Source organism: Rhinolophus hipposideros (genome assembly GCF_964194185.1).
Source record: "Rhinolophus hipposideros genome assembly, chromosome: 12".
In the NCBI taxonomy this organism is placed as follows: Eukaryota; Metazoa; Chordata; class Mammalia; order Chiroptera; family Rhinolophidae; genus Rhinolophus; species Rhinolophus hipposideros.
In genome coordinates, this window is record NC_138058.1 from 1,570,081 (window position 1) to 1,638,995 (window position 68,915).

The 68,915-nt window shown below is 56.4% G+C and overlaps 3 protein-coding genes and 1 long non-coding RNA gene across 4 annotated transcripts; 3 read left to right on the forward strand and 1 right to left on the reverse strand.

Moving 5' to 3' along the window:
* Positions 1–9,204: 9,204 nt before the first annotated feature.
* On the forward strand, positions 9,205–11,309 carry DUSP2 (dual specificity phosphatase 2). The gene is made up of 4 exons (XM_081067860.1): positions 9,205–9,650; positions 9,760–9,881; positions 10,116–10,335; positions 10,461–11,309. Exons 1-4 carry the CDS (start codon positions 9,260–9,262, stop codon positions 10,673–10,675), a joined length of 948 nt encoding a protein of 315 aa, XP_080923986.1. The 5' UTR covers positions 9,205–9,259; the 3' UTR covers positions 10,676–11,309.
* Positions 11,310–14,812: 3,503 nt separating this feature from the next.
* On the forward strand, positions 14,813–24,742 carry ASTL (astacin like metalloendopeptidase; the record flags this gene model as incomplete). Its single annotated transcript, XM_081068423.1, has 9 exons — positions 14,813–14,858; positions 15,417–15,542; positions 17,253–17,314; positions 18,503–18,593; positions 19,286–19,403; positions 20,058–20,239; positions 22,662–22,743; positions 22,833–22,987; positions 23,359–24,742. The coding sequence occupies 9 exons, from the start codon at positions 14,813–14,815 to the stop codon at positions 23,757–23,759; spliced, it is 1,263 nt and encodes a 420-aa protein (XP_080924549.1). The 3' UTR covers positions 23,760–24,742.
* Positions 24,743–26,406: 1,664 nt separating this feature from the next.
* Positions 26,407–29,120, reverse strand: LOC308505642. The gene is made up of 3 exons (XR_013994605.1): positions 28,516–29,120; positions 27,639–27,747; positions 26,407–27,240 (listed from the first exon to the last, which is right to left on the reverse strand). It is a non-coding gene; the product is annotated as an uncharacterized lncRNA (long non-coding RNA).
* A 317-nt stretch (positions 29,121–29,437) lies between these two features.
* ADRA2B (adrenoceptor alpha 2B) lies at positions 29,438–32,862 on the forward strand. Its single transcript, XM_081068442.1, has one exon. It carries the CDS (start codon positions 29,659–29,661, stop codon positions 30,991–30,993), a length of 1,335 nt encoding a protein of 444 aa, XP_080924568.1. The 5' UTR covers positions 29,438–29,658; the 3' UTR covers positions 30,994–32,862.
* Positions 32,863–68,915: the final 36,053 nt, after the last annotated feature.

Sequence of the window (68,915 nt, forward strand, 5' to 3'; positions counted from 1 at the left end):
GTGCCACGGCAGGGAGGGCGTGGGGGCCTCAGCACTCAGACTTGCTCCTTCTGCTGGCCCTGGGTGACCCTTAGGTGGGAGAGGGCCAGGAGCCCAGGTGAGGTGTCCACACAGATTGGAGCAGGGAAAGAAAGGGGTCTGGAAGAGGGAAGGTCAATAGGACAGCCAGCTCAGCCCTGTGTCCCAGAGCACACTCAAAGCCTCTCCCTAAATGTGTGTTGAATGAATACCACAGCGGCCCTGCAAGGCTGGGCCAATGTGTACCTGGGGTCTGGGGCCCTCGGTCCCCAGAAGAAACTCTGGGGTGGATGAAGGAGGTGCAAGAGGGGGTGGGGCCAAAAACAGTGGGCGGGCCCCCAGGTTTGTCCTCAGTTGTGGGAGGGCAGCCCTGGGCCTGGGGAATGGCCAGGAGACAGGCCATTTCTGGGGTCTCAGCTTAGGTCAGGACTGCCCTTTGTCCTCAGAGGCCAGCCCACTTTCCCACACTCATGAGTCTGTTGTTCCCTAATTATTTACATTATTTAAACACAGGCAGTCCTTCACAGTTTCTAAAGTGTCTTCCGGGATGGTGGTTCACTCAATTCCCACAACAGTTGGCCCCTTCCCTGGGGCGGCTAAGGCTGAGTGACTCACAGAAGAGCCGGCCTGGCCAGGAAGGGGAAGGTAACCGTTGGTATAGGTAACCGTTGGTATACAAGCAGTTTCTGTTTTCCTTAGTTGCCTGGGCTGTGGCTGGCCTCTTCTCTGCTGGGACTTCTGCCCTCACTGGGCTCAGACTAGGGAGCTAGGGGGAGCTGCCCTAGCTCCTTGCAGGGTGAGGGCATAGGTGTGCCCCTCCGGGCCTTTCCTCAGAGCTTCCAGGCTGCTGGACACTGCCTTGTCCTGGGACCCCCAGGCCCCTGCAGCTGCCTCACTGCCCTGGACCGTTCCTTCTCCTGGGCTGCTGGGGCTCTGGATGGGGAGGTGGGAGGTCACTGAGGACATGCCCATTGGCTCCTCTGTGACCCGCTCCACAACCCCACAGCTTGGCTTTGGCGGGGCCACCCGTGTGGTAGGATACCGGGGCCCATGGCTCTGCATAGGGGCGGAGGGCAGGGAGTGCTGATCCCGGCAGCCTGAACAAGGCCAGTGCTCCACCAGCCAGGCCCCTGCCCTGGACGTGGCCTCGTAGGACTCACTTCCCCCTTTGGGCCTCAGTTTCCTCATCTGTAAAGTAGGGTTGATGAAAATCCCCAGGGCGAGGCCTGGGTGAGGCAAAGCCGGGGAGGGAAGGCAGGGTGTCTGAGGCACTGTGCACCTGCCTCCTTCACTGCACGCCTGTGCCTGGCAGCGAGACTGGCAGATCAGAGAGGCAGGCGGCTGGCGGCAGCTGAGTGCGGACTCCTCCCAGCTGCAGGCCTTTCTGGCTGCTGCACAAGACGCCTCCCCAGGCCACCCCCCACACCCTTCTGGGGGTCCTCCTGGGCATGGACCACACACCCTCCTGGCCCTCCTGTGTCCCAGGTGTCCTGTCCCTGCCCTCGGCACCCAGATCAGCATGCGGGAGGCTCCAGCCACTTGGGTTTCAAGCATAATGAGTATTGTCTTTGGGGCTGTGCCCTGGGGCCCATAGCCTCATCTGGCCTGCCTCACTTGGCCCACTGCTGCGTGGTCTTACAGCCCGGCTAGCTGACCCCATGACGGCAGGAATAGCACGGGTCTGGGCATGCCTGGCCACTGCAGGCTGCGGGAACCTGGTGGAGGTCACTACTACCCTTTCTGGACTTCCCTCCAGGGCCTTTACTGTCTCAGACGAAACTCGAGGCCTGCCCCTGCCCCTGGGGAAACTGAGGCACTCACTCCTTGCCCAGGCCCTGCTGTGAGTGAGTCAGGCTGACGACAGGGTCAACAGCTACACCCCAGGAAGGAGCAAGACCAGCAGCAATAACCTTTCCTGGTTGGGGTGCTCAGAAGGGCCCATGAGGATGTGGCCCGGCCCCCGGGCAGCTGGTTTCCTCTCCCTGGAGCAGGGTTCTGACTTGGGGCAGTGGGTGGGCTCCCAGGGATTACGTCATGTCAGCAGGGGTGATAGCAAAGCCCAGTCCCTAGTGAAGCATCCCGGGGCCCCCAGAACAGGGCCTGATACCCAGGGGAACTTTGCCACTTTATTTGCAAAGCCAAAGACTAATACAGGCTCTAGTTTTAGCCTCAGAGTCTCCTAGGTGATCGCGCCTCCCTGGAACAGCACTGATGACGATGACAATGTGTGTGTGTGTGTCCAGGACGCCAGGCCCTGAGAAAGGGCCTTACTTGGACTCCCATGGTCTGAGCCACTTCCTTCTGGGGCAGTGCAGACGGAGTGGGGTGACCTCTCAGGGAAGGAGATGTCACACATGAGTTGTCTGAGTGGGAAATACACTTAGGGACTTGTGTCCAGGCTGGAGTGTTCCATGTCAGACGCAGGTGGGCGCTTGTGGGCAGGGCTCATCTTAGGGCTACTGGTCACATTTGCAGGTGTGCGGGCCACACGGGTGGGGGGGCATGTGGGACAGTGCCGTGGGCCCGAAACTAGGGCTGGGCCCACAGGTCTGTGGACTGGCCCCTGGTGCCACTAAGGTGGGGGAACTGCTCAGGGAGAGGCTCGTGTGGGCTGTTGGAACCTGAGAGGACACCCAGCGTCCATGGGTGGTGGGAAAGTGACTGGGTTTGTCGTGTGTGGTATGTGTGGCACCACGTGTGCAGGGACAGGCACGTGAGTGTATGAGTGTGTGTGCACGTGTGTGCATGTGCACGGCCTCCCTGGTGCCCAGGGTGGCTCTATGAGCAGAGGTGGCTTCCGCTTTTACAGGAGTGTCATTTTCAAGGACACAATTATCCGATCTGGGACCTTAATCCTCCCTAATCCTCTCCAGACACTTCTCCCTGGCATCCACCCCCAGCCACCTGGGCTGCTAATTCAGCCTGGGCCCCAGTGCCATCAAGCACATCCCCTCCAGCCCCCAGCTCCATTCTGGCCGTGACCAGGCCACTTCCCTTCTGTGCCCTTTTCCCTCACATGAGCCAAGTCAGTGCCCCTCTCCTAGATTGTCCAGCTGAGTCGTGGGGTGAGGTAAGCACACCCGGCGGCTGGCTCCTGAGTGGCTGTCTCCAGAGCAGGATTCCAGGCAATGCTCAGGGGCAGGAGGAAGGGGCGGAGCCTGGGCCTCACCCTTCCCTTAGGCAGCTGGCCCCCTCTGCTCAGCCCCAATCTGGGAGCCCTCCACTGCTCTGTCCACGAGTCCTGTTGGTTCTCCCCCACCGGATCCGGGCTCTCTCTTCATTTTCATGGTCACCCTCAGTCCATCACCGGCCCCTGAACCACTGCAACAGCCCTGACCTCTCCCTGCAGCCACTCCTGCTCCCATGTCTGCTCTCCACCCACAGCGGGAGGGACTGCTCTGGTGTCCATCAGACGCATCACCCGGTCGTCAACAACTTCTGATTTGGCCTTTCAGTCAAATCAGACCTTCTCAGAGACCAGGCCCAACAGGGGCGCTTCTGGGACTGCAGCTCCCCTGTTACCAGCTCCTCCTGGCCTGCCAGCTTGTTCCCCACTCAGGGCTTTTGTCCTTGCCCCTGCCTCTTGGACAGCTCTTTCCTCCTCGACCCTGGCCGGCCCCTTCTCATCCCTGTAACAGCTCCAAGGCTGTCTCCTCCCAGAGGGCCCCTGCTCCACTCATTGCCCTCTGGGTACCTACCCTTGTCTGACATCACCTCAGTTTTTATTTACTTGTCTCTTTCTCTCTCTCCCCCTGCAAGGCCAGCCCCGGGGCATGAACCTTGTCTGTCTTGGTTGGCAAGACCCCCAGCACCGAGCACAGAGCCTGGCACTCAGTATCTACCGGGGTACGAACCACTGCAGCCTGCCTAGCGCTCTGAGCTGTAGGTGGCCAAATTTGCCCTTGAATCCAGGACATCTCGCTCCTATGCAAGTTACATGGGGCAATTCCACTCACATACTGGTGTGTTTATAATCTGGAACCATCCGTCCTCTGCTCTGGAGACTCGAGGGTACCTCTTCTGCCCTGGAGCCAGGGCAACTGTGGGTGAGGGGTCCAGCAGAGCCCCGCCCTGACACTGACCTCTGTCCAACATTGTGGATTTTCAACCTGCTATGTAATCACTTTCTCTGGGAGTGATGACTGTGTTTCCCAGTGCCCTGTGAGTTGTGGTATCCCCAGGGCTCAGAGCTGAGCCTGGAGGTGGCACGGATGTGGTAAAACCAGCGCGGTCCTCCTGGATGGTGGCCAGTGTGGCCAGAGCCCAGCCAAGAGAGCAGAGACAGAGGGGAAGAGCCTGGGTGGGGAGGGCTGGGCCTGGATTTGAGGGCAGGATGGAGAGGCACAAAATTGTGAATTCAGTCTTTGGTTCCAGCACCTACCAACCGTGACAGTTTGGGTCAGTTAGTTGACCTCTTGGTGCCTTGGTCCCCATTTGTATTTGGGGTGTCAATAATTCCCACCTTTTGAGGTTCTTGGGGGTTTTAGAAGGAGGGATGTGTACATGCCAATCATTCAATCAGTGTGAGTTGCTGTAGTGTCTTTATGAAGAGAGATGGGACCTGGCAGGAGAGGTACGCTGGGGAGAGGGGCGGATGCAGGACACGGGGGCCTGCAGACCCTGCCCAGAGGCCAATCTAGCGCTTAACAGCCAGTTCCAGTCTCTGTCCTCCATTTACTGCTGTGTGGTCTTGATTCTCCATCTGCAAAGCGAGGGTACTGGGGCTGCCAAAGCCTAGATGCGGTAATGCCTAGAAGGCACCTGGCACAGTGCTAGTCAGTGCTATTGTTTAGTGAGGGCACAGAGAGGTTAACTCACTTGTCCAAGGCCACACAGTGAGGAAGCAGCCCCACTGACCAAGGTGAAGTGGTTCCTGAGCCCCCATGGCTCCCTGACAAACACCACTGCCCAAACAAATAGCTCTGCCCAATCATTACACTGGTGACAGAGCTCTTCCTTTTTTTTTTTTTTTTAATTTTTATTGGGGAATATTGGGGAACAGTGTGTTTTTCCAGGTCCCATCAGCTCCAAGTCAAGTCATTGTTTTCACTCTAGTTGCGCAGGACACAGCTCACTGGCCCATGTGGGAATTGAACTGGCGACCTTGGTATTCTAAGCGCTGCGCTCTAACCATTGAGCCAACCGGCCGCTCCGACAGAGCTCTTCCTCAACAATATCTTCCTCCACAGCCTAAGCCCAGCTGTCAGGGTGGGAACTGACTGGTTCACTGGTACCATGGGTGGGGGGCCACAGGTGTGCTGGGGGTGGGTGTGTGCCAAGGAAGAGACCAGGTACACCCAGGAGTGTGGCCACGCCCAGGTCCCGTTGATAGACACACCCGTGGTGCAGGAGGGACCCCGACCAGAGGAGCCAGCTCCAGCCTTGGCAACAGGACTGGCTCTCTCAGGTCCCCTTCCTCCAGGCTGTGGCCTCCTGTCCCCTCCGCCCCAGGAGACCAGAACCCACAAACAGCACTGTGCCAAAGCTGGAAGGGGCTGCAGGGACCCTCACCTTGGCAATGCATCCTGACTCTATCGTCTCCTACCTCATCACACTTACTAACATCTTTGGGTAACCATCTGTACCATTCAAGTCACTTGTTGCAAACCTCAATTGGATTTTAAAAGGAAACTATGTCATTACTCTAGGTGGAGAACTAGGCTTACTTGCCAGGAATACAACATAAACACAAAAATAAATGTCACTGAATCAGTGAGGTCGGCTCCCCAAGGACAGTGGTTTGTGATTTTCTGCTGTGTCCCCAGCACCTCCAACCGGACCTGGCACCTCATAGATGCTCAAAGTACAGCTTTTGAATGAGGGGCTGAGTAAATGAACAAAAGAATAAACTCAGAAAGGAATGCGTGACCTAGAATGGAAGCTTGGGGAGGACACTGAGCCAGTTAAAATAAGGAAAAGCAAACATTCAAGAGGCGTCAGAGCCACAACAGCCCCGGATGGAGACTTTCTTCTTGTTTTGTCACTGTGTCCAGCAGGGCTGCCCAAGTGTGCTCCTGCCTACATACACGTGAAATGACACATGTGTGGGGACAGACCCCAGCCCCTCAGCCACGTGAGGGCTCACTTTTGAGCCCGGCTTGCTGAGGGCTGGGTGCTTCAAGCAAACTCCCGCCGTCCTCCCCACTATGAACAGAACCCTCTTCCGCAGAGCACCAAGTCACTGTCTTCGCCTGGCAGGAGTCTGTGGGGGTGGCTGAGCTCAGGGCAGAGACCAGGCACAGGAACCCTGACGTCATCCTGACTCACTGCTCAGCAGGGCTGGGGTGGCCGTCATTCGTCACTCTTACCTTCGTAACCATCTTGGCCTAAGGATCAGAGGCCCACCATTCATCTCTTCCTCCCTCCCTGGGCATCGGCTTGGGACGTGGGTTTGGAGGATGAGGAAGAGGAGCGCAATGGGGGTGACCTTGGCACAGAGCACAGTGCCAGTGCCACACATCCCGTCATGACTGTGGACTGGAACTTGCTCTGCGTGGGGGCTGGGCATATGCTGTGGGGCAGGGAAAGGCCAGGGATCCCAAGGCCAGGGGCCAGAGACACAGCCAGCTGTCAAGACAGATGGTTACAAAGAAGAACACCAAATCATCATGGGTTGCAGTTGGGTATTTTAATTAAAAACCAAAAAACAAAAACTGAGCCCCAAACTTATTTGATAGTGTCTGCTCTGTGACAGCCAGGCGAAGAAAACAAAAAACCAAAAAACCTCTTGAGTATGGCACATACCTGCTGCTGTCCCCTTACCATCTACTGATGGGAAGGGGGTCCTCCCTTGGGGACCTGGAACCTGTGGGCATCTGGTCCAAAGAGACCCCTCCTCCCACTATCCTCCACCCAGGTGACCAGAGCCCCACTTCGCCTCCGTCAGGGAGAGTGGAGGTCCTTGAGGAGGTGGCAAAGGGGACAAGACATCCGTACCATGACTCACCATGGGTCGAGGGATCGTTAGTCAGAGCAGAAGTGGGCTGGGACGTGGGCTATATTCTCTTCCCCTCTCTTCTTCCCCAGGCCTCCAGCTTTCACATAGTTATGGGGGTGGGGGCTCCCCCAGTTTGAATGGGGGAAGGTGAGCCCCTCCTTTATGGTGAAGTCAGGCCTCCTTGCGCTTGTGTTCTAAAGCTGAAAAGGGACAGCCCCAAAGCAAGTGGCATTGTGGGGGTGACATACACACAGTCACTACAGGCCAGAGCAGTGAGCAGGGCCCTCGGGCCTGTGACATGACAGCAAAGCACTCCCACTCCCACAGAGGAACAGGCTCAGTCCGGTGTGGATTCCAGGGCCTGGCGCCCCCACACTGCCAAGCTGATTTCCTCCTGAGGCAGGATCCCAGCGGTCCAGTTCTCTGTCCTCCTCCTCCCGGAGCTGGAAGGCCAGGGCTCCCCGCACGCGGATGATGCCAGTCCCATGGTCACCAAACCTGGGCCTCTCCTTTTGCATGCTCTGTAATTTGCCCTTGGAATCAGCTATTAAGTCACCTGCCGGAGGCTGACGCCAAAGATAAGGCCCGTATCGGCCTCTGGCATCTGCGGCCCCGACTCCCTGGCTCTGCTGTGACGGCCACAGCAGCCTCCTCACTGGCCTCCCAGGGAGGACAGAGCACTGCAGGTGCCCAGGCAGCAGCGTGGCCCCATAGCCTTGGAACCAGTGCGGGGGAGCAGCTGGTCTGTTATGAGCTCCCGTCACTGGGGACACTGAGGCACGAGAGGGTGACGTGGCCCCGATCTTTGGCATCCTTGGGGCTTTTCTTGCCCATGCCCCCTCTGCTCCATGGCACACAGAAGCTGCAGATTCTGTGCTCTGTCTCAAACATGGCAGACCTGCATACAGCTCTGCTGCAGCACCCACATATCACTCCCAGTGGAGGGCTGCAGAACGCACGCAGCGGGCTTCTAGCTGTAACCCGCCAAGACAGGGTAGACATCGGGGTCTGCAGGGGACTTGGAGGGATTTTACAAAGGGCACAGAGCAGTGACTCAGGGGCAGTGGGGCTGAGGGGGTTGGGTTTTAAACTCCCATGCAGCTAGAGGTGGAGGTGGGGCAGCTCCAGGACACCACCCCACCCACCAGAACTTCTCTGCTTCAGGAGTTCAGATCCCCACGCACACCTGGGTCTCACCACATCCGGCCCCAGAGCTGGCGGCTGGGTTGGGGGTGGCCGGCAGAAGGGGTGTGGATTGCCCAGCTCCCCCTTCTTACTGCTCTTGGCGTTGCTCAAGTGTGGGCCCTGGGCCTCTGCTGTCCAGAGGTCTGCTGCAGGCCTAGGGAGACTGAGCAGGGGAGGGATGGGGGTAGAGGAGGCAGGTTCTGGTAGTTCTTCTCCCTCTTCCCCTTGGGGAGGCTCCTGAAATTCCCGTGAGGCCTGGGAGAGCCCAGCAGCGTCAGCAGAGTTCCCCTTCAGAGCTGGCCTGTGCCTTGGGGAAGTGCTTTGCCCTGGGCCCCTGGGGCTTCCCTGGGCTCCCAGGGAAGAAGCCTTGCCCCACTGCTAGTAACTGGGAACTCACCATGGGCCTCCTGCCCCCCACCCCTCACCCCAACCCGCTCCCCTCACACAGGCTGGGGTCCTCACTCCGATGCGCAGGGTCTTGGCCTCAGAAGATCTCGTTCTAGCCTAGCTTGGCCACTCATCTGCTGCCCAACCCCGAGTGTTGGTCTCAGTCCTGAAATGGGGGAGGGGAGGGGAAAAATCAAGTCCTTCCTGCCCAAAGTCTCTAAGTGGGAGAGAGACGGTGCACCCTCCAGTGCAGAAATCACCGGTGGCAGCAGGCTTGTCGATATTGTGACAAATTTCTCGGGGGAACATTCTGGGTGGGGCAGGGAAACGTGAGAGCAAGCGGGGCGAAGGGCCCCTCGGCCCGAGTCCTTGGGGAGGGGTACGCGTATCTGAGAAGCCAATCCCCAGGACTGAGCAGACCGGCCTTCCGGGCTGCGGCGCAAAGGCGGGGTGTAGGAGGGCGCGGGGCCCCACTGGCCCTGGCACACACCTTTCTTCCTCAGCAGCTGGTCCCCCATCCTCCCCCTGCGTAGCCGCCCCCAGGCCCAGGCCGCCCCGCCTGCGCCCGCGTGAGGTCGCGGGGGCGGCGCCGGCGCCTTCCTGCTCTGCCCTTGTATGGAGACCCGGGGGCGGGCCAGGCTATTTTAAGGCCCCGTTAAGGGCCCGCCTTCACAGACGGAGGAGCCGCGCCGAGAGCCCGGGGAGCGGCAGGAGCGGGAAGCAGAGACCGGCATGATGGGGCTGGAGGCGGTGCGCGAGGTGGAGTGCGAGACGCTGGGCGCGCTGCTGCGGGAGCCGCGGGAGGCCGAGCGCACGCTGCTGCTGGACTGCCGCCCTTTCCTGGCCTTCTGCCGGCGCCACGCGCGCGCCGCGCGGCCGGTGCCCTGGAACGCCCTGCTGCGGCGCCGCGCGCGTGGCCCGCCGGCCGCCGTCCTCGCCTGCCTGCTGCCCGACCGCGCGCTGCGGGTCCGTCTGGCCCGCGGCGAGTTGGCGCGCGCCGTGGTGCTGGACCTGGCCGGCACCTCTCTGGCCGCGCTGCCGCCCGACGGCCCGGCCCGGGTGCTGCTGGCCGCGCTGCTGCACGAGACCCGCGCCGGACCCGCTGCCGTGTGCTTCCTGCGAGGTGAGCGCCCAGCCCTCCCGCGAACCCTGCCCGTGCCCTCCTCGCCCAGCTGCGTCCTGCCCACCCCCTGCTCTGCCCTCCCACCAACCGTGCCTGGCCCTCCCCGCAGGAGGCTTCGAGGCCTTCCAGGCCTGCTGTCCCGACCTGTGCTCTGAGTCCCCTGCTCCGGCGATGCCGCCTGCTGGTGTTGAAAACAGCCGCTCGGACTCCAGGGCTTCTTTCTATGACCAGGTGAGTTGCGATCAGGGCTCCTGTCACTGTCCTGTGTGCCTGGCCTGGGTGGCTCCTGAACGCCTTTGTGGGTCTATGGATGTCTGCAGGCTATTCTGGGGCTGGGGGCGGGCGGAGGGGCGGGAACGTGTGTGTCTGTGAGTGTACCTGTGTCCCTTTGTGTTCTCATACTCCCGAGTCCGATCCGGGCAGGCCTGGGCGGAGCAGACCTTACCGGCGCCTCTCCCCCTCCAGGGTGGCCCCGTGGAGATCTTGCCCTACCTGTTCCTGGGTAGCTGCAGCCACTCATCAGACCTGCAGGGGCTGCAAGCCTGTGGCATCACTGCTGTCCTCAACGTCTCCGCCAGCTGCCCCAACCACTTTGAGGGCCTTCTGCGCTACAAGAGCATTCCCGTGGAGGACAGCCAGATGGTGGAGATCAGTGCCTGGTTCCAGGAGGCCATAGGGTTCATTGGTAGGAAGGGCCTCAGTGCCAGGCCGGGAGGGGCGGGCACGAGGGGTTTAGGTTTAGGGGAGGAACTAGGGCCGGCTCTTCTCCCTAGCACCTCCCCGCCTGAGCCTCTCCCATCTCCCTTGCAGACTCCGTGAAGGACAACGGGGGCCGGGTACTGGTGCACTGCCAGGCGGGCATCTCACGCTCAGCCACTATCTGCCTGGCATACCTCATACAGAGCCACCGCGTACGGCTGGATGAGGCCTTTGACTTTGTTAAGCAACGGCGGGGGGTCATCTCCCCTAACTTCAGTTTCATGGGGCAGCTGCTACAATTTGAGACTCAGGTGCTGTGTCACTGAAACAGGGCCAAGACACACAACTGCCACTGGTCCCTGGGAAGCTGAGTGGGACAACTGGGCTCCTCTCAGGCCCTCGTCAGTCACCTCGGGAACAGCTTCCCCTTCCTCGGAGCTTGGAAAGCCCACCAGCGGGGGCCCTGGAAGTGCAGGGATCCTGGCCTTGCTCACCTGGTGCTCTTCTGCTAGGGGCCCAAGGTCCGGCCCTCATTCAGAGATGAGAATGGACACTTTGTCTGCTTCCCTCCTCCTCCCCCATCCTCTGGCAGAAACTAACGACTCTACACCCATGGACCCACTGGTCCCACCATCATTTTGAAGCCCTTGGCAGCCCGAGAGCCGCAAGGAACAAGCTGTGACAACCAGAAGCCCCATTAGGGATGTCACACTGGGGCCTGGAACCTGAGCCTCTGGGGCACTGGGCTCGAAGAGTGACGCATCCCTTGTGTGGGGACCCCTCGCCTGCATGTTTGGGAGCACTGCAGGCTGGTGCTGGCCCAGGAAAGCTATTTGTGTTCCACTGATATTTAACACTCCTTCCCCACTTCCTCCCAGCCCTGTGGGCAGGGCCTGGAAACTTAGCACTTTATATTTATACAGAATCTTGAGGATGTGTTAATAAAATACTGTTTTGTTTAAAAAACAACTTCTCAAGTCTCTGGTCTTAAGGCAATGCCTGAGAAAATGCTCCAAAGCTGTTTCTTAAGCGAGCTTACCTTTCTTTGTGCAGAGTGAGGGGTGACGGGGAGGGGAAGGCCTGGGAGGGGCAGGGAAGGAAGAAGGTGAAGGGGGCCCTCAAGGGCAGCAGGCTCCCTTCCCCTCCTGGCCCCAGCTCTCCTGTGCTAGTGGCTTTTCCAGGGCATTGTCCTGTCTCATCTGGGAGAGGTGATTTCTGGGAGGCTGGCTCCAACCTATTTCTGTTACTGGCTTTGGTCCTGTGTCCTGGACTCAACTGGCCCCATCCACACGCTCCATTTCCTTTTAGGAGCATGTGGATGGGTGTGTGTGTGTGGGGGGGTGTCGTGTGGGTGTCCTGTGTGTGTGGATGTCTTGTTCTTGGCCTGTACACACCTACATTCAGGTGTGTGGGTGTTCCTGTATCCTGCATGTGTCTGGTGTGCCCGTGCATGTGGCTCCCCATGGCTGTGTGCATGTGCCAGGCCTCTACTTGCCCCCCCCTTCCCGTCGAGCAGTACCACCTCTCCACTCTACATCCCCAGGCTGGGCCCCCAGGTCCCAGAATGCCTGTCCATGCTAGGGCCAATGGCAGCCCATTCCAGAGCTCCTCCTGAGAAGGCAGGTGGCCCGGTGTCTGCGGAGGATGTGTCACCTGGGATGGGCTTCATTGCCTTTACACTGGCCCAACTAGTGTGTGTTGACTGAATGTTGGTTACGAGCCCAGGATGTCCAGGGAGAATGAGGTATCTGGGGAGACACGAGACAGGGCCCAGGCAAGCCAGAGGGGAGGGTGCCTGCCGAGGCTGCGGGAGGGGTTCCCCCCGGAGGCCTGAGGACTGAGGATGGCTCTGTGAGAGCCCATCCTGCTTCAGCCTCCACTCTGACATTCCCTGACACTGGGGCACTCGGAGTGTCACCTTGCTAACTGTATTTTGTCCTTCCAAACTCAGCGCAAGGGTCTCCCTGCAGAAAGCTATTTGTTACTTGGGGCATTCCAAGTGCCTGGGGGGCACACTTCAGTGGGACAGTGGGGTTTGTTTACTAATTTATTTTTTAGATTTTTGGCTATTTGGTTATTTTTCTTTTATATTTTTAATTTCTATCTCAAGTTGGCAGTGTAGCTTTTGATGGTTAGGGGGGCCAGTTTTGCCTTGCCTTGCTGTATTTGTCTCCTTGTCTGTAAAATGCGGTTTTACCATTAGCCCCCACCTGTCAGGTTGCTGCTGGGAATTACACAATGAATCCCATGTCAAGCTCCTGCACCTGCGCCTCGTAGGTGCTCAGGGAGGGTTAGCTTCCAAAGGCCCAAGAGGTGAAGGTTTTCAGGTGTGTAGTTGTGCCTTTTGTCCAGGCTGAATCTCACGCGAGCAGGGCCTGCTGTCTGATTGGCCCCATGCCTGGAGTCTGGCACAGGAGGACACTTTCTCCATTAGGCCCAGTGAAAGACAATATGCCGTCCCTCCCTTCCCATGACATGCCTCTTCCCTCTGCTCCCTGGGGAGCACAGCAGAGCTGGGATGGCCCCAACGGCTTCCTCAGGCCCTGAGTGGCCTTTGTTTGGACCTGCTCACAACCACAAGCCCAGCTCCGGTGTGGGGGGTAGCATCAGGGGCCCTGAGCCATTGGGCCTTCCCACCCTACCCTCACACCTACCGCAACCCATCCCATGTCTACCCCACCCCACCCTTCCACTCCACATTCCTCTCCTGGGTTTTTAAGTTCGTCTTCCAAACAAACTGCATTCCTCCCTCCCTTCCTTCCTTTTTATTTATTATTAAATTTTATTGTGCTAAAAGAATATATAACATAAAATTTACCGTCTTTACTATTTTTAAGTGTATAGTTAAGTAATGTTACGTGTATTAACATTGTCGTGCAATGGAACTCCAGAACTCTTTTCATCTTGTAAAACTGAGACTCTGTCCCCATTAAACTACTCCCATTCCCCCCACCCCGACAGCCATCATCCCCCATCTGTCTCAGAATCTATATACCTCCTATCAGTTAGTCACACAGTGCCTGTCCTGTTGTGACAGGCTTGTTTCACTCAGCATAATGTCCTCAAGATGAATGGTGTTTCTTGACGAAGACTGTTTTCTCTACCCGAGCGGGATAATTATTGATTACTAGGATGATTTTGCCTAGCTCTCATCTGTAGGGTCAGCTCTGTGCCTCCTCAGGTGTACTAGTACCCTGCCTGGTAAAGGGGCGTGTCTCATCACATTCTCCCTGTGATTTGATTCCTATTTTTAATTTTTAAATCTTTTCTTCTTTTTTAAAATTCAATTTACGGTGGTAACATTGGTTAATAACATTAGATCCATTTCATGTGTGCGTTATGATTCTATATCTGTGTACTGTAGTGTGTGTGCTCACCACCAGAAGTCTAGTTTCTTTCCCTTACCATATTTTTGACCCTCTTCACCCTTCTCCATTTGATTCCTACTTTTTGAGAAACGCTGGATTCCAGGCAAGGCAGGATGAGGTGCTTGTGGACAATAGCTGGGACTTTGGTTCTGTGGCTTTCCCTCCACTGGGCATTGGTGATGTTGGGGGTGTGTCCCCAAATCCTTTACCTCCAGGATTCAAATCCAGGTGGGCCCCTTGATGACTATATTCTGAGGATGGGCCTTTTCAGAAGCCAAAGGAGTTCAGAGGGGCAGGACTAGGGACAAAGAGATTTAGTTTATGAATCTGTATAATGGGGATAAATGCTGATTTTGCAAGGCTCTTGTGGCAGACAGGGTAAAGTCCATGCGAGTGTCTAGGTATCCAAGAGTTCCCCTCCCCATGGCAGGCTACTCTGGGATGTTGGTTACACCGGGCATTCAGCTGGTGAACTTCCCCTTTTTATAGAAAAATAAAAGCTTATAATGTAGTGACCTTTCCTTCCTTAGGTAGACTCGGGGGGCAGAGTGGTGCACTTCAGAATCTCAGGAGGCTTCCCCCCCTTGCATCTGAGCACAGGTTGGGGCAGGAAGGGTGTCTCCCCAGTTGGAGGATGAGGTTCCCTCCTGGGCTTGGCCTCAGCACCTTTCTGTGATGTCTCTCTGCCCCCTGGTGGTGGGAGGGGAGCTCAGACGAGGCACCCCATCCCCACTGCAATGGGACACCTGCCCCGGGGTGTCTTGTGTCCTGCTTCTCCTCACTCTCTCTTCTACTTCAGCCAGGCCAGGAAGGATATGATCAGGGTCCAGAAGGCTTGGGCCTGGGCTGAGGGTGGGGAACACAGGCAGCAGAGGGCAGGGCTGCAGGTGAAGTTGGGTGGGGAGGGGCTGCAGGTGGAGTTGGGTGGGGAGGGGCTGCAGGTGGAGTTGGGTGGGGCGGGCTGCAGGTGGAGGCTGGAGAAGCTGCTATTTAAGGAGGGGTGATTCTAACTCCGTAGTTAGGCTGCCTCCTTCTGCTAGGATTCCAGCTCCTCCAGGCCGAGGGGCTAGCCGGCCCACCATAGACAGCACAGGCATGGGTGGCCTCTGGCCTTGGCTGCTGGGTCTGTTCTCTCTGTCAGGTAAGCAGCTCCCTCGCCCTCCTGTTTTGGCTCCAGGCTGCAGTGCTCTGAATTGGTCTAAATGGCTCAAAAATGGGCCTTCCAGGGATGTTCCTAGAATCAGCTCCTGGGGGCCCCAAGGGGATGCCCTCAGGGAGCAGAGGGCCTGCCTAGCAGGAGATGGCAGGTGTGGCACTCCAGACTCCTTGTTCTGCTGGCCAGGCCAGGCTTCCTCAGGCTGAGAAGGGGGCTGTGGGGTAGGGTCTGAGGCTGGCCCACACTCTGCCATCAGCATTGGAGCCTGAGGCCTGTCCTGCCCCTCCTTCCTGCTGCCCCCATTACCTCAGACACAGATCCTCCGAGCTCAGGGCTGCCTTTTGGAGCCCCTTCCTCAGAGTGGTCTCAGCCTCAGCAGCAGCAGGGGCTGGTGGGGTGGTCAGGCCAGCTCCCAGGACCCCTTACTGGAGGCCTCCCTTAGTGAAGGGTCTGGGCCTTGTGGTCTGACCCCCCCACACCCACCCCGTGTCCTGGGGTCCTATCACCAATGGGGGTACTTCGGGCCCTGTATGTCTGGGCCAGGTTGGATCCTAGGAGCGCCCTCACCCTCCAGCTGCCCAGGAGCCTGTGGGAGTGTCTTCTCAGAAGGCCTCACCCCTGAGGGGACCCAGACGTCTTGGGACAAGGACATCCCTGCAATTAACCAAGGTGAGGGCACCGTGTCTTGTCGTGGGGTGGTGGGGCATGACCGCCTATGTGGGGTGGTGTTGAGTGCTCAGTCGGGCAGAAGAAGCTGAGAGGAAACATGGGGCTTACTCGGGGTGCTAGTGAGCAGTGGTTCTATCCCCAGCTTCTTCTAAGTCTCTCTTTCTGTATCTTCTCTACCGGGCTTTTACTTTTATAGGAAGGGGGAAAAGCATAGGTTTTTCTAAATGGCCTGATAAAAGCCTGGGTCCCTGGGGCTCTCCATGTCTGTTGTTGAGCTCAGCCATTGATGGACGCTGGAATCGGCTACCTGATTCAGGTGTGAGGGGATGACCTGGGGGACAGACCCAAAGACGCACGAGGCTCAGGGCCTTCTGGTGGCAAGGGGTCTCAAGTAGAAAATGGAACGCGTAGCTGTCCTGGGAACAAGCTGGCAGAACTGGAGTTCATTGTTGGAGTGGAAGCGTTGGGGTAACGGGTGACCTTGCCCTGGGGGCAGGGGTCTCTTGTGGATGTGGTAGCCTTCATGGGATTTGCCCTCTTCTTTCTCTATGAGCCAACCTGGAGCCCCAGCTCTGCTGAGCTGGGTCAGGCCAGGCTGCCTCCTTCTGGTCACTGGGGCCCGTCTGGAGGTAGCCAGACCCAATCTGAGGCTTCCCTGGCACTGGGGTTTAGGTGCCATGGAGACCCTCTCGGTAAGTGCTGCTAGGGGCCTGACAATTACGTACCTATGAGGCTCCTGGAGCAGCCGGCAGTCAGTTGATGCTCTTGACCAAGAAGCACCCCATCCCAGCTGCGGGCAATGTTGTACAGAGGCCTCCCAGCTGAAGGTCTGAGGCCAGGGATACTGGGAAGCTGCTCGCTCCCTGCCCAGGGGGCTGCAGTGACTCATGGGGACCTGCGTCAAGGTGGGGTGAGTCTTCAGTGCCATGGGGGCCCGGAGCTCCTGTGGGTGCAGGCAGAGGCTGCCCTTCAGCTGGGCCTAACTTTTCCAAGGCACTCTGAATTCCTCAGGAAAACACTTCCAGGAAATCACTTCCACATGCTTCCTGTCTCGGGCTCTGCTTCCAGGGGGCCCACCCTCAGGCATCTGTGGGTGTAAGACCCTCTTCCCAGACTCCTCATGGGGCTGAGACCTTAGGAAAGAGACTGTGGAGAAGGGCTGCAGCTCTGGTAGGGGTTGGAAGGAGAAGAGGAGACAAGCCGAGACGGGGAGGGGACGGGAGGGAGGGAGAGCCAGGCTCCTGGGAAACGTGATCACCCTTCTCCTATGTGAGGCGAGTTGGAATTTCTGTCACCTGCCACTGCAAGGGTCCTGAATACCACACAGAGGGACAGGAATTAGATGGGGGGGGTGTTGGGTGTTCTGATGAGTGTGGCTTGGGCTCCAGTGGAAGATGAAGGAAGACTGGAAGACTGCCGCCAATGCAGGACGCAGGAGGCAGGAGTTGGGATGGGATTATGTGGGCCATGGGAGTCCTGGACTGTGTTTGAGCAAGGGTAGGATGTGGTCAGTCTGAGAAGCATCATGTGTTGTAAGCTGGGGCTCAGGGAGGCTGTGTGACTCGCCTGAGGCCACACAGCCTCAGTGCCCACTCTGGCTCCAGATGCGGGGGTTGGGGTTGCCTGGCCTAGCAGCCAGGGCCTCTGCTGGGCCGTTCTGACAGCCTGTGTTCTGGGGAGCTAAGCCCTCTTACATCCCTCCCTGCCCAGGACTCATCCCTGAAGAAACCCCAGAGAGCAGCTTCCTCCTGGAAGGGGACATCCTCCGGCCGGTGAGTGAGTGGGTGTAAATAACCTCACAGAGGGTGGCAGGAACCTTGAAGCCCCTCTGCCACCAGGTGCCATCGGGTGTGACCTGGTAGGAATCCCTCCTTGTTGCTCGTACGTAGCTTGATAGACACCTCTTCTGGCAAAGTCAGAATGCATGTTCTGTTAGGAATAGCCAGCCTGAATACTAAGGGAGGGTAACATCTGGAATGGTGGCAGCCTGGGAGAGCTCCTGAATGAGGGCCTTTGAACCGTCATGACCGAGGAGTGTACCCTGCCTTGGGGGGGTGCCCATAAAATATTGGGATGAAGGGGGAGGAGCACAGGTTGGCAGGGTGGTGGGTGGGCTGGAGGGAGGCGTTAGTGCTAAACATCACAGCAGAGAGGGCAGCTGGCATGGGGAAGACAGAACTAGGAGTAATGCAGAAGGGTGGCAGGGATGGAGGGCGGGGTCAGAAAGCAGCAGGCTGGATGGGAATTGGGGCGACTTGCCAGTGGAAAAGGGAACACACTGTGTTCAGGAGAGCAGCGCCATCTTTAGGAGGCTAGAGACAACAGAAGGCTTTAGAACAGAACAGTGACCTGGTGACAGCAAGAGTGTTCTATGGTTTGGAGGCCACCCTGGGATGGCTCAACGTGAGGCTGGGCTGGAGCCCCAGGGGCAGGGCAAGGCAGACAGGCCAGGGTGACATCCCTGTTCCCCGTTACCCAGTGAGTTCGGGGTAAGACCGGAATCTGGTAAAGCCTTTGGCTGGTGGGGCAGGACATGCCAGGTGAGGTGAAGCCTATGCTTAAAAGGGTTTTGGTTGGCAGAAGACCGCCTCAAAGAGCTGCCATGGGCTTAGAATCAGGCCGGGACGGCACTGTCCCCATCTGCTTTCCACCGCACATTCAGGGTGCTCTGGGGAGGGGCTGCCGGTAGGGCTCTGGGCACTTCTGAACTGGGTGCCCTAGGGCTCTAGGACTCTAGCCAGCACATAGGGTCAGTCACAAGTTCTGGGTTATGCGGCACAAAGGCTTGTGCTGTGCACTGTAATTCACATAGCTGCCCTCTCACCTTCTACCCTATTCCCAATGGTCTCCTGACCCTCAAATGCCTGGGGCCTGCCCCTCGTATAGTTAGAGTAGCCCAAGGTGCGGCCCCCTCGGTGGCAGGAAGCGTGGCTGGCCTGAACTCTGACCTCTATTTTCAGAGTCCCTTCCGCCTGTTCTCAGCTACCAGCAACAAGTGGCCCAAAAACGGGGGTGTTGTGGAGGTCCCCTTCCTGCTCTCCAGAAAGTATGGTAAGTGAGCTCTAGGAGTCCAGCGCAGCACCCCACTCCAGACCCCTCCCCTATTCACTGTGCAGTCTGTGCTTCTCTCTCTGTTTTCCCCTCTTCCTCTACTTCCCCACACTCCCTCCACCAGCACCACCCAAAGAGCCCTTCCTCCTGCAGCCTCCCCCTTTTTAAATAAAGATGTGGTACATATATACAATGCAATACTAAGCCATGAAAAAGGTAACAGTGTCCTTTACAACAACATAGATGGATCTTGAGAGTATCCTGCTCAGTGAAGTAAGTCAGACAGAAAAGGACAAAAACCATATGACTTTACTCATGTGGGATATAAAACAAAAAGTAACAAATGAACTAACAAATAAACAAAAACATTCAGAGCCAGAAGCCCTTTTATTCTGCGGGCCTCTTGAGCTGGGAGGCTTAAGATCCTGGAAGAGCTGATGGGAAGGTACATCTAGGGACTAACTGACCCATTCTGAGACCACATGTTCTGGGGGACATGACCTATCCAACGCCCCACAGCCAGGGTCTGTCTGGAGTCCAGCTGTCTTCCCCTGCCACAGTCATGCTGCCGTTTCTTGACGCTCCATGTTGGGATGATTTGCAGCTCAGTTCCCACCCCACATGCAGACTTCCGGGGGACTGAGGGCCCTGGGGGCTTGGCTGGGGCATCAGCCAGGGTGTGCCTTTCCCAGATGAGCCCAGCCGCAGCGTCATCCTGCAGGCATTTGCTGAGTTTGAACACTTCACGTGCATCAGGTTTGTCTCCTACCACGGCCAGAGGGACTTCATCTCCATCATCCCCATGTCTGGGTGAGTGCTCCTGGGTGTGTGAGGGTGTGTGCAAGGCGAGCTCAGCGGTCTCAGGGTTCAGCCTGGAAGGAGATAAGCCGTTGTCTAAAACCTATTTCTGTTGCCAGTCCACCCTGGTCCAAATCCCCTTGCTCACTACGAGTGACTTGCTCAACGTGGGATGGGAGGGTTCCTTTATGAAGCCCTCGTCCCCAGCAGACCTCATGACCCGGTGGGTGAGTGCAGGTGTGGTGGGACAGACCTGGCCTCAGATCCGGGTTCCACAATACAGGAACCACCTGACTCTGGCCAGTCCCTTCACCTTTGAGCCTCTTCCGCCTTCTCTCTGAAACGAGGGGGATGCCATACCTGCTTCCTAGCTTCTCAGGGACCTGAGCTAATATGCATGACAGTTTTGATTCAGGCCTGCCCTGGGGGACCTTCACTTAATGAGCTGCTCACCTCCTCCTTGCAGCCCAGGCTGGTAATGGGGCTCCAGTACACCCATTTCCCAGAACTTCAGGCAGAGAAGGGACTTGAGAACAGCGAAGCTGGGCCCAGAGTCCAGGGTGGCAACCACATATTGGTCTCATCCATCCTTGAGAGGGGAGGGCGGGGTCTGCCCGGGCTCCCTCTGGGCCACCGCCCACCTGGCTCCCTCTCATGGCCCCTCAGGTGCTTCTCTGGTGTGGGGCGCAGTGGAGGGATGCAGGTGGTGTCTCTGGCACCCACCTGTCTCCGGCAGGGCCCGGGCATTGTCCTGCACGAGCTGATGCACGTGCTGGGCTTCTGGCACGAGCATGCCCGGGCTGACCGGGACAGCTACATCCGTGTCAACTGGGGCGAGATCCTCCCAGGTAAGAGGGGGTGCACAGGCCCGGCGGGGCCGGGAGTCCTTGGACAGGTTGTCTATCTTCCCTACCATCTGCCTGTCTCCCACGGGGACTGTGGGCTGCCCCTGCTGAGACCGGGGAAGTGGCCGGGATTCTGCTACTCTGGGCGCTAAGCCTCCACCTGCCCACCTGAAGTCATGCCTGGGCTGGGGCATCACTTCTCCTGCACGTTGTCGGTTACCTGAGGATGGGTTGGTGGTATCTTAGGACCCTTGCTCATTATGTACCCAACTAACAGTGCCTCATGTGCAGGACACCATGCTGTGGGTTGGGGCAGGGCTGTGTTCTGGTCGCAGGGACTGAGCCCAGCAGAGGCCTGGAGGGAGTGGGCTGCATGTGCCCCGTGTCAGAGGCAGGCGGCAGAGTGCAGTGCTACAGGGGCTCAGTGCCTGTGACAGGGGCACTGGTGGGCACGTGGCATGGAGGATGCTTGGAGAAGCTGGTCTGGGGAGGGGCCACTGCACCACATGCCAGTGAGGAGCAGCTGTGTTCTGGGAACGGGGCTGGGTGCAGGGGGTCTGATCCTAGTCCTGGAGGGACCCTGTCCTTGGGGGGAGACAGCCTGATTAGGAGGTAAGAGGAATCGAGACAACTGTGCTTTGTGAGGGAGGGGAGTGGAGGAGGTGCCTGGTCAGGAGTTTGGTTTGGGGCGTGGGAGCAGAGAGGTGGACCTGGAAGCCTTCTTGCAAGTGGAGGGCTTCTGGCGCGAGCGCCGCCTTGGCCGCTGCTGCTGTGGGTACCTGAGATAAGAGATCGGCACCATGGAGCCCCAGAGAAGGGGTGTCCTGGGGGGACAAGGGTAGCCCCTCACATGGGGAATGGAGATTAGAGATTAGAATTAGTTCAGGGAAGTACGTGTGTGTGTGTGGGGGGGTGATTGTGACTGTACCCTGAAATCAGACTATAATCCTTCCAACTGCTCATAGAATACTTGTGAACGCGTATCATACAACAGCATAAAAACTTCCAATTTGAAAAAGTGGAGTTAATACAAATGTTTTGATCATGATATAAAGTAAAAAGTAGAAACTAATAACAAATCAAATCCCCAAACTTCTTCCACTTGGAAATTACAGTTAAAAACCAAACAAACAGCAAACGTTTCTCTTAGCTCTGGGATTAAAGAAATTGCAGGAATTCAAAAAAAATTATAAAAACACATTAGAACCAATGGTTCACAGCTAAAGCAAGGCTCAGGGAAAATGTGTAGACTTAACTTGAATTGAAATGTTTACTTTGTTCTACTTAAGAAAAAATAAAACAGGAGGGAACTAATGAAGGTAAAAGCAGAAATTAATGAGTTAGGAAACAAACAGCACTAATAAACTCAAGAGCTGTTTCTTAATAATAAAATAGGTTAAAATACCTGCTACTCTAATGGGATAAAATGCTTGAGAATAGAGAAAAATGAGAATATATTTACACTTAATATGTACAGAACAGACTCTGCTAGGATATACAAACTAATAATAGTAATTAGCTGTGGAGTGGAGAAGTGGGGTCTCAGAAGGGGGATAGAATGGGAGACTTACTGTGTATCTTAAGCTTTTGATTTTTAGAACCAGATGAATATATTACCTATCCCAAATTACATTGAGCAACATAAGGGTTTTTAAAAGGAAGAAATAAGCACTCTCTAGGGGCAGGTATTTCAAGTGGTGATGGGGTGCCATTTGATTGGTGGTAAGGGGGCTGTTGGTGAGCAGGGGAGGGTGATTATGGGAAGGGTGTGGAAACGGCAGGGCCTGGGGGCATTGAGGAGATTGGGGAGGAATCTGCAGGCTGCAGCTCTTCTTTCAGAGTCTCTCTGAAGGGCAGGAGACAAGTCTGGGGAGGGAAGCTTGTCCTCTCAGGCTTGGATCACCCAGGTGACAGGGAGAAGTGGGTGCCCTGGCCAGCAGGGAAGTGCTGGACTCCGAATCTGGGCGTGGGTGCTGCTGGCATAAAGCAGGAACAGGTGGGTGAGGAGAAGGCACTACATCTTGCCGGCAAGGAGCGTCCGAGACCCTCTGAGAGCGTGAGTTTGTGGACGCTGTAGATGATACAAAGGCAGGTCTCATACAAGGCGAGCTTGAGAGGAGGAGGAGAAGGAAGGGTGGAAAGAATGCTTAGGAGGCGATGGTAGGCAAGCCATGAGGTCCCTGTGATTCCGTGTCACCTGGTGCAGGTCTGGACCCCTCCCAGGGCAGGAAGCAGTAGGCAGTGAAGGCAGGAAGAAGACAGGAACTAGGGACCAGGGACCGGGGTGGTGGGCGGCTGGGGGGCAAAGGGAGGCACATTTGGTTGTAGTTTTGGACCCCTCCGCTTAGGTATCTATAAGCTCCCAGAAGCCCCTTATCCCCCTGCACCCGCTTCCCTCTTTCCCCATCAACAAGTACTTTTTCAGGCTTTGAAATCAACTTCATCAAATCTCGGAGCAGCAACATGCTGGTGCCCTATGACTACGCGTCTGTGACGCACTATGGGAGGTGAGGCCCTTCCCTTTTCTTTTCTCCCTCTGCACTGCCTGGCCAGCCTGCTGCCATGGCGACTCAGGCCCCTGCCTGCTGGGTTCCAGGCTTGCCTTCAGCCGGCGCGGGCTGCCCACCATCACCCCGCTCTGGGCCCCCAGTGTCCACATCGGCCAGCGATGGAACCTGAGCAGTTCGGACATCACACGGGTCCTCCGGCTTTATGAATGCAGCCTGAGTGGGCCTGGCCTCCGTGGGAGAGGTGAGTGATGAGGTAGAATGAGGAGGAACTCGGAGAGGTTCTGACCCTGAGGTGGGGTTGATGAAGGTGACGTGGTGGGCCATGAGGCTGCCGAGGTGAGCAGGGCGAGATCAACGGAGGCTAACCAAGGCATCCAGTTAGGAGAAAATGAACTTCTAACTCACATCGTGCACTTACATGGAAATGGAAAAGCTTGAAGGTTTCTAGAAGGTAGTGGGCAGTGGCTCAGCGGGGGCATAACAGGTTACGATATCCGTGAGAGCAGCCCTACATCCTGTGCATGAAGCTGAAGGCCGCTCTGGCTCTCCACAGCTGAGCCACAGACTTCCCCACTGTGGTTCTGGGACGTGACCTCCTCTTTCCTGCTCTAGGGTTCCAGGCCCAGGACAAGGGTGGGAGCCCCACTCCCGCCTCTCGACCACACCTGCAGCGGCTGCTGGAGGCATTGTTGGCAGAGTCCAGGAGCCCTGACCCCAGTGACTCCAGGGCTGCCGAGAGCCCACCCGTCCTGGAGAAGTTCGAGAAGTTCGGTGTGGAGGCGTCTTCAAGGTGGCCTCAGACCTCAGCCTCCTCCCAAAGCTCAAGGCCTGGCGCAGGCGCTCCTGGTCTTGCCCTGGAGCAGTCACGGCCGGCCCAAGTGCCCACTGTACCCCCAGCCCCATCTCTAGAAGCAGAAGACCAGCCAGCACTTCTCCAGGCTGCCTGGGGGGACCCAGTTCTGGGTCATTTCAGGGGGATGCCTAGAGATGGTGACTGTGGCTTCTGCCCCTAAGTGGCGAGTGCGTCCTGTCGCCAGAGCAGCTGGGTCTCATAAGCCTTGGCCCCTCTGGGCGACATCCCTGTGTTCCAACCCCAGTCTGGCCTCCCTGTCTGAGGTCCTGGCCTCTCCCTCTGCCCCATCCTTCCCCACCAGTTCCCCCAAGGGTTCCTGGGGATCGAGGGGCCCTCTAGGTCTGTTGGGGAGGAGGCAGGCCTGTTGGGGATACCTGGCTCTGCCTGCTGTCATGGATGCTGGGATTGGGAAGTGACATTCTCCAGGCTCCAGAGACAGGGGCTGGAGGGGTGAGAAAGAAGATTCCAGCCTTGAAGGCTGTGGAAGTCCTAAAGCTGAGGCCCAGCCCCCCAGCATGGACTAACAGTGTTGCCCCCACCTCCCCCTCAGGCCAGGCCTTGGGGGAGACCTGTGGCTGGAAGCCTAGGAGCCTCCAGCCCCCAGCCCTGTTCTCCAGGAGTCCACTCCCTCCCCTGCAGTGCAGGAAGGCTACAGAGTCAGCAGGTGCCCCATGGGGAGCTGAGGGGGAGCTGGAGGCCCTCTAGGACTACACAGTGGGGAACTCGTGAGGCCCCTCAGCACAGGACTGGGAGCTCCTCTCCACCTGTGTTCTATTTCCAGGGAGCCTTGTTCCCCACCCTGGCTGTGCTCCCCACCTCCCCCTGGACCCCTCACTTCTCCCTGTACCCCTATCTCCCGGGCCTTGGCTAGAGGAGGCCCTGAAAGGTGGCTGGGGGTGGCTAACCTGTTTGTCCTCCTTTAACCAAGCTCACTCCCCTCCCCAGCAACTGGCCTCCTCTGTGAGAGCTGTTCTAAGAGTGAAGAGCGTCCCAGGGGTGCTGGGGAGCAGGCCAGCAGCCCTGTGGCACTGTTCTGTAGCCACAGGTGGGAGGGGGCCAGAGCCCCTGCCCTGTCCCAGTGAGGCCTCTGATGTTTGGGGGAAGGCAAATAAAGTGGGGTACGTGTTCCAGGCGTTGGGCTCTGGGCTGTGCTTATTACCACCACCTCCCCCCCTCCCCACCCCCACACACCCTGGAAGGGCCCTCAGCTGGTCCCTCATTTTCCAGAGGAGGAGTTGGGGCTGCACATTCTGGAGGTTGAGGCGACCACACCTGTGATGGGATGCGCTTAGAACACGGAGGACAGAGGGGAGCGGCAGGTCTCGGGGTGGGGATGCGAGGTCTGAGGCTGTTGGACCTGGAATGAGTAGGTGGGTCAGGGAGTGTGGGGTGAAGGAGCCTGGAGTTCGGGGCAGAAGTGCACATTGGGGAGTCACCAGCATGGAGGTGGGCACCCTGGGGCAAGATGCACTCACCCAGGAAGAGCTCAGGTGCAGAGGAAAGGGTCCCAGGGATGAACCAGGTGCTGTCACTGAGCATGGGGTTCCTCAGTCTGTCGTTAGCATATGTGCCCGAGAATTCTTTGCTGTGGGGGGCTGTCCTGTACGTTGTAAGATGCTTAGCACCTTTGCCCTAACCTCTGCCAGCAGCAACCCCGTTCCCACTGCTGGGACTGTCAAAAATGTATCCACACATTGTCAAATGTGCCTTGTAGGGGAAAGAGCAAAACCTGGTCTCAGTGACAATCACAGATTTAGAGTTTGGGAGAAGAAAAGGGGGCTGAGAAGGGGTGTCCGGCAAGGAGGGAGCAGAACCTACAGAGTTCCAAGGACAGGGAGTGGCCCAGTGTATAATGCTGCAGAGAAACTGAATAAGAGGAGGATACTTGGTGGCGTGGGGTCATGGATGAGCCGCCAGAAGATTCTGTGGAGGGTTAAGGAGAGACTATGAGGGATTAGAGACAGTGACATGGTGGCAAACAGGTGGAGAAGGTGGCAGCTGCAGGGGGCAGATAGGGCTTCCTAAGGAGTGGGCTGCCCTGCACAGTGACCACTGGGGGAGGGGTAATGGAAGGAGCAGGGTGCTGGGGACATGAGAGGGTTTGGGGTCCAGGGTGCACCGAGAGGACTTGCCCTATGAGGGACATGGGGCTCAGACGCAGGTGTCTGCAGGGAGGAGCTCCTGTCTGACAGCCTGGGGCTGAGGGGCAGGGAGAGCAGTGAAAGTGAAGCCGATTCTGAAGACGGGGGAACACAGCTCTAAGAAAGTCTGGAGACTTGTGGTCAGGAGTTGAAAGCTAGGCCAGTCGATACAGTGAGTGTTCTGCTCCGGAAAAGGCAGCTGCTGGTCAAAGGCAGAGAGTGGTGGATGATTTAGTTCTGACCAGGGCTGGGGTTTGTCAGGCAAGCGTGATGGAGGGAGAGAGGACGACTGACTTACATTAGACGCCAAGGCTCCAGGATTTGGGGACTGGGGAGGCTGAGGCACACAGGGTCGTCTGGGAAGAAGGGTGCCAGGGACGTGAGCCGCTGGGGCTTCAGGGGACAGACAGCCTCAGGGTGAAGTCCTGTTGGGGACCAGCCTGGTGGGCTCTGAGCTGCTGGAGCCCTGGGACGAGTCTCACCTGTCAGGCCTGCAGAAGAAGGGGCTCCAGGGCTTCTGGCTAAGACGGTGTAGCCCTGGTCTCACTCTCACAGCCGCGGATGGGACAACTGTAGCCTTCCTTTGGGAAAGATGATACCAGGTCACTTTTCCCTCATGGCCCCCCTTTATAACGGCATCCCTGGGGACACCTTCATTTGGGCACTACCTGAGAAAGGCCCCTGTGTATGCTATCCATCCATTGGCACCTCTGCAACTGCCCCTCACCATTTACCAATCTCAGCCAGGTATTGGGGACAGAGAAGAGACAGTGGTGCTGTGTGCAGAGTCAGGGAACGTGGAGAACAGGGTAACTCCCTCTGCCTGAGAGGGCAGTGACAGGTGAGTGGACCTTGAAGAGAGAGTGGGGACCCACCAAGGATAGAAGGACAGGCAAGGAGGGCGTTTCTGGCAGAGCAAACAGCCACTGGAAAACACTGGAGCCAGGGGAGCTCAGGGCATGCCCAGGGGCCAAAACGTGATGTGGTGGGGCCGGTGCCTGTCACTGCCTTCCGTCTCTGCACACGTCGCTGGGCATGCTCTGGTGTAGGTCTGGGACTGACCTTTGGCAACCCTGGTGGGATGGGGTGACTGCTGAAAGTTGAATCTATTTGAAGCAAGCCCTGGACTCTGACTCACGCAGGGCTGGGTGGGGCAGGCAGCTTGAAGGTGTGTGGGGAGATGGTGTGTGGGGAGATGGGATGCTGCTGAGAAGAGCCGGTATCCAGTTATGTAACGGTCCCCACTGCCCCCAACACCAGAGGCACATGAGGAGGGGGGGGGTGGGAGATGGCAGCAAGTGACGCAGAGCCTGGGGCAGTGGTTGAGCCTCATACGTGCCTATTGACAGACCCTGGTTGTCCACTTCCGGAATGGTACTGCCCCTTCAGGGAAGGCCAAGGTGAGAACCCCAGTGGGAACTTGCAGGGAGGAGAGGATGGGGCAGGGGAAGGAGTAGAGCAGCTCTGGCCTCAGTTCCTGCAGAGTCCTGGACGCCTGGCCTTTTAAGGAAAATGGGTGGGAAACAAAGGCTGATCCTGGTCACTGCGTCTGCGTCTGGGGAGATGCCCACTGGGCCCCCGCCCCGAGTATGATTGGAGAAGGTGAAAAAGTAGTCTGTCCCAAGCCTGTTTGGGTGGCCAGGGCACTCAAACTGCACGACCAGGGAACAAGGACAGGCAGGAATTTGCTAAAGTGGCTGCTACCCAGGTTCCAATGACCACCTCTCTGTGCTTCCTCAAGGAAGGGGTTACTGGGACCTCTCCATCCCTGGCAGCTGTGGGTCCACTCCCTGCCCAGCCCAGTGAGTTGGGGAGGACGCACCCATAAAACCTGTTTCTGGAGGGGGCAAGAGAGGCTGGCTGCCCCCTCCGAATCTAGTCTACACAACTGGATTCACCTGGCTGGCACTCTCTCCTCACAGAGGGTCTGCGTAAGCTGGTAGAAAGCAGGGACAGCAGGAGATCAAGGAGGAGCACCGCATGGTCTGACGTATCACCCATCTAAGCCTGGATAGGGAAGAGAGCCATTGTCTGTGAGGGCAGAACGAGGTCATGCTCCCTGCTCCCACGAGGATGGAGCTGGCAGGAAGAAAGGTCCACTGGTATGCTGGCTCAAGGCGGCTCCTGTGGCGCAGCCCTACTTTCTGAGGCAGATTGATGCTCATGTACATAGAGGACGTCATGCAGAGCTGTGCGCTGGAAATGCAAGGCCTGCCTCTAGGCTGGGGTGATAGCATGAGGGGCTCCAGAAGCGGCAGAAAAAAATCGCCCCTGAGGCTGCCCAGGCTGGCCCTGGTGGCAGTGGCCACAAGGACAGTGGGTAGGAACAGGGTGCCTGAGGGAGAGTGTGGCTCCGCAGCTCTTCCATGCCTGGATGGGGTGGGCGGGGTGTGTGCTTAGTGGGAAATTTCTTACCCCAACCCTTCCTATCGCCACCCGAGAGGGGCGCGCAGCGTGCACGTGGACAGTCAGCAGGACTGGAGGAGTAAGGGAAGCTCCTGCCTCACAGCTGCCTCTGAATCCGCTTTGCCCCTGAGACCCCTCCACTAGGTCTTGCTCTGCGCTAGGAGACATCCTCTTCCTATTGGTCAAGAGGTTGAGTTTGCCCAGCGTCCCTCCCCCCTGCCCCCAAAAGAAACCCTTGCCTGCGTCTAGGTACTGCTGAGGTTTGAGACCAAGCCAGTTTTCCTCTTACCTCTTTGCTCTTAAGGGAGGAAACCAAAGTAGCTGCAGGAGAAACAGGACAGCTGGAGCCATAAATCTCCGAGCACTTACCTGCCCCACCAGCCTGGAGTGTTTCAGGCGCCCAGGTCCCGGCGTGGACGCGGTGTCCCGGCGGGTCGCGGGCGGCGGCAGGGGGCGCTCGTCATCCGGCCCAGCGCACTTCCCCGGTCTTCGCAGGCCCGACGGGGCTCAGTCCCGGCGAAAAGGCATTTGGGGACCGGATCCCAGGCAGTTTCCCCGCTCCACCACCCCCCCCTCCGCTTGGCTTCTTCCTTCTCGGGCGCCGTCATGGTTGTGGTTTATTGTGCTCTGGCGCCCAACACACCCATCCACCCTCTCCTTGGGGCTCTTGGGCGACGGGAGCAGCGATCCATTCGCGCCCACCTTCCTAACCTCGGGCGCTCGGCCCCAGCCCCGCAGTCCCCAGGGGAGAGGGCCACCTCCGTGCCCGCGGCCCCACCCGCGCAGCGTCCCTGATCCCCGCGCCCACCCACCCTTCCTCTCTCGCAAGCGTCCTTCCCAGCGTCCCTAAGATCCCAAACGTGGGGCCCTTTGGATCCTTAGGCACCGAGGCTGGGGAAAGGGATGGGGCGGAGGTGGGGCGCCGGCAGGTTGCTGGCCCCTGCCCTCCGCGCTGCGTCCCTCCACCCAGCCGCCGCTCGCCGCCCGCCCCGCGCCCGCCCCGCGCCCGCCCCGCCTCCTACTCCCGCCTCCAGTCTCCTCCCTCCTGCAGCCGCCGCTCAGCTCCCCAGTCCCCTGCCGCGGAGGGCTGCCTGCAGGCGCGGCTCCGGACCGGAGCGAGCGGGCGACGCGGGTTCCGCGCCTCCTTCGAGAAAGGGCGACGCGCCCCCGGCGGCCTGCAGGCCCTGCGCCCCCGCGTGCGTCCCGCTGCCTCGCGGGAAGAGGGCGCAACTTTCGCCGGCCCGGGCAGGGAGGGGACGGCAGCGGGACAACTTGGGAAACTTCTCCGGGGCGGACAGCAGGGACACCGGGCGCCGGTGGAATAGGATATAGGAGAGCGGCGAGTGGGCTCCGGCGTTCCCCAACCTCCTGGGTCCCGCGCGACCTGGCCATGGGACTCCATGGCGCTCAGCGCCGCCTGGCGTGCGACCCCATCGTCTAGTCGCGCTGGGTGGGACAGCGCTGTCGCCGACTGGGTGAGCAGCGCCCCATCTGGCCGCGTCTGGCCCCGCCATGGACCACCAGGAGCCCTACTCCGTGCAGGCCACAGCGGCCATCGCTGCAGTCATCACCTTTCTCATTCTCTTCACCATCTTCGGCAACGCACTGGTCATCCTGGCGGTGTTGACGAGCCGCTCGCTCCGCGCCCCGCAGAACCTGTTCCTGGTGTCGTTGGCCGCAGCCGACATCCTGGTGGCCACGCTCATCATCCCTTTCTCGCTGGCCAACGAGCTGCTAGGCTACTGGTACTTCCGGCGCACTTGGTGCGAGGTGTACCTCGCGCTCGACGTGCTCTTCTGTACCTCGTCCATCGTGCACCTGTGCGCCATCAGCCTGGACCGCTACTGGGCCGTGAGCCGCGCGCTGGAGTACAACTCCAAGCGCACCCCGCGCCGTATCAAGTGCATCATCCTCACCGTGTGGCTCATCGCAGCTGTCATCTCGCTGCCACCCCTCGTCTATAAGGACGACCCGGGTCCCCAGCCCCGCGGGCGCCCACAGTGCAAGCTCAACCAAGAGGCCTGGTACATCCTGGCCTCCAGCGTGGCGTCGTTCTTCGCGCCCTGCCTTATCATGGTCCTCGTGTACCTGCGCATCTACCTGATCGCCAAACGCAGCCACCGCAGAGCTCCCAGGGCCCAGGGGGGCCCTGGGAAGGCTGAGGCTAAGCAACCCTGCAGGGCGGCTAGGGGAGCATCAGCCAAACTGTCAACCCTGGCCTGTCCTCAGGCTGCTTCCGGAGAGGCCAGGCGGCACTCCAAGCCCAATGGGGAGAAGGAGCAGGGGGAGACCCCTGAAGATCCTGGGATCCCCACCTTGCCACCCACCTGGCCTGCCCTTTCCCATGCAGGCCAGGCTCCGACAGAAGGAGTTTGTGGGGCGTCTCCAGAGGAGGAAGCTGGCGAGGAAGAGGAGGATGAGTGTGAGCCTCAGGTCTTGCCAGTGTCACCTGCCTCAGCTTGCAGCCCACCCCTGCAGCAGCCACAGGGCTCCCGGGTGCTGGCCACCCTGCGTGGCCAGGTGCTGCTGGGCAGGGGCATGGGAGCTGCAGGTGGGCAGTGGTGGCGTCGGCGGGCTCAGCTGACCCGAGAGAAGCGGTTCACCTTTGTGCTGGCAGTGGTCATTGGCGTCTTCGTGCTCTGTTGGTTCCCCTTCTTCTTCAGCTACAGCCTGGGTGCCATCTGCCCACAGCACTGCAAGGTGCCCCATGGCCTTTTCCAGTTCTTCTTCTGGATTGGTTACTGCAACAGCTCGCTGAACCCTGTCATCTACACTATCTTCAACCAGGACTTCCGTCGTGCCTTCCGAAAAATCCTTTGCCGCCAGTGGACCCAGACGGCTTGGTGAGCCGCCTGCCCACTGCCCTTATGGGGTTGGTGCCAGGCGGCACCAGGGCCACTATGCTTCCTGCCCTGTCTTATGTGGCCACCTCCCTGGGGCTTTCTGGTCCCTTCCCAGGTCCTGCAAGCCTCATCTTGGGAGCCCCCTGGGAGTGACTGGGGCAGGGGTGTTGTTCAAAGGGTCTAGCTGAAGCCTCCCCCACTGGCTTGGCTGTGGGGGACATCTTCTTCCATGCCTGAACGCAGGTAGATGGAGGAGGCTTGGACCTTCCTGAGTGTGGCAGAGGCCAGGCTGAGGTAGAGCACCTCCTTCCCAGAACCGCAGACCTCTGCCAGCTGATGGGTGTGCTTCCCTTCCGCGAGGACCCTGTGTTCTCTGGCAGGCCGCTTTCTTGTGGTGTTTTGCTGCCTTCTCACCTCCCCCGTAAAGAGCAGGAAGCCAGCCTTCCACTCTCCCCAGGAGGGCCTGCTGCTGAGGAGGAGGCAGAACGCATGGCCTGTGGACCCCATCAAGTGCCGGGTGGGGGTTTATGAGCAGGCACTGACTCTGGGCCCTTCTTCCCCTTTCCCCTGCTTTTGGATTCATAGCTCCTTTGAAGGCCAGAACTGTGGACTGTTTCCCACCTGCCACCCTTCTGGGAGAAGTGTGGGCATGTGGATTCTTCAGTGGGGGATTCTGGAAGCCTGGCCTCTGCCTCAACAGGACATCCCTGATCACCCCTGCATTCACCCCTGCAAAATCTGGGTGACAATAGCTTGCCGCCTACTTGCTGCAGGGAGATGAAAGGCATTGCAGAAAGCTTTGAGCTCCATGGGGAAACGCACTAGAGGAGCAGAAAATGTGATCATGTGGTGATATAAAAGTCCCCTTTCTCTGTGTTTACCACCACCTGTCTTCCTGTAGACTTTTGTTCTGTGCCTGGAGTGTGTGAATTCCTACCCCAAACTGGGAGTGGCAGACAGAACCACTCTTTCAGTTAAAGGATTACTTTGAGAATATGTTCTTGTGCCTGCAGACATTTGAGTTATTATGTGCATGGCAACTTCTTGACACTTCATCTGCAACACCAAGAAGGTTTTCTGTGGCTTGGGCCAATGTGGGGAAGTCTTTTGTCATCAAGCAGGCAGATTGTTTCCTCGAGGTAGCTAAAAATACCCACACCCTGGGAGTGGTCTGACACGAGAGCCTGTGGCCAGTGACAGAGCTCCCAGGCAGGGTATAGGGATGGAGCAGGTGAGCAAGGGCCCGGTGGGTCCTTGGGGGAGCCTCTCACTGGTATGCAAGGCAGGGCCCCAAATGGGTCCCTGTGACGCACAGCTGATCCTGCCCCGGGGGGATGCCAACCGGCCTGTGTGACCCAGCCATGTGGCTTCACCCCACCGACGGGGCTCCAGAGGCCTTGCCCTCCTGGTTCTCTCCCCCACCCCAGATGCTGGCACACAGACAATTGGGAGCACATGAAGGATGTTTCCTCTGTTCCCCGTGGGAGTGCCTGACTTCAAACATAAGCCAGTGGACATTTTAGCTGGGGATGGGGCTGAGCGGCAGGGCACTGTCGGCACTTCAGTGAACCTGGTCAGATGGGGAGGAGTGATAAGAGCGTTTTCTGGGGTGGAGAGAATGGAGGGGACCAACGAGAGCCCCTCCTTGGGAGGGGGGCTATCCAGCTCATCCCGTGGTGTCAGTGTGAAGACAGGGCATTGCCCTGGGGTGGAGCTGGGGAGGTGGTCCAGGGGAGGGCCTGACCTGTGACGTCTGACTGGTCTCGCATGTGCCCTGGGGGTCCCCTGCTATTATTGCCTTGGCCCCCTTGTTGTGATATGCAGGTCTTTTTTTAAAAGCCTGAGCTGTTTTATAAATAAAGGATATTTTGTAATAAGCACACTGTGTCCTCGTTGCCCAAGGGCTGCAGGGAGCAGTTATTCCTCAGCTATGGGTAGCAAACTCAGCATGGATCCTTCCCAGCGCCAGTGGCCCTCCTCTCCTCCAGGCGTGGCTGGCTGGTACCCACCCAGCTGCCTGCTTCCTTTGTCCTCACATCATCCCTTATTCCTCATTACAAGTCAGTGGAGCAGGGAAGGGCCAGAGAAGTCTGAGACTGGCTGCTTGGAGAAGGACAAGTGGGGGGCTTCCTAGAGGAGGTCTCCTTTGGGCTGGGTCTTGGGGGAAGAGCAAGAGTACACCCAGAGGCAAGATAGGAAGGTGTTTCGGGCAGGGGAAGAGCACTTACAAAGGCTGCTGTGTATGGTGGATTTGACAGTTTGAGAGTCAACTGGAAACTGGCCCTGCTGGCAGATGAGGTATAGCTGTGAGGGCAGCGGAGGTGGTCAGACCCCCCTCACACGGGAAGGACAGGCCCTGCGGAATACTGTAAGCTGCTGCCGCCTTCAGTGCGGGCAGGAGAGCGAGCAGAGCTGACTTACTTCAGACTGTCTCACACTGAGATTCAGTTAGGATGTCAGGGCTGGCGGCCCCTGATCTCCAGATGAGCCCCTGAGGCCCCAAAGCCACCCTGGGAGTCCGGTTAGGAGCCAGTTCACCAGGCCTCCTGTCCGTCTTAGGCCAGACAGCAGGCTGGATGCAGGGCCAGCAGGAGGCTGGGGGGTGGTAGGGTGGTGCCAATGGCTGACCCAGGGAGGGTGAGGACTGAGAGGGGAAGGGGTGGGAGGACAGAGAGGCCGCAGGGGCTGGCGGTGTGAGTTCACCCCCACCTCCACCGTGACCCAGGATTCACACTTCCCGGTGCCATGGCCTCTTCAGGGGAGACTCCATGTATCCACCAATGTAGGTGCACTTGGGGACGTGGAGCTCCACTGAGGACTTACCAAGACAGCCAGGCCCGGCCCTGAGGGGGTCCCCGCCCATCCCACCCGCTGGCGCCCACCTTGAAGTCCCTGAAACCTCACGAGGGCAGAGCAGAATAGTCCACCTGACTCTTGTTACTGAGTTGATTGTTCTTCGGGCACTCTGTCTGATTACCTCACCTATCACCCAGGCCCAAGCTCTTTCCACTACACCACACTGTCCCATGTTGCCTGAGGGTCTGCAAGGTTCGGGCCCATGGTCTCAGTCTCTGGAGATGGTGGCAGAAAATTGCCCCTATGAGCTGGACTATTGACAGCCCATTCTTTTTTTTTTTTTAAAGATTTTATTGGGGAAGGGGAACAGGACTTTATTGGGGAACAGTGTGTACTTCTAGGACTTTTTTCCAAGTCAAGTTGTTGTTGTCCTTTCAGTCTTAGTTGTGGAGGGTGCTGTTCAGCTTCAACTTGTCCTTTCAGTCTTAGTTGTGGAGGGCGCAGCTCAGCTCCAGATCTAGTTGCCGTTGCTAGTTGCAGGGGGCACAGCCCACCGTCCCTTGCACTGGAGTAGAACCAGCAGCCTTGTGGTTGAGAGCCAACCAACTGAGCCATCCGGGAGGCAGCTCAGCTCAAGGTGCCGTGTTCAGTCTTAGTTGCAGGGGGCGGAGCCCACCATCCCTTGCGGGACTCGAGGAGTTGAACTGGCAGCCTTGTGGTTGAGAGCCCACAAGCCCATGTGGGAATTGAACCGGCAGCCTTCGGAGTTAGGAGCACAGAGCTCTAACCGCCTGAGCCACCAGGCCGGCCCTGACAGGCCATTCTGAATGCATGATCTCGTTAGCTCCTCACAACCTTGCTGGGTGTGGCCACTCTACAGAAGAGGAAACTGAGGCCTCGGGGTCATTCAGCTGGGTCCCTGAATCACAACGCTATGAAATCAGGTGCTGAAGAATTGTAGTCAGATCTCTGGCTGCAGCTCTCATTCAGTGGCCTGGCTGTGTGGTGATTCTGAGCCACATCTAGGCTGAATTCAGGAGGCAGCGGTGCCGTGATCGACTGCTCATGTCTGTCACTGCCATAGGATTTGTAAGTTACGGTATGCATTTCACAGGGTTTCCATTCCTGATGGCTCAGTCCGATATCTGCTGTTTTATTAAAGGAAAGACCGAGGCCGAGAGAGAGATGACTTCCCTCGGACCTTGCCCCCCCTCCCCTCCACAGACCACATGGTGGTGGAACTGCCCACCAATCTGCCCACATACCACATCTCCATACTGAGAGGTTGCAGGCAGATTCAGGAATGATGGGCCTATATTTGGAACATGGCCACCTGACTGTCCACCGTGGGCCAGGTCCTGTGCTAGGCTCAGCTCAGCTTCATTTTGCTGCCTTATCCAGTTCTCAGAACCTGCGGAGCAGAGTCCCAGGGAGGTGCCTGGTGCCTCACAGCTGAGGTGGATCGCAGGACTGCGGGCTCTCGACCGGGCCTCCTCCTGTCTCACCCTTCCTGCTGTTCTGTGTGAGCAGTACCTACTTTTGATTGCATCCTGAGCCCACCTGAGTGTTAGTGGTTGGAGGAGGTGGGCTCAGAGCAGCAGATATGGGTGGGGGGGTGCAGCTGTCCTCCCAGGAGTAGTCCCAGCCAACACCTTGGAGGTGAGGGCGGGGACAGCAGGCAAGCAGGGCGACCTGGCAGTCCGCCAGGTGGCTGTGAGCCATCTTGGCCTGGCACTTCTATTTCTGGAGACCCCTGTCTTAAGATGACCTTGACCAAGGGAAGGCACCAATTGAAGAGAATATGGGGAGTTTAGGAAGACCCCCTCTCCCCAACTGCCCTCACACTGTAAGAATCTGGGTCCTTAGGTCTCTGGGGACACCCTTGACAGGGAGCTGAAACCAGCCCCTGCATCAGGTCAGCTGCTGAGAAATTCGGGGTGCTGGAAATTCTTCTTTGGAACTTTCTTGCAGAGGCACCCCGACCCGCCCTCTCAGAAGGTGCTGTGACAGGAGGGCTGGCTGACCTGCCACTGAGACGCAGGTACAGAGGCCTTGTGTGTTCATCAGGCCTTTGCCCCCCACCCCATCCTCTGCGTGATTTCCATCTTGTGTTTGGGGGGGATGCTGCTGGGAAGGGGGTGTGCGACATGCCCAGCTACCTCCTGCCAATGGGATTGCTGCTGGCATTTGACCCCCTGGAGTTGGTACTAGGCAACATTTCCCTGCCCTGGTGCTGGCTTGGAGTTCTGCTGCGAGGGCCTGTTGGCTGTGGGTGGCAGGGCTGGAGTGGCACTTCTGTGCCAGTGAAAACCACAGCAGGAGGTGGTGGGGAGGCCAGGGTCATGCCTGCTTCTGCCACCACTAGTCTGGCAGGACTGGGTCCCAACTCCTGGAAGGTCCAGATGCTGAGGTCCCTGGAGTGAGTCAGTTGTTCTTAGAGTCGGGTTCCCAGACAGACTGGGATGTTATCTTCGCCTTTGTCCCTTAGTGCAATGGCAGACAGAGTCTGGCGTGACTGAGCAATCTGAGATGGGAAGTGGCGAGGGGATTAACGGCAGCTCTGGGTCATTAGGACCCATTCCTGCTGTGCACCATCTGAGATCGTAACCTTTACTACCCCTGTTTACAGGTGAGAAAACTGAGGCCAAGGGGGGTTGAGGATCTTGTCTGAGGTCATCTAGAGCCGAGATGACCTCAGTCTAATCGCAACTGTGTCACTCCCTGGCCCTCAGTGACTGCTCCCTCAACAGGGGAGCAGGCCCAGGCCCTTCCCAGGCCAGCAAAGCCCCTGCACTGCAAAGACCCCAGCTTGGGGGCGATCTCCCTGCCTGATAGCACCTCCATTAGAGCAGGACCTGGGCGGGGGTGGGGAGGGGATGGGCAATGAGCCGTTTGGGGAATGCTCCCACCCTCCCGGCTCTGCTCTCTGTTAGCAGGGAAGGCAGGTAGCTAAAATTAGATTCTGGGATACTTTGTGCTCCTGCATCCATCCAGCGGTGTGGGGAAGGAAGTTGTCACAAGGCCAGGGCTAGAAGGGGCCTGGATGTCAGTTTGCAACCTCCCTAGGGCTCACTGGCTCTGATCTTCTCACACCCTCCCAGGCCCTTGGCCAGAGGCTGCCCTTGGCTTGGCCTTGTGGCCATGTATTGATTAGCAGTGATTTCAAAGGGCAAGTCATGCACGCCCCCTTAATACCTACTCTTTACCCCTGGGATCCCACTGCCCCCCTCATCCCTCTCTTCTTTTCCATCCTTCCCCTTTCCTGGCCCTTCCCACTTCCGGGTCCTCAGTGACTCACTCCCCCTTCTCTGAGCCTCCCTCTGCCTCCTGCTGACCCTCTGACTTCTGCTTCCCCCGGGCCGGTCCTGGCTCTTCATGGGGCCTGCAGGCTCTGTGGACCCTTGTGGCTGCAAGGGGACTGGAACAGCCTGGAAACCGAAAAGGTCCTCCCTCTCTGGCAAGTGGGGGTAATTTGTGGCAGCGCTGCCATGCTCTGGCACCCCTGGCCCTCCGGCAGGCCAGGTGGGAGAGGTGCTGGTCCTGGCTGAGGGTGCTGGGTCCTGCCTTTGATTTCTCTGGGGAGGGGCAGGTCCCTCCAACTTCAGAGCAGCCAGAGCTCAGCTGGAATACTTCGGACTCCAGGGGGACCTGAGCTGCTTCACAAGGGGAAGGGCTGAGCTGGGGCAGTGTGGAGCCTGGGTGTCACTGCGTGTCCCTGTGTCGTCCAGTTCCCACCCCAGCCCAGCTGCAGCTGTGAGGCTGGGAGCGTGAGAGGCTGCATAAGCCTGCTGCTTGGAATCCCTGGACATTGGGGGTCGGCAAGGGTTCAGTCCAGCCCCCCTACCCAATGCAGGCAGGGTTGGGTGCAGTGGTCACAGGCCACAAGTTCCACTAGGCCCCTGGGTGCTGTTTGTCAGGTGCTACTTTGACACGGCGGTCCCAGCTGCAAATCTGGGCAGGCTATGGCCTCTCTGCCCCCTGTTGGCCTGGCAGCTGGAATTAGGGTGGGCACAGGGCTGGCAGCTGAAGGATTTAATCAGCTGTTTCAGAAGCACTGACTGGGGGCCAGAGGCTTGGGTTATGGTCCCAGTAGGGCCACCAAATTGCTGGGTGATCTTGGGCAAATCTCTTTACCTCTCTGAGCTTTAGATTCCTCATTGTCAGATGAAGGAGTCAGACTGGAGCAATGTTCAATGATGCATTGGGTGCTGTCCCAGGAACCACTGGGCAGGGCAGAGAGAGGACAGGAACTGAGTCAGTGCCCTCTTGCCCCCACCTCACTCCTGCCTTTTCCTACTTATCTATTATTATTCAGGAGGCAGCTGCCCCCACTGCCACCCCAGCCTCAAGTAACCCCCTTTAGCTGCCTCCTTGTGCCCTTGACACCTGTGTCCAGGGATGTCTAGCTGGTGGGAACCTCAGAGGGTCATCTTGCAGGACATTCTCCCAAGGCAGGCCGGGAACTGGTGGGGCAGGGGAGGGGACATGTGTCTGGGGCATGGCAGGAGCCAGCCTATGCTTGACCTTGTGTCTAAAGTAAGGCTGGAAGGGGAATTCGAGCTGAGGGCCATCAGAGGAGGAAGTGGGTGAGGTTGGGGGGCTGGGGGGTAACAGCAGGGGGATTCTGGGGGAAACCCTGCTCCCATGGGGAGAAGACCCGGCTCCTGAAAATGAACCAGCTGTTAACCTGGGTCGTGGCAACGTGCCTAGCCTCCCCTTGAAGGCAGGGGCTCTCTGGCTCCCTGGTGCTTGTGTCCCTCGCCCGCCCACAGCACAGCCTGGCCCAGAGAAGGCACACCTGGAATGAGTGAGCTTCCCCTGCAATCTGGGGCAGCCTTGGCCTTGATCTCCTAAGGCTGGGGACCCTGCGCTCCAGCAGTGTTTAACTTTTCTGTTTTGTTTTGTTTTTCCCATAGTTTCCTAGAGAAATTCTGTTGGAAGATTCCATCCTGGGCTTGGCTGGGCTAGAGGAGGGAGAGCTGTCCCACAGAGATGGGGGAGCACTGGGGCCTCCCCGGAGGTGGGCAGGGACCTGTCTCAGAGTGTGGAAGAAGATGGGCTGGACAGAGAGGGGACAGGCAGAGAGAGGGCATGGATGGGTCATCCTGATGGCAGCCGTCAAACCTGGCTCCATTGCCTACTAGCTGTGTGGGCTCAGGCAAACTGTGAAACCCATCAGAGCCTCATTTCCCTCACGTTTAAAATGGGATAACATTAGCACCTTTAAGATGAAGAGGTATGTTGAGAGGTAGAGATGATATAGAAGGTGTCCTAATAGAGTTGGCCCCCGAAAATGGCAAAGCCATTCTGATTACTCCTCTGGACGTCCAGGTCCTCTCCAAGGTGAGCTGGTAGGACCCCTTGTTCCCCAGTTGTCCCCTGACTCACTGCTCACAACCTGAGGGAAGGAGAGTGGACTCTGGGCCCTGGAAGATGGCCCCATTTTGCATATGGAATCTGCTCTACCTACCTGCTCTCACCCCTTGCTTCCACAGGTTACAAAGTTTCTTCCACCCAGAGCTTCTGCCAGGCTTCCTCCAGTGTCTAGCAGGAGGAGAAGGAGCTCAGGCAAATAGCACACGTGTGCCTGAACCCTTACTACTGAGCCCATGACAGACATCAGTAGAGACAGACACCAGAACTCTCTCTCCAGGAGCTGTGACAAGGCTGCAGGGAATGCTGGGAAGGCATTCTCAAACAATTGCAGCTTATGAGTGAGATGAAGCCTACATACCCCGAGGGTCCAGGGAGAATCCTGGCCTTGCCTCAGTGGACGTGGGGGAAAGGGCTGCCCGGCCTCATGCGAGGGGGCCGTTGGGGTGTAAAAAGGGCTGTCTCTGGAGACCCCTAGGATTCCTGCAATGTTGCTGTGTAGGGAGCACCCAAGGGCCAAATGTCAGTGTCCAGAGGGACCCCAGATATTCCGAGAAAATTGAATGTGGAAGCACAACTACCAGCCTAGGGGCAGTCTGGGAGGAGGCTGCAGGGGTGAGGCCACGCAGGGGAGGACGGGGTGAGTGTGGGGCTTCTTGGGCCAGCATGCCTTGCCCGGGGCCAGACAGGGTGAATGAGCGGGGAGGGCTGCTGGGCACTGGGAAGTCTTATGCCCTCAGGAGTGTACAAAGCAGCTGAGAATGGTTCCAGGTCAGCAGCCCACACAGTTGAGTGACCTGTTGCGCCTCTTGAGAGTCTGGTCACCTGGTGTGAGCAGATGTGGCTGCCTGTGTTCCGGGAGTAGAATCGGAGCCCCGCTTCCCTCCACTGGCACAGCGCCATGGCCATCCCTGCAGCCCCATCTGTACATGCCCACACACACACAGGGTCTGCTGGCCCTTCCCAGCCAAACACCCACCTCCCTTCCCTACTGGCGCTGTTCTCCGTGCCACTTACCACCAGCTGGCAGGTGGATGTCTCACTTACCTACCTGCTGCCCGTCGTTGTCCCCTGCTGCACTGTAAGCACCACGAGGGCTGGCACAGTCACCTCACAGTGCCTGGCACACAGTGCAAAGTAAGGGCTGGCCTGGCCGGCCTGCTGAGCTGGCACTGGTCTGCAGGGGTGCTAACGTACCCCTGGAACCGTGGTAAGGGGAGAAAGCTGCATTTATTTGAACTCCTCCCTTGGAAGAAGGAAGAGTGAACAGGAGGGCACAGGGGGTAGGGTGAGATAGAGCCTCAAGAATTGCCTTGAAGAACCACAAGGGTTGGCTGTTGGCTGAGCCGCCTTGGGGGAGCCAGGCGGGAGGCTGGGAGTCCCCTGCAGCGCAGCTTTGGCTGGGTGAGTGGACTGCGCAAGTTTGGGGCCTGAGAGGAATTGCTGGGGACGGTGGATGTGGGTGGAGGCTGCTCGAGTGATGTCTCTGCTTTGCACAGGCATCGTGGTCGTCGTCACGGGGTGGGCAGCTGCTCCGGGATGAGCAGTTTGGAGGGCGCTGTGTGGAACCTGCCTGACACCTGGGTCCTGCCCTGTGTATGGACCTCTGTGCTGGCTACAGGGGCCATGGAGGGAAAGCCAACACCACGCTGAATTCGGGAAGTGGCGGGGGGCAGGGACAGGCCTCCAGCAGCACGACTGCAGAGCATGGAAGGATGGAGAGCAGCATGACAGCACTGGGCGTTCACTCCCCAGGACCGGCGGTTGGTGTCTCAGGCAGGAGGGCATGGTGGGGGAGCAGAGGTGCATGCTGTCCAGCCTATGGCTTGGGTATGGGCTCCCTCACGTTCTGAGGTGCCTTCTGGCCCCAGGCTGCTCCCTGGGGCAGGGGACAGCGTGGACGGAGGCCTAGGGCCGGCGGCCCGGCTCCAGAGGCAGCTGACTAAAAGTATGTTGGGATGTCAGGGTCTCCTGGTTCCAGAAGTGGAGAAGAGAAATGAGTGTCAGGAAGAAGAGGAGGCGAGGGGGGAGAGACACACAGCTGAGGGCGGCCAGCAAACTTCTTTATTTTCTTCTCTCTGGCTGAAGCCTTTCAGGCTGCGCCTCCTTGGGTCTGGGGGAGGCTCTGGTCTCCATGGACCTGCGGGTGTCCCTGGGCCTCTTGGTACCTGTCCAGCAGCCCTTCCCCATGAACTCCTTTGACATCCCATCAGTGTCGAGCAGGGGACCAGAACTCTGGGTGGTAGCAACAGGAACCAGGTTACTGAGACCCTGTTTAGAGGCAGACAGCAAACCTGGGGCTTCAAAGTTCATTTCTACCCTAATATTCTGCAGATGCAGAAACAGGTCCAGATGGTTTAGGGACTTGTCCCAGGTCACATAGCTGGCTATGCCCGGAGCCACACCCAAGCCCAGGTCCCCAGACACTCAGGGCACAGTTCTATGAAGGCTTCAGCTGAGACACGACACAAATACTGCCACCCTGCCCTTGGAGGAGGGGGCAGGATCCAACAGGGAAAGGCCAGTCTGCGGTCATGGTCACAGGCACGAGAGTATGGGTGGGAGGGGCGAGGCAGGCTGGCATCACCACCCCACAAGCCGCCAGGGTCCACGTGACATCCGCCTCAGCCCACCCACCAGGCTTCCAGACATCCTAAGGACTTAGGCTTGTTGGTGACATGCCTCGCCATCTGCCCTACACTCCAGGGGTTGCCAGTGGCTTTGTAGAAGCAGAGGGGTAAACAAGGTGGGCCCTGTGCCCTCTGGCCCTCAGCTCTGGGGCAAGGCCAGTGAGGAACCCACCTCTCATTCTGGCTGCAGAGCTCACTGGGGTGATGGAAACACAGACCCTCTTATCTTGACCCTGGCATCCTGACCTCTGGCCTGGGTGGGACCTCAGAGGACACAGGTTGCTCTCTCTGCCCAAGCTGCCTCTCCCCACCCCCACACCACCACACCAGCTCCTCTGGACTCAGCCGTATCCAGCCTGTGACCAGTGTACCCCTTTCCCCTTACTCTCCTTCCCGTGCTCCTCTTCCAGGATTCACTCAGAAAAGCCTCCATTGGGTGAACCCTGACCAGTCAGAGTTCACGTCCACTTGGCTGCCCTTGAGCCTCAGTGCAGGGCCACTCTGAATGCCTGTCATTATTTATCTGCACCCTTCTTGTCACAGTTGGCCTGGGCACCGTGAGGTTGAGGTGAGCTGGCCTGGGACAAACTGCATCCAGGGGCATGGGACGGGGTCCGGGCTGACCAGCAGCTTGCCGGCCACCATCCCCCTTTATTCTCTCTTGGTTCTTCCTCGTTTTTCTCTTCGGTTGTTTTTCAAGTCTATCGATACATTCTCTAGGTCTCAACCTGCAGCGCCATCAAGTCAGTAATCTCTCTCTCTCTCTCACTCTCTCTCTCTCTCTCTCTGTCACACACACACACACACACACACACACACACACGCATGCAAAACAGCCCATCCCCCAGTGGCAGGCAGCTCAAAGCCTCTGGAAGCCTCAGCTCTTGCTTGCCCTCCCAGCTGGGCCGTGCCTACCCACACCAGCCTTCCTAGTTCTGGGGGTTGTTACAGGGAGGCACTGGGATCTGGGTGTGATCCTTGAGGAAGCTCCCTCCGGATGGGCCTGGGGTGTGTTAAAAGGGCCCTGCTGTCACTGATGCCAGCCAGGCAATACTCTGGGCCCAGGACATGGGGCCTGAGGCATGTGAAAGGTCAGCGCTCATCCTCCCAGAGAAGGGTTACAGGCTGAGCAGCCCTTCCTGGCTGCCCTCTCCCTCCCCTGCCCTGGGCGCTGGGGAGCTGGGATGGCCCACCACCCCCTCGCCTGGAGGCCCTGAGATGGACGTCTGTCCGGAGGCTCTGTTGGTGTGAGGCCAATGTCCCAGAGGATGGAGGCAGGGGGCAGCTGTGGACAACAGGCTTCATGGTGGGGGCTGCCCCGACTGCATGGGATGGGAGCGTCTGAAGTCCCCAAGCCCAGGCCCTGCTGTCATCCTGCAGAAGCTTCCCAGTTTCCCACATACTGGTTGTTCTGCCTCCTGCTACCAGCTCAGCCAGGCCTGGAGCAGCCTCAGAGCAGATGGCCGCTCGCCAACAGGGATCTTGGCGGCCTCTGCCCCTGAGCAAGTTACTTCCTTGGAGCCTGTTTTCTCATCTATAAAATAGAAAGAATTATCTCAAGACAAAATCGGGTGATGTCTGCAGAGATCCAGGTGGATCGAACGTTTCATCCCTGCTTCCTTCTCACCCATGAAAGTTCTCTCTGACCCATCCTAGCAGGTGCTGCAGGGTCAGGAGTCAGGGAGAGGCTGTCCGCAGGCTTGCATGGATGGACCCTAGGTCCTGGAATCATGGGGGTGGGGCTTTGGGGAGCAGCAGGGCTGCCTTCAGATCCTGGCATATTTGCTGTGTGACCTCAGAGAAGTTACTCAGCATCCCTGAGTCTGTAAAGTGAGGCCCCCCACTGTACCTCGCTCAGAGGGTGGTGAGATACTTTTACAGAGACAGGACTTGTGTTTGCTATTAGGCCTAGGAGGATGGGGAGGGGGAGGGCCTGGGGACAGGGTGGGGCTCAGAAGGTGGCCCTGGGGTACTCTTGGACTGGAAAGTCTCTGGTTTAGGCTGAGGCTGAGGGGAGGGGTGGGGCAGGAGCAGATGGGGATCTGGGGCTGCCTCCAAGACCCCCCTCTCTAGGCTGCAGCACCAGCGAGAGCTCCCACCTCCTTTCTGTTATTCACAGAAATTACCCTAAATGCTATATCTGTTGTCATGACAACATATGAGTATTACCCATCCTTAGGTAAAGCCCTGTTTGCAGGGAGTCAGGCTGTCTTCAGCTCCATCACTGGCCTCCACGGCCCACTGACCCACCTCTGGGCTTCCCAGCTGATGCCCCTCCCTTCTTCTTTCCTTTCCTCCCTCCCATGTGGACCTTTCAGAGAGTTAACTCCTGTTTTTCAAATTTCCAGAATGTTTCTGTGACTTCTGTTTTCCCTGTCTCACTTTGTGTCTGTGGGTCTCCTGCTCACTCCTCCTCCTCTTTTCCCTCCCCTCATCTCTCCTTCCTTCTCCCCTTCTCTTTCCTTTTCCCTGGATCCTGACCCTCTTTCTTGGTTTCCCTCTGTCTCCTCTCTGCCTGTCTCATCTCTCGCTTTCTCCCTCCGTCTCCCCACTCCCTCGGGGGCAGCAGGATAGCATGAAGGTGGGTGAGGGCCTGCTGGCTGGAGGGTCTGCTGTGTGGGGGGCTCTGGTCTGCAGCGGGGAGCTCATGGCAGGCGCAGCCCGAGCGCCCCCCACCTGTGTGGCATGCGTCTAGAATGACTTCCAACTGCCCCTCAACAAGCGTGGGCCAAAGGAGCTGTTTTTCCTCCTCCACCGCATGCCCTGCATTGGGCCTGTCCCACTCCAGCACTGAGTAGCATTATTGCACATTACGGGCCAAGAAATGAAAGATCAGAAGGGTTAAACAGCCTGCTCAAGGCCACACAGCTGGTCAGTAGACAAGGCGGGATTTGAAATCCCATTCCACAGCCAGTGCTCTCAGCCACGGTGCTCTAACAACGACACCCTTACCCGAGGCTCCCGTGCCAGCAACGTCTGGAACTCATTTCGCCCTCGCAGCGACCCTGCAACCTGGGACCACGAGCTTCTCTCATATCAATGAGGGAATCAGGGCCCAGAGAGGTTAAGTACCTTTCTCCAGATCACACTGCAGTCTGGGCCATGACAGGATTTGAATTCAGGTCTTTCAGTCTCCAGAGCCTGGTCTCCGCCCTGAGTGCTGTTGCTACTTTCTTACTCTTCTATGGGGAGGAGAGCCACAGTAGAGAGGGACAAGGACATGGCCTTCACATGCACCCAAGATCCTCCTTCTCCTCCCTGATGCCCTGTAACGTCCCCTCTGGGCCCAGCCAGGTATGTTTTTGGGAAACCAGAGGAGGAAGCCATGTGGCCATAGGTGGGCACAGTGTCCTCATCTTGGCTGGGTTCCAGGCAAAGGGGAGGATGGCGGGGGGTCAGGGCGGGAGCTCCAGGTCACCAGGAGAGGCCCACAGATCCCATAGCAACTTGAGGGCCTCTGGGGCAACTCCAGTACCCCACAAGCACCTTTGGGGCTCTTGTCACTGAACCGAAACCCCCAGATCTGACGTGAGTGGCGGAGCTGGGCTGAGTCACGGAGTGTGCATGCTCTCCTGGTCAGGAACATCCACAGCCCTTCTTGCCCCTTTGCTCCAGTCCCTAGAGAGCAGCTTGGGCCTTGGAACACACTGTCCCGGAGTGTGGCTGACGGGATGATGGAGAGGCGGGTTATTTTTAACAGCCGAGACTCATGGACAGAGCCTCTTCCAGGCCAGAAGAAGAGACACTGAGGGAGGGTGGGGACCAAAACTCCAGGCCCTTCCACCCTTTCCCCACCCTCCCTGCTCCCAGGCCTGGAGCCCCACCGGCTTTGTGGACAGCTCTGGGGTTGACAGCGTGACTGCCTCTTGGCTGTGAACGCTGAGGGGGGCCCTGGCAGGGCCAACCTTTGTATGTGCCTCCCACGCACTGAAGCTGCAGGTCTGGGAGCCGCTCAGGCTCCTATACCTCGCAGGGACCACGGGGAGCCCAGGCTGGCTTGGCCTGCTGGCTCCAGCCCTCCGCCCTGGCCCGCTTCTCCTACTGCAGCTCTGAGGGCAGCACTCATGCCCCATGCTCCCCAGGCCCTTCTCAGCTGTAGCTGGGACCACTGGACGACCGAGTGTGGGCCTGCCAGGGCCCCAGCTTGCTCAGGCCCTTCAGAGCTCACTCCTACTTGTTCGAGCATCCCGTTTACGGGGTCGTACAGTGAGCGTGCTGAGCACCCGGCCCTGGCCCCTCCTTTCAGTGAGCCACGTGCCTGCTGAAGGGGGTGGAAATGCCTCAACTGCCCCCAGCTGAAGGCTGAATTTTTCAGTTTTTGGGATGACCTTCTCCGGCCCTCCTATGTCCCTACATGGGCGTGTTCTTTCAGGGCTTTCAAAGGACACACCCTCACTTGTCACGCAGCATCATATGACAGCAGCTTGCTGCTGGGAATGAGCACTATCCCCCTTTTTAGCCCCTTCCAGCTTTCACTGACCCACTTTCACCAGTAGGCAGAGTGCCCTCAGAGCTCCTTTGCAGGTAAGCCTCTCGCTGCCGGCCTTTCCTGCTTCCCTTCAGGAATCCTCTCTGGCTGCTTCTGCCAGTAGAAGGCAGACATCTGGTTTCCCAGTGTCCCTGGGCCACCAGGGAGAGGTGTGTGTGTGTGTGTGTGTGTTTATAACATCCTTGGGGTCACGGGACCAGCCCACAGTGTGTAGCTCCCTTAGCCAGAGACTGGTTTCCTGGACGTTACTACTGCCTTCCCTTTCCTCCTGTCCACTGGGATGGAACCCTGAGGTCACCTATCCCAGACCTGAGGTGCAGGTCCGTCCACTCACCAGGGAGGCTGAGCTCTGCTCTCCCGGGTGGGATGGGGGGTGGCTGGAGTGGGCCAGAAGGCTAGAGGGCTGAGGAGGGGGCAGGAGGGGAAGAGGTAGCAATTCTAGCTCTCCCCACTGTTGCCGTGTGACCTCAGGCCAGCTCCCTCCCCTCTCTGCGCAGCAGCCCCTCCTATGTGGATTGAGGAAGCACAGTGCTTACAAGGCCGTTCATGAGGATGAGATGAGATAATACAAGTCAAGCTTGAGATGAGGCCAGCCTGCGGCCAGCACTGCGGAGCATGGTGGTTGAATGGCAGCCACTGTGGTTAGCTGGACAGCCATGATGGGGAGTGACAACAGGGCGAGGAAGAGCCTGAAGCTGTGGTCAGGGCCAGGGTTTGGGGAGAGCCCATAGGGCCCCTTCCACCTCCTTGTGCAAAGTCTGGAAGGGGCTGTGAAGAAGAGAGAGCCCAGGGGGCCGCAGATCGGCAGGAAGATGTATGAGCTTCACAGGAGCTGGGCCCTGGGCACCAGGTGGCCCATACACATCAGAAAACACCTGTCGTCCCAGTCAACGTTCCAGGCCAGATGACACAGCCACCTCCTCCACTAATGCTCCCCCTAGGAAGCCCCCCCCAACCTTCCAGGGCCCCACCACACCCACCCCAATAAGGCCCTGCTCCAATGAGGCCCCGCCCCCACCCCCACAGGGCACACTCAGTCTGGGTTAATGGCTCCTTGCTGGCCCTGAGTGATGAGCTCGGGGCCTGCAATGAACAAAACGTGGTTACTGGTCCAAGGTGCTCCCAATAGGATTACAGCTTCACGTCTGCTCTTCTAGAGCAGGATGGCCTTTCTCGGCTGTCCTCTGGGTGGGGCTGGGTGTCCTGCCCAGGGTCCCTTTGGACACCATGTGGCCTGAGGCTTTCCTGATAGGCTGGGACAGAGGTGGCTGAGGTGGGACCCAATCACATGACCTCGTGGCCTGGTTTCCTTACTCCTGCCTCCCCACTGCTGCTCTCTGCAGCCTGTCTCTTTGGAACGCAGAACTGCCCACGTCATTTCCCTGCTCGAAGGCTGTCAGCGGCTCCTCACTGCCCAGGGATGAAGTGCAGTTGCATCGCCTGGTGGAGGGACCTACACATTCAGCCTGCAGCCCTCCAGCACTAGTTCTTCCCCACGGCAGTTGCTGGCCATGCCCCCGCGGTGCCCAGCTTCTCCAGGGGGCATGAGAGGAAGGATCTGGGCTCAGGGTGGGTGCTCAGGGAGGAGCCGTCAAGACCCCTGACACTCTGGGGACTCCTCTTGTCCCAAGGGACCCTTAGACCACGTTTCCCAGCCCCCTTGACCTAGGGTTGAGTTGGACCAGTGGAAAGGGGACAGCAGAGATACATTTTACTTCTATTTGGTGCATAAAAGTCTCCCACGTGTTCTCTTCCACTCAGTTTCCTTCTATAGCTGTCGTGAAGGCCACCAGAGGCCAAATGGAGGCTGGTCCCGGCTTTGCCGCTTGAAGGAGAGCTCCCTGACTCACATGGGACTGTGAGGTGGGCACCAATCGGCTTGTGAGGAGATTTGGGGTTTTTTGACGCTCTGCAGGGTGTATAGGCAGGGCTCCCCCACTGGAGCTCACTATGGGCCCAGGCAGCTGCCCCTGGGGGGAGCTTTGACCACCTAGGGACCTTGTCTTCCAGGCACCCTGGGGAGTGGCCACGAGCCTCCTGGCTTCTTTGTCTCCCATGAGGGAGCTGTGGCCTGTGGGCACCTGTACATAGAGCTCACACGAGGATCTGACAGCTAACCTGCAGGTCACTTAAACACTGTTATGGGGACATCGGTGGACTTCTCAATAGAAGAGGGCGACATGCTCAGTCTCGCCACTTCCTCCTGATGTGACAGTCCCGGTCGGTCCCCACTCCTCTCTGGCAATATTTACATGGGCCATAGCAGAGCACACTGTCCTCATTCAGTCCTGTGTCCTGCCTTTCCACCAAATGTCACAGCAGCAGTGTTACCCCATGTTTGTCAGTGTTTTCAGGCCCAGTTTTAAATGGCACAACTGCAGTTTATGTAACTGTTCTCTGCTGTTGGAAGCTTAGGTGGTGTCTGGTTTTTCAGCACTGCAGGAAAGGCTAGTGGAATCGCTTCGAGCAGAGCTTTTCTCCTGCATGACGATGGCTCTCCAGGACAGATTTCCAGAACTACAGCTTCCAGCTCAGAGGGCCGAGTCACAACATATCAGGGATGGAATGGACTTCAGAAAGGACCTAGTCCCTCTGACCGAGAGATGAGGAGATGAGGTCCGGAGAGGGGAGGTGGCCTGGTTACGGTGACCAGCAGGTTTGTGGTCTTCTGCTCCTTCCTCTACTTGAAGCTTTGTGCCTGGAAAAGGTGACCATGCTGCTGAAAATGCCCCTCCAAGGAGATTTAAAAATCCTTATTGAGATATAATTTGCGTACCTTGTTCACTCATTTAGGGTACACACATCAGTGGATTGTAGTGTATTCCCAGAGCTGTGCAGTCATCACCATCGTCAGTATTAGAACATTTTCATCTCCCCCCAAAGAAAACCTGTCCCCTTTGTCTGTCATCTCCCACCTTCCACTCCACTCCTCCAGTGCCTGGCAGCTATATATACTTCCTGTCTCTATGGATTTGTCTATTCTGGACAAATTTCATATAAATGGACTATGTAGCCTTTTGTATCTGGCTTCTCTCACTTAGCATAATGTTTTCAAGGTTCATCCATGTTGTAGCCTGAATCAGTACTTTATTCCTATTTATGGCCAAATAATACTTCATTGTATGAATATCCCACAATTCGTTTACCTGCCAAGAATAGTCTTTTCAACAAACGCTGTTGAGACATTGGATACCCACATGCAAAGAATGAATCTGGATCCGGACCTCATAACACATAAGAAAATTAACTCAAAATGGATCAAAGACTTATATGTAAGAGCTAAAGTGACAAAAATCTTACATGAAAACATAGACATAAATCTCATGACATTGGATTAGGCAATAGTTTCTGAGATATGACACCCAGAGCACAAGCAACCAAAGGAAAAATTGATACATTGGGCTTTCTCAAAGTTAAAAAAATTGTGCTTTAAAGATCATCATCAAGAAAGTGAAAAGACAACCTAAGATCCCAGGGAGAGGTGGCCCTTGTGACATCCTGCACACTCATCAGAGATGGCCTTGTGGGTGGCCATGGAAACCCAATTAGTGATACGATTTACTTCATCAGTTCAAAACAGAGCTGGGCTCAGAAGCAGCACAGGTGCAGAGGCTGCTTCTCCCAGGGGTCCCCTTGGGCACTCTGTGATGAAAGGACAACGCCCATACCAGTCAAGTGGCATCACCAGGTGTCAGGAGCACCTCCCTGCCATCAGGATCTAGGTAAGATGGCCATGAAGCCCAAATCCGCTGGTCAGGTGCCCTCTTGGAGGTCTCTGTTGCTACTGAGGTAGAGCTCATAGACCTCGTTCTTCCTGATTTGTCTCCCACACAGGTGTCCATACCACACTTCCCCTCCAAGGTTCCTTAAGAAGCCCCCTCACACAAAACATCATGGAGACAGTGGACACTTCCGAACAACTGGTTGTCCTGGGGGGGGTTCCTCACCAAACCCTGCAGAGAAAATACATTTAAAATGACATTTGGACAACCCCAAATTTGCCCCTGGGACTTCTCACGTGGCCTCCCCCATAGGGCTAAGCTTATATCCATCTATCTTATCTATCTGTCTTCTCTGTCATTTGTCACCTTCTCTTTGGAGATGCTACCAGAGTCTCCTGCCTCCTGCAGCCGAAGCCTGCCTTCTTTTAAACATCTCAGCAGGTAGCAGAGATGTTTTCAAACAGCACCGTCCTTTCTGTCCTCCTCATGACAGCTGTGGGAGTGTGGACTGGTGCTGTCCCTGGGGCAATGCAAGCCCCAGGGATGGAAGTTTGCAGAACTCTGTGAGCCGCTATGCCAGCCCATGGCTGGTGTTCTCCCAGGAGCTCCTACACAGGCCTGGAGGTCCTTTGGGAGGGTGTTTCTTGCAGTGTGGTTTATGGCAGTGAAGAGTGGGATGAAATTAGTGGTCCAATATAGGGGAATGGGTAAGTGTGAGTCACACAGCCACCAGGAGCCCCGAACAAAGTGACATACAGTCACGGGGAGAGCCTAAAAACACAGTGCTGGGTAAAACACTGTGTGAGGGACAGAGGCTACACCAGGGAACCAGTCGTGCCAACGGAAAACACAAGTACACACGAATCACAACAGATAGTTTTAAGGATTCATGGGTGTTTAAGGATATCCATGGGGGGGACAGGAGGAAGAAGGGGGACGAGCGAGGGAGAACTGAAATAAGTCCTATGGGTAGCACCTTACAGGGCCTGCGGGTGAGGGTGGGCTGTGAACCTGAACAGAGGCATGAGTTTCATTCAGGTGCTCAGAATTAAGAAAGAGGTGGGAGTGGGGAGGGTACGGTGGCTGCAGGGAGAGGGGGAGCGGCCCGGGCAGAGGGTGTGAGACAGGTGGCCCTGCAGAGGGCCGGGCCCTGCCAGGCAGCAGGCTGCTCAGGCCTCTGACTACACACCCCCGGGCAGGGCAGGAGCAGGAGGGCTGGGAAGACATGGCTTTCTGTGTGCGTCTCTGCTGAGGTCGGGCATCAGGCTGAGCCAGCCACAATTCTTGGGTCCCTCTATGAGCCCAGAGGAGGCTGTCCCCAGTAAAGGGCGAGGGCCTTGGCCCCTGGACGCCAGCCACGAGATGTGGGTGCTCAGAAATGCGCGGACGTGAGCAGCTCCTGTCGGCCCTGGCCTCTGGCTGGCTGGCCTGAGCCAGGCCTGAACTCTTCCCACTTCTCCCCGACAGCCATCACCCCGGAGGCCAGCGGGCAAAAGAGAGGGGAAGTCATGTGAATGTCTCGAAGCTTGACTCCCTCTGTTTCCTAATTAAAGTGACACTGCCCAGTGCCTGCAGAGTTCATTGGGTGTTGACTCCAGGATATGGCGGCTTTGCCAGAGCTGGGGGGAGGGAAGGCTTCCCACCCCTTCAGGAGCTATCCCACAAATCGGGGTGGGGAGTGGGGGAGGAGGGAGGGCCGCTGTGGTGCACTGGGCTCAGAGAAAAGGAGATGTGGTTCCCATCCCTGTCTGTCCCTTGCCAGCTGTGTGGCTTTGGGCAGGATACTGACCTCCTCCCTAAGGAAGCTGTGAGGTCAGATATACTCCTGAAGGGGGAGGAACTTCTTTTGTAAACTGTGAAGTGCTGCTTGAGTGGGAGGTGGGGTGGGGAGCTGGCCTTTCAGCCAATGATCAGATAGATGGCTATGGCTGGCCAGAGTGGTCCCAGGGGCAGTCAGGTGTCTGGGTTGCATGCTGAGCTCTTCTCTTTTGCATTCCTTCCAGACTAGCTCCTGGGCTGTACCCCCCATCCTGGCCACACACAGGTTTGGGACTTGCAGAAACTCTGCCAGTTTGCATTTTGCAAACCAGAAAGCACCTGGCCACGAAGAGAGTTGTTGCAGTGGTGAGACAGGCCTGAGACCTGGGGAAACACATCATCAACGAGAGAGTCTGTCCACAGCAGGCCCGTGCCAGGGCTGTGGCCTCACCAGAACCACCTGCTCAGTTGTGAGGCCCTGGTGGGTCGTGGGAGCTGCGCCGGCCAGCTGGCCAGAGCTCTTACTGCATGAGCATGGCAGACACCGGAGACCTGGGGACACAGGCCAGGCCAGACACTTGAGTTACTTGCAGGTGCACTGTTCAGCACCACTCCCCCTGCAGCTAGGCCCCCTTGCCCAAAGTCACAGGGGTACTTAGTCATCGTGCTGGCCAGGATTTAAGCTCTCCAAGCCCTGGGCAACTGCCCAGGCCTGGGGGGTTTCCACCTGGAGGCCCCGCCCACAAAGCATGCCTTTTTAGAACCTGGATCTGCAGCAGTGCAGCTAGCAGCTCTGTGGGCAGCAGGCAACGGCGGGAGGCAGCACAGCCTCTGCCCAGGGACACTCCTCCCAACGGTACTCGGTCTGACCTGACCTCCCATGTAGAGGTTCCGTCCACAGCTCCGTCCTCTGGCCGTCCAGGCTCTGCTTACATCCTCCCAGGGACAGGGAGCTCACTACTCTGTGCGCAGCTGAGCCGAGTACTTCCAGATGGGTAGGAAGAGGATGGAATACAGTAATATCCCGTGGGCCGAGCACCCTGCTGGGCCCGTGGATGTACCCAGGTAATACGTGCCCACCTTGCTCCCTGTCACTAGAGTCCTTTTTGTTAGAAAGTGCTTCCTGTGGTGACCCAAAGCCAGTCACTCCCAGCTTCTGGAAATGTCTTCAGGCTGCCCTCTGGAGCTGTGCAGAGCTAGTCTCGTCTTTGTCCTTTAAAGTGTCATCATGTCACCCCTCACACCACCCTGATGGAGTCCTTGGGGCAGAGCGTACCACTGTTGGTCACCGTGGGCTGTAACCCTCCCTACAGGAGGACAGGGCATTCACATCCAGCTGAACCAAGGTGTAGCCACATTACTTGTTTTGGCCAATGACTAGTGGGCAGAAGTGTCCTATGTCCGTTCAGGCAGACGCTATAAAAGCCAGCCTGTGGTTTGCCATGTCTCTTTTCCCAATGCCACCAGATAGAGAGAAAGTTCCAGATAAAGGCTCCTTTGTCAGCTTGCATCCCAGGGCAGAGACAACATGGATCAGAGCCACAGCCAATCACAGTGGACGTGGAGCATGAGAGAGATGCCACTGATATTTAGGGCTCTCTGGTTACCACAGTGAAGTGCAGCCTATCCTGGTTGATACACGCTCACTTGCTAACGTCTCTTCGAAAGTGGGGTCTCCAGTCTTGAGAGGATGTGAGCAGTGTGGGGAGGGTGAGGTGCTTTCCATGGGGGTGTTATGGGCACATCTGTTACTTTAGCATGTCTTACAGCAGCAGCACACATGTTCATAATAAAAGTGGACACAACCCATTTTTTGTGACCGTGCACAGCTTGTCAACCAGACTCTCTCACCCCCTGCTTCAGCAAAGGAGACCTACACCTTCCTGGACCCCTTGTCCTTCACCCACATTCACTTTCTCTCCCCTATCTTTCAATCCAGCTGGGTTAATTTTTTGAACATTTTATTATGAAATTTTCAAACATGCAAAGAAGTTGAAAGAATTGCACTGTGAACACCTGTATCTCACTACCTGAATTCCACAATTTACCTTTTACTATGGTTACTTTGTCACATACCCATTTTTGCAGTGTCTTATCTACCTATCAATCCACAGTATCTTCTGGTGACTTTTAAAGTAAGTACACAGAACACCCCCCCCCCCCACCACCACCACCACTGGCCCCAAACATTTCAGTATGCATGCATTGACCAGAGACCAAGATTTGTTTATGTCTTTTAGGTATATAAAATGGAATGCACAAGTCATAAGTTTTGACAAATGCAAAGCTCTGTGTAACCCAAATTGCTATCAAGATAGAGAATATTACCATCCACCAGAAAGCTCCCTCAAGCCCTTTCCCAGGAAATGTCCATCCCAGCCTTCCAGAGGCAAGCCCTGTTTTGATGGGTTTTTGTCTATTCATATAGAATAGACATAGAAATTCATATAAGTGGAATTTTACAGTATCAAACTTCTTTTAATCAGCATAATATGTTTTAGACTCACCCAGATTGTTGCAGGCATCTGTGGCTTGTTCCTTTTTGTCACAGAGTAGTGTTCTGTTGTATGATTAGACCATAATGTGTTCATCTGTTGCCCTATTGATGGATAGGACAATTGGCTATTATGGATAAGTCCGCTAAGGACATTTGTGTCTGAGCCACTGTGTGGGCATATCCTTCATTTCTCTTGGGTAAATACGTAATATTGGAATTGCTGGCTCATAGGTAGATGTGTCTTTAATTTTAAAAGAAATTGACATATTTTCCCAAAGTGGCTGTACTCTCTCACTTTCACCAGCAGTGTTTGAGAATGTGCCCAAATTTAACTCTTGGATTAAATTTGAACCTGGAGCCCTTTATTGCATGAGCTCACCATCCTTTCCAGCCAATGCAACCCTCGAGCTTTGTTAAAATGCATTCCATGGACCATCCAACTCACTGCCTAGATTTTGGGGCAGGATGGAGCCTATGGCTGAGAATCCCACTAAACAATAATCAGTTGTTCAGTCATCTATGAAAACGCACACTGAGCTATATCACCTCTTGGGTACATGAGATAATTTGTCAAAACTAGAAGTGCTGTCCTTTTAACATCCTCCTCCTAATGCCACTCAAATATCAAAGAGGGGGAGGGGTTAGAGTTGGTGGGACCAGTTGAGGAACCCTGCATGTTAATGACCACTGCCTCCTTCTAGAAGAGTCTGCAGATGCTACTTTCCAGTTCTTGTAAATAAAGCTATTGAATAATTTAAGAATCTTGACAGAGATAAAATTCAGACTTACTGGTGTGCAGTTTCCTGCAGCCCTTATTTGAAAATGGATACAAAATTTCCCTCTGTCTTATCTGTTGGCACCTTTCACGTCTCCCTGATTTTTCAAAGGTCACTGATGGTGCGTGCTTGATCATATCTGCAGGTTTCTGTTGTTCTCAGGCCTAGGGGAGGAGAGAGAAGGGAGGCAGCCAAAGGACATCACTGAACACCTGTGTGTGCACTGGGTGTGCAGTATATAGACACCATTTTGTCTCAGGTGTCATTATCATTCTCCTTTCCAGGTGAGGTCAAATCTGAGGCCTGCTGCTTGCCATTGTAAATAAAGTTTTGTTGAAACGTACGCATTACTGTTTGTTTAAGTATTTTCTGTGGCTGCTTTAGTGCCACAGTGGCAAAGCTGAGTATTTGTGACAGAGACGATATGGCCTGCAAAGCCTAAAATATTTACATTCCGTCTCTTTAGAAGAAAATCTTGCCAACCCACTGAATAGAGCAATAAAAATATATGAAACAATATCAAATAGTACTACATATGTATAATTGGAGTCCCAGAAGGAGAAGAGAGAGAGAGTGGGGCAGAATAAATATTTGAATAGGGAATGACTGAACATTTTCCAAAATTGATGACAGACATCAACACACAGATTTCAGAATCCTAGAAAATTCAACCAGGATAAATAAAAGGAAGGCTGTCTATACTTGGATATTTTATAATCAAGTTGGAAAAGGGAGGGAAAGAGAAAAATCTTAGAAGCATCAAGAAAATACAGTCATATTACGTTCTGAGAAAAATAAAATAAGAATTATAGCTGATTTCTTATTAGAAACAAAGGAAGACAGAAGGCTAACTTTAAAGGGCTTAAAGGAAAAAATGTCTGTGAACTTAGGAGTCAACATCTAACAATAACCTCCTTCAAAAATAGAGGCCAAATTAATACATTTTCAGACAATAAAAGCTTGGAGCATTCGCTACACTATAAGAAATACTAAAGGAAGTTCTTCAGTCCGAAGGCAAGACTCCCAGGAAAAAACAGAGAGTCCTGGAACGTGTAAACCGGTGGAAAAAAGTAAAAGACTAATTTTCCCTTCACTTTTAAAAATACTTTTGACGGTTCAAAGCCCAAATAAGATCAAAGAAGTAAAATATATGGTAACACTAGCACAGAGGACTGAGAGCAATAAATTATACTTCGCAGGGCTCATTTGTTATCCCTAGGGAGTGATGGCTACAGGGGGTATACATTGTAGAGATTCACTGAGGTGTACCCTTAAGACATGTGTACTTTGGGCCAGCTGGCTTAGGTGGTTAGAGCACTACTCCTAATGCCGAAGTCGCCGGTTGGATTCCCACATTTGCTAGTGAGACCTCTACAGCTAAGATTGTGAACAACAGCTCTCCCTGGAGCTAGGCTGCCCTGAGCAACTAGAGGTTGGCGTGAGCTGCCACGGGCTGCTGTGTGCTGCCGTGGGCTACCGTTTGTGAGTGGCTGTCAGCCATCACAAAGTGCCCAGCATGAGCTGCTGTGAGTGGCTAGACCAATGACTGGCAACCGACTGCCTCAGCCCGGGGGACGGCAAGGCTAATAATACCAGCATGGGCCAGGGAGCTGTGTCCTACACAACTAGACTGAGAAACAACAGCTTGAACTGGAGTGGGATAGGGGGAAGCAAAAGAGGGGGGAAAGATTTGTGCACTTCATTGTATGTTAATTATACTGTACTTCAGTAAAGCACTGTTAACATAAGAAGAGAGAAATAATGGCTGTGACAGAGCTCTGTAAGCGGAGTAGGGCTCACCAATAGAGCAGATGTTTGTCATGGGGAGTCAGGCCCCCCTCCTTAGAAGAGGCTGCTGCAAGCTGAAGATGGGGTGGACTGAGGTTCAGTCCACTTCCTGCTCTGCTGACAAGGCAGGAATGTCTGTGACTGACTCCTGCTGGAGCCTGTCCTCCTGCAGCAGGATTTGACCCATGAGAGAAGGGCCCTGAGGCTTGACTATCCTGTCCTGGGCCTTAGGGTGTGGGAGGCCTGGAAGACTGCCTACCCCCTTCCCAGACTATCTCCTTGTAATGGGAAAAACTAGAATGTCAGCCTGGAAGGGACTTTGATTCAGTCAGTGCACTGCTGCCATTTTACAGAGATGGGACCAGGCTCAGAGTGAAGGCATTCAAGAAACTGCACTTGAAATCAGACCTCCTCTTTCTACTACAACAGCTGCCTTGGGTCTATTTAAGCTTGTCCTCCCTGAGCAATGCCAGAGGATCCACAATTATCTCTTTTACGGCCCCTTTCTTTAAAATCTTCATTCCACCACTGCCATTGCCTTGTGAGTTCTGGGGAAAGGCAGCTGACTTGAAACTGGGTACAAAATTTCCTCATCTGTAACTCTTGGCACCTTTCACATCCCCTGATTTTCCAAAGGTCACTGACAGTGGGTGCTTGATCATGTCTGCAGGTTTTTGTTGTTCTCGGGCCTAGGGGAGGGGAGAGAACGAAGGAAGGCAGACAACGGACAACACGGAACACCTGTGTGTGCACTGGGTGTGCAGTATATACACACCATCTTGTCTCAGGTTTCGTTACCATTCTCCTTTCCAGGTGAGGTCTGTTTGTGCCTCTGTGAAATGGAGACTGGACACTAGAATAGCTCAGAAGCCCTTCAACTCTGACATCCTAGCTCATTTCACTTACATCTTCCACTGTGTTGACTGGTCTCGTACCATCTTTGGCTCTCACAACCACTTGAGAAGGAGATCGGAGCTTCGGGAGCGGGGGGGGGGGGGTCTCCACTTTACAGTTGAAGTAACAAGGCAAAGAAGGAAGGCCCCTCTGTGGGAAGATCTCTGAGTGCCTCCCCATCCCCCAGGCTGCCTCATGAAAGGAGCTGGAGGGGCCTTCTCTGCACACCACAACTCTGGCTGCTTCTCTGGACAGGTGGATAGAGTGGCTCCACTTGAGGCCCCAGAGGGAAGTAGGGGACCCTGCCAGAGGAACTCTTGCCTCCCAGCTCACGCCCAGCCTCAGGCATCAAGGCCACCTCCAGCACCATCCCGTCCACCTGGGGAGCCCTTTTCTCCTTCTCTGCCTGGCACATTCTCCCTGAAGTGGCTTCCCACTATATTTGCTTTTCTCCTTTTTTGTCAAAGCAAAAATCCTCTTTGGACTTCTTTCTATCAGTGAAAACAGGTCCTCATGTAGGTCTTTCATAAAGTGAAGTGGCATTATGCAAACTTTCTAAAAACGGGGGAGGGGGAGGAGGGAACTTATATATAAAGGAAACAGCCCAACTAATGACAACTCTTACTATTGCCTCTAAAACTCCTAGTACCACCTGAGAGACCTGGGCAGGCCCTCAACACCCAGTTTTCTCAGTGTGAAAGGGAACAGGGGCCCCCACACTTGCTGGACCACGGTATAGGTTAGAGCTGATGGGGTGATGATGGCCGTGAGGCCAGAAGTCAGGGCCCCATGAACTCACAACTTCTCACAGCTCCCATTGGGGCCACCCTGTGTTTGCTCACTGACAAGGTGGCGAAGTTGGAGTCCCAGCGCAAGACCTCTGCCCTTCCCCAGCAAGAACCCCAAGGAGGTGTGCTCCTTTCTTGCCTTGGGGATTTATAACTGTTTTATTTTAAAAACAAAGAGAACAAAGCCTCTCTAATGGCAATAATTACGAGGTAACAAGAGACGGCTTAATGGGCTCTCCATAAGAGGTGCCTCGGAGAATGAGAATGCCAAAGCTTGACAGCTGCCAGTGCTGTCACAGAAATCAGGGTGCCACTCCCTAAGGGACCAGGAGGAAGGAGGAGACTGTGGCAGAGTCCTGCAAGGCACGCTTGCCCAGTCCTTTCCTCTGGGCTGCAGGTTCTCCAGAACAAAAAGGTGCAGGAGCAGACCCCTAGGCCACAGCGTCCTTGTCAGGCCTCTGAGAGGTGCTCTCTGGTGGCCTGTGGCCTCACCGGTAGCAGTCTCTGATTAGGGAAGCCATGGATATGTGCCGGGACAGGATCTTAGAGGCCACCTGCTTAGAGGGGACAGGATATGCTTAGAGGCAAATCCTTGGACACATGTCACCACTCCTGTGCCCATCACACATCTGTCCCCACTGAACGTAGAGGCAGCCTCTCCCTGACTTGGCCTCAGGCTGCCATGCCACTTGGCCTGTGAGTGGAGACCCCAACAGCCCAGCTATCTTCTTGCCCTTGAGCCTGGCAGATTGGTCATTGACCCCACCAGGGTATTTGTGGGTTGGGTCCATGTCCTCAGCTCAGCTGTCCACAGAAAGAAAGTGGTGACTGGGGCCCAGAAGGCCACTTAACATCTTCATCCTGAGCCTGTTTCCTCTTGCTCGTGAGGAAGCCCCTCCCATCTCCAGGAGCCCCTGTGAGTTGGTATCGGTGCCTGTGGGAGCTCCAGAAAATCAGAGTGCCACACACCATTGGCTTCTCTCTCAGTTGTGTCTTTCTTAATTGATCTGAGGCGTCGCGAGGGTAGGGTCCCCTGAATGGAAGCTGGCCCCTCTGTGTAGCATTGAATGGGGGAAGGAGTTGGAACACCCCCAGAAGCATGACATGGGTCACATGTATGTGTGGGGTAGGGGTGGGGATGGAGTAGCTGTGAGCTAGAGGACTTGGCAGGGCAGGGGATGGGCTGGGTTTGCATTTAGGGTTGTTGACCCAGAGCTCAACTGCTCAGCCTACAGAGCTCCCAAGGGGAAGGGAGGAGCAAAGGGACAGAGAGAGGAAAGGGGGGTGGAAGGGACTGCACACACCACAGCCTGAGGCCTTTCCTGAGGCTCCCTGGATCTTTAGTCCTGCAACTGAAACTCAGCAGATGTGCCCTGAGCCCTGGAAGCAGGGTTGGCCAGGAGGAGGCAGCCCCACGTTGCCCTTAGGGAAGAGCCTTGGATCCCACCCCCAAGCTGAGGACAGGGGTCTGGAAGGGGCTCCAGGCAGTGTCATGAGCTCTTGGGATCGTGGGCTGGGGGCAATGTCTGGGCTACACTTTCATTGCACAGCAGCACTGTGATGGTGTGTCAGTGCTGGCCGCGAGACGGGGAGCCTCCCTGGGACGGAGGCCAGCCTCTGTGGGCTGCCGTTGTTTGGTTGAGCAATGGTTGACCTGCACTACCTTGCCAGGTGCCAACACAGGGCACAGCCAAGGGGTCTTGGGAACCTGAACCCCAAATTCACCCCTCTGCTCTTCCTCTCCCCAGGGACCACTCAGGCTGGGCTCTCTGCATTTGTACCCCGTTCACTGACCTAGTTTTTCCCTGCTGCCCCCATCTGCTTGTGGAGCGAAGATAGGGGAAGGACAACTTTCAGGAAGCTGGCGGTAGAGTCCTGGGCAGCGCCTGTAGGGTGATTCTTGTTAGGGTTCCTTGTTTTGATGGAACGTCTCTTCCAAAAGTTTCCCGAGAAGAGGAAGGGTCTGCAAACGTCTTCAGGGTGCCTGTTGTGGCACTTACTGGACAGTGTGGGCTGTGTACTCCCCCAGGTTCCCGAGCAGCTGACTGGCTCCCGGGAGGCTCTGACCTCCAGGCTGGTTGACCTTTCGGGTTGGCTTCCAGCTGCTGGGGCAGCTCCTCCTGACCTTGTGGACATGTCCCTCTCCAACCTTCACTGTCACATCCGGTCACTCAGAAAACCCCCAGCAATGATTCCAAACAAACAAACAAGCTAAATAGACAAAAGAGACACTAACAAATGACAACTTTAATTACCGGCAAGTACATGGAGACCACGTTCCAGGCGTGTATTTTCACTAGAGGCACCTCTTGGGGAAAATCTGAAAATACTAATAATAAGAAAACACCCCCTGCCTCGACCAGACAGCGACTGCCTCCTGTTTGAGAAGACCTATATTCCCAGAATATTAAATTTTTTATTGTATTTTTAAATTATTATTTTTTGGTGGAGAGGGTGTTTTTTTGGGGGGGGGTCACAGGTTCAGTTGTAATAAAGATTAAACATGCATATTTTACTTATTAGAGTCTGATATTTTTTGAATTAGTAGTAGCGGCAATGGGGGGAAAATGGGGGAAAGGCAAAGCTGGCCCGAGGTGTCCTTAGGCCTTGGACCCTTTGCTGGGCTTAGGTGGCCACACAGACTCCCACGTCAATGACATTGCCTGGGGACTCGTGCTATTAGAATGAATGGATAAGTGAAGCGACAGGTAGGGGTGGGATGTGGCGGGGGCACAGGGTAGGTAGAGCCCTGCCCAGGAGGTTTCTGGCCACAGCGCAGGGGAGGAGCCACCTGCTAGGGAAGGCCGTGAGGCCACATAAATCCCTGCTGGTCCTGGAGTAGACCGCAAGGGACTGGATCACCTCCATTCCACACCCCAACCCCCACCAGTGGCTGGCCTGAGGTCACCAGCAGTGAGGTGGTGGCAGGCCCAGCCCAGGACTTGTCCAGGTCCCCATTAGTGCCACTTGCCTAGCCACCCGGTCTCCTGGGAGTGCCCACTGAAGACACACACCAAGAGTGCTGACACGTCTGCCCACACCACAGAACTACGGGCCCCGTGTTTCTCCTGGGTATGGGCAATAGGAATCACCACCCTAGAGAAAGGGGTACACAAAGGGGTACACAAACCGCTGGGGTGTCCCAGCGGTTACCCAGGAAGAGGGGTGCACAAAGTGGGTCTCTCTGGGTGTTCCAGGAGAAACCTGAGAGCATCGAGGACAGCACAAGAGGCAGGCCTACATGCAGAATAGGACTCCACTTGTGTAGAAAAATAATGAATATATGTTTTATGAGGAAACAATAAATATTTATGCTGGTGCATGAATTTTAAAAGACCCAGAGGAGTACCCCCCAAAATTGTTACTAATGATGATTTGGGGGAAGGAGATGTCTCGTTTTAGACATCTGGTTTTGCTTGAATTGTTACCATGAACATATACACAGTTTTGCATGTATTATGTCTTATTAGAAAAGTAATACTAGCTGAAGTCATTACCTCTGGGGACAGAAACTTGTTTGGGGGAGGGGAGGTAGAGACACTAGCATTATCTGGAATAGTTAAGCTTTTTTTTTTTTTTTTTTTTTTTTTACAAGGAGCTGTTCTTGAGCAATTTTAAAAGAATCTTAAAAACCTAGTAATAATACTCCCGGCTGCAGCTTCTGAGTCTCCCCCCACTACTCCCCCCCAGTCCTGCCTGGGAGGCTCAGGCCTGAAGAAGGCAGCACCAAGCTCCCCTCCCCACCCCCTCTGCTTGCAGTGGCTGGCAGGCAGCATGGTTCAGCACCTGACAGCCCCCTCAGTGCCTGCCTCCCTCTTGTCATGTCAACTGGGGCAGCTGTCATGCCAGCTCTGAAACACACCCAGTTTTTTCCACTTGGTTCTGGAAAGAGCCTTTGACAGGAGCCAGGAAAAACCCAGCCTGGAATCCTCGCTCTGTCCCAACCAGTCTGGTGACCATGGGCATCCTTTTCCCTGGGAAGTGAGAGAGGTACCACCTTCCTGCCCAGATGGGCAAGAACATCAGGAAAGCTGTGGGCTGGAGGAGAGGAAGCAGTGTTTTCATTCATTCAGTGTTCAGCATTTATTAAGCACCTGCAGCATACCAGCTGCCATGCTAGGGGACACCCAGATAAAGAAGACAGTGTCTTTACCAGTGAGTAGCTCACAGCGCAGGGGGTGGCCAGCTGACAAGCAGACAGAGAATTATGTGGAAATTCCACAGTGAAGGCATTTGAAGTAGTAAGACAGGACCATGAGTTCTGCCTGAGGGAGATCAGAAGCTTTGCAGAGGAGAGGGCATTTGATCTGGGCTTTGAGGGATGGCTAAGAGTTCACCAATTAGAAGAGACCAGTGGCGCCTTGTAGGCAGCAGACAAAACAAAGAGAAAGCAAAACATGTTTCACTTAGACATGCATCAGTGGGCAGTGGTGCAAGATGAGGCTGAAACGTAGCTGGGTACTGGCTAGTGCTGGGTCTTTTTATCAGTTAGTGTTTTTGGCTGCAAGTAAAAAAGCTGCCCAGCCAAAATATGTAGACACACATAATAGTTTATTATGTGACATTGCAAACATTGCCAGGGCTGGCTAATTTAGCAGATCAACGGTATGGTTAAGGACCATTTTTTCCATCTTGGATTTGTTGCCTTGTGGTCACCAGATGGCTGCAACAGTGCTAGAAAACATGTACGCACACGTCCAGGTCCTCTTATCTAGGATTAGGTCAATGACAAGGCTTTGCTGTAAGGGCGGTTGGAAAAGCAAGCACCTGATATTTCTCTCTCCTGGGCCAGCAGGAAGAAGGGTGGAAGTAGAGGACTTGGGAATGGCCACTGTTAGACAATCAGCAGTGTCTGCCAGGATCTTGAATGCCAAATTTAAGAGTCAGGACCATCATGAAGCAATGAGGCAGCTGTCAGAAGCCTGTAGACAGAATAGTGGTGGGAAAGTCACAGCCCTTCCCTGGGCCTGGGCTCCCCCTCTACATAGCCAGGAAGTTGACCTGGATCATCCAGAATTGTAGACGAGGGCTGGAGGCCTTACTCCCCTTCTCCAGGGGAAGAATCTATCCATTATTCTTTCACTCGTTTGACGTTCAGTAAATATATATTATACACTGACTTCATGCCAACTTCTAGGCACTGGGGATACCCCAGAAAACAAACCGACAGCAATTCCTGCCCTTGTGGAGCTGATGTTCCAGGAGACCCACATGCACAGGGTGGTATCATCAAGTATTCTGAGACTCTACTGGATGGATGGATGGATGGAAGATGGATGGATGGATGAATGGATGGATGGATGGATGGATGGATGGATGGATGGATGGATGGAAAGGTAAAGAAGCATGAACTTCTGCGTTACTCCCTGTGAAAGCATTTCCGTCTCAGGATGGAGCTGACTGCCTGGCTCCCAGATGGGGAGTGAAGGGAACAGTGGCCTGGACCAAAGCAGGACAGGGCATGGAGAAGTAGTAAGGTTAGGGGAAGATCTGGTAATGGGCTGGATGTCAGGGAAAGTGACCTAGGAGAAGGGAGTGGAGGATGGGGTTGGGGACAGGGCATAGGGAGGGCACAGGCCTCAGCTGAGGTTCAATGGCTTTGTCCTGCCTCTCTCCTGCCTCTGACCAAGTGGGTGCCTCTCTTTGGGGCATGAGATCCCACAGTCTGAGCTGTGGCTGTCCCCCTGTGTCCCACCAAGGCCAAGTGCTACAGGGACACAGGGTGTTGACAACCACAGTCATGGAGTCCAGCCCAGGGCATGGGTGAAGAGGGCGCCAGGCAGCAAGAGGACCCAGGGGTGAGGCATTTCCTGTTTGTTGGGGGTGGTCTCAAAGGGGTGTCAGCGGGTTGGGCCTGCCTGCAGCAACCATTTGTTCTTCCCAGCAGATCTGCAGTCAGAGTCCGCCGGAAGGTGGGCTGCAGGATGGGCAGTTGGCTCTGAGTGGCGCCTGGGATGCTAAGAAGCTGAGGGCGAAGGCTGTTACGTGGCAGAGCAGCTGGGGGGCAAAATGGAGGCAGCCTGCACGCGCTGGGCATAGACAGCAGGGGCTTACAGGGATGAGCTCTCCCCCACGAACCCCTCCCCAATTATCCCTGACTCACCAGCACCTTTCCTTCCTCCTGGTTTCTGAGACACTTCCTGTCCCCACTGTCCTGTGAGTCACCTCCCACCCTCAGCATCCCTCCCACAGGGTGCGCTCATCCTCCTGCCTCCCCAGCCCACTCTTTCTGCAGCGGGTGCTTTCAGAGGCTGGTTCCTGGAAGGGATGTTCAGGTGAGCAGGGCCCCGAGGCGACCACCCTACACTGCCTCTTATTTCCCAGTCCATCTCCCAGGTCTTCTCCCCAGGAGCTCTCCTCTATCAGGTGGGGACACTGACCGAGTTGGAGGGGTGAGGGCAGCAGCAGGGTTAGGGGAAGGTGTTGGGGGCCCAAGGGCCCTTTCTGAAGGTGTAGCTCCTCAGCCATCTGCCTAATGCCCACCCCGTCATTAGCCAGTGATGGCACCCACATTCCCACCCTTAGAGGTGTACTGCTCCAGGCCACGGCCCTGGGTCTCCAGGGGACCCCTGAGATGAGGAAGCCTGGGTAGGCTGCTGGGGTTGGTCTGTAGTTCTCTGCACAAGGTCATCTCTCCGCAGCTCCCTCTGGCCAGCCATCCCCAGCTGAGGACAGGGCCCCTGGGCAGTGGCCTGGGAAGTGTTGTCTGCTCTTTATCCTGCTCTGTGGCCACCTTTCTGGAGCTTTGGTTCCTATTTACAACATGTGGCAGTGGGGAGTAGGTGTTCTGGCTCCAACATCAGACACCGACACCTATCTCTGTGTACAGGGTGACTTTGGGCAACTCACTTGACCTCCCTGAGCCTCACTTTCATTCTCTGTGAAGGAAACCGATAGTGGGAGCCCCTAAAGTTTAGCTTTTGATGGAAGAATCGTAACAGCAGTGACCCCATAGCCCTTCACCATTTGCAAGTTGCTTTCACAGAAAATGTGTTACTGGACCCTCCCAATGACCCTGGGAGGTGGTATTACTTTCATCCCCAGATTACAGTTTGAGAAGCAAGGGCCCCGCTGTAGGGGTCAGGTACAGGGTAGACCGCCTCCAGGGCCCCATCACCAGAGATAAGGCCAGATCCCCAGGGAAAGGCAATGGTGGCCTGAAATGTCCGGTCTCCCAGCCTTCCTCTCCCAGGTTGGAGGTCTCTGGGAAGACATAGTGGGGGCCCTGCCTCAGTGCAGCACGAGGGGGCCGGGAGGTTCCCTGACAGCTCTGCAGATAATCGCCACTTCTCCATCACTGCTAATAGCAGGTTTAGTTTTGACTCCTGTTTGCCTGGTGCCTCCCACAGGCCCAGAGCCCAGAGCACCAGCTTGGGTGGGACAGCTGTGGCAGAGAGGGCCTCGCTGCTCTCAGCCTGTGGCTCCATCTGAACCCTGGCCTGGCGGGGGCAGGGGGAGACCTCCTGTTATTCCATGCCTCTGCTCCCCCTCCCCCAGGGTGTCCTCTCCAGGCTCTGGGGAAGTGGAGGGGGCCTCCTGTTCCTAGAGACTTGTGTGCCCCCCCCCTTCCCGAGCTCCAGTGCTCTATGGATCCTTCGCCCCCACACAGGACCCAGCGAGGGAAGGGTCTGGGTCCCAGTGACACCCTGCTGCACTGAGTGGGCCTCGCAGAGTCAGCAGGACTGGGGCCAGCCTACCTTCAGGTTACACTTCCACCCCTTCGTCCAACCCCCTTAGCTACCCAGACCACCTCGGGACACATCCTATGTGCAGATCGGACTGTGCTGGGCAGGACAGACCCCCCAGCCCGAGGTACAATCACTCCTGAGCCTGCTCCCCCGGGTCAGTAGGAAACCCAGTTCACTCTCAGAGGCTGCTCCCCCACCTCCCACTACCACGCCTCCACCCGCCCACCCCCGCCCCTGGCTCATTTTCCACAAGCCCGCAGGGCTCATGTGCTTCCCAAAAGTGGCCTGCCAGAGTTCCTCCTGGCTGGCTGTGCCACGGTCCTTGGCCTGGTAACCGCAACACGGTGGCTCCGGCTTCTTTGCTCCTGGGCCTGGCTCCTCCTCAACGAAAAGCTTTGCCCTTGGGAGTCGGTGTGCTCTGCTGGGCCACTCCCAGTGACACATCAGCCCAGACAGGATGGACTGCTCAGTGGGCAGCAGAGGGCAGCCACGGGGTGGGGGCAAGGAACACTTGTCAGTCTGTTAGCTCCCGTCTTCGGGAGGCACTTACCTGACAGGCTATGATTCATCGTTTACCTTACAGCTCACCCTGGAAGGTTCCCTCCAGGAGGGCCTGGACCTGGTCCCCTTCACGGTGCTATGTCCATACCCCTATGTCCCAGCAGTGGCGCAGCCAAGACGGGACACTCATCACCGCTTACTGACTGAATTAATACGTACAAGATTGTTTTCTCTTAACATTATTTCACGAAGAATTTTCCAAGTTTGCCATTTTTCTTGGCCGTATAATGAATAGTCTCACTGACACACCATCCTGTCCCCACCAAAGCTAACAGGGCCTTTTGGCCCATTCCAGTTTTTACTCTTATAAATAATGTTGCTATAAACAGCTGCACACGTATAGCTCTTTTCCCTTGCAATTATGTCTTTGGGAGGAGCTCCAAACAGTAGGATTACTGGGTCAAAGAGCAGGGCATATTTATGGCACTGGACATGGGGGGGCTGGCAAATTCTCAGCCCCCAGGCCGACCTTGTTGTCCCCACGGATTGTCTCTGACGTCCACAGGCCCCTTCCCTGCTGCGTCCAGGACGCTCGCCTGCTCCTGATGGGCTGCGAGGCCACGTGCACTGACAAGGGAGCTGGTGTGGGGGCTTGTGGAGGGCTCAGGAGGAGGGAGTTGTGGGAACGGTGTGCATGAGGCATGTTCCCCTAGTTCCTGGGGCCCTGCTCTGGGAGCACAGGAAGGCCGTTTCCCTTCCCAGACCCCCTTCCTTCTCTAGGATCAGCTCTCTCCTGTCCTAGCGCCCGACCGCAGTCTCTGAGAGGGAGCAGGATCCCCCCTGGGGCTGCGAGAAGAAGGGAGAGGGGCCTGGTGCCACAGCTATCTCTGACTTCCCTCCTGGGGCCCTGGGGTAGAGGGTAGTGTCTGGGGAGAAACAGGAAGTATGGAGGCTGGTTCTGAGCAAAGGTCTGCATCATGGTAGAAAAAGGGTCTGAGACCCACAGCATCCCCAATATGCTGTCTGCGCCCGCTCCTCACTTCCTCAGCAGCCTGAGTCCTCTAAACCCAATATCAGCCCCCAGATCCAGAGGCCTATGCGGCAGAGGGGTGGGGGGTCTACATCAGCCCCTTTCTGGGCCCTTCTCTGGAACCTGCCTCCTTGTGGAGGGCAGACTCATTCAGTTTGGGGAGACGGCCTGCTCAGTGGGTACCTGCATTTAACGGGGGCCTCAGAGGCTTTACTCCACAGGTAGCATCGAGCACTGTAGAGCATACAATGGGAAGAGGGCCTGCTGGCTAAGAGCAGGCTGAGCCCCAGCCCAGGCAGTTATGGCAGCAGAGACTGGCAGGGACAGGCAGGGCTCCTGTGTCCTGGCTTCTCCTCCAGAGTAGGGGGCTGTCTCTCTCTGGCCCTCCTAACTGGGCCCTCCTGGCTTTAGGCCTCCAGTGGCACGTTCTGGAAGCAGGTGCAGAAAGCACCGACCGGTCTTGGAATCCCTTCCCATCTCCGGGTGCTGACATTCTTGAGCGGCTTGGTTCACGGCTTGGGGTGGTGGTGGTATTGTGGCTGACCCCACGCAGAGCCCCCACGTGGCTGGGACTCAGCGGGAAGCAGTAGGAGGCTGGTCCCTGCCTCGGATGGCAACCTTTGGCCTGGTTGCCATACAGGAGCCCCTCGAAGGGTTGGGGTGTCAGCCCCCCTTTCTTCAGCTTCCCCTCCCCTTCCCATACCTCAGTCTGGAGCTCTTTGCTGGCTGATGAGGGAACAATGGCTGTGGGAGCATGTCGGTGCACATGGGGGGCTGTGTGGGCTGTGTGATTTTCCCGGACAGGCAGGTGTGAGAGGGACAAGAAATTATTCTGTCTAAAATTTCAGAGATGAACTCTTCTCTGGAGCTGGTAGAGTGACTACTTCTCATCTGAGTGGCGAGGGCCATTCCTGGGGCAAGAGTGAGGCGGGCAGGGCCAGTCCCCAGCTGTTGTGGGGCATGTGGAGACACAATAAAGAGAGAAGAAAGCGGGGAGAAACATAGAGATATCCCAGCACTCTGTTTCCTGCCTAGGACCCAGACACATACAAATCCCAGTTGCACAGGGTTGGGTTGGTTCAGGTTGCTTTCTACCAAGAGTAAAAGGGGATTCCGGACAGGCCCCCATGTCACAGAGGACGCTGCTGAAGCCCAGAGTGCTCAAGCCCCTCATCCAACGTCACAGGTCGTGGAGG

Bases quoted from the DNA above. Each gene is read 5' to 3' on its own strand.
- DUSP2 (XM_081067860.1), top strand. From the start codon at position 9,260: ATGATGGGGCTGGAGGCGGTGCGCGAGGTGGAGTGCGAGACGCTGGGC. The intron at 9,882-10,115 runs GTGAGTTGCGAT...CTCCCCCTCCAG, and splicing joins GGGCTTCTTTCTATGACCAG to GGTGGCCCCGTGGAGATCTT. The intron at 10,336-10,460 runs GTAGGAAGGGCC...TCTCCCTTGCAG, and splicing joins GGAGGCCATAGGGTTCATTG to ACTCCGTGAAGGACAACGGG.
- ADRA2B (XM_081068442.1), top strand. From the start codon at position 29,659: ATGGACCACCAGGAGCCCTACTCCGTGCAGGCCACAGCGGCCATCGCT.